This window comes from Pinus tabuliformis, chromosome 6 (assembly GCF_031772625.1).
Source record: "Pinus tabuliformis cultivar Carrire ecotype Pingquan chromosome 6, CPIR1, whole genome shotgun sequence".
NCBI classification, from domain to species: Eukaryota; Viridiplantae; Streptophyta; class Pinopsida; order Pinales; family Pinaceae; genus Pinus; species Pinus tabuliformis.
The window spans coordinates 121,863,343-121,935,431 of record NC_142292.1 but is presented as its reverse complement, the minus strand read 5'-3'; the positions used below and the strand labels follow the sequence as shown (position 1 = coordinate 121,935,431).

The following is a 72,089-nucleotide window of genomic DNA, read 5'->3' as shown; positions in this document are numbered from 1 at the left end:
GTGAGCGAATGCAATGAGGGGGCAGTAGTGGCAATTAAGGGTGGAGACGACATAGTGCAATGTGCCATAGATGTGTATATGGAAGATGCAACAACAGATGAACAAAAAGCAATAGATGAGGTAGAAGAGGTCAGAGGAGTACCCGAAGCTTTTGTGGCTTCAGCAGCTACCCGAGACCTAGTGAGCGGCGGCGAGATCGATCTGTGCACAACATCCACCGCCTTTTGGAGGGGAGTGCTTGCCGGAGGAGTAGGACCCGGAGCAGGAGAGCGCAGAATGGCCGGCGAGTCAATCCTGGATGGAGCAGGTGATGCTTTTGGGGTGTCCTCTGATTTTTTGATAAGAGGGCAATCTTTGAAGATATGTCCCACCCTGTGGCATCGCCAACAATGGAACGGAACCCCTTCATAGTCCAGGATCTGGACCCTGATGAACTTCCCCCATTGTAATGTAATCTTCTCCTCCAAACCCTCACGAGTGTCCAAATGGACCAGAATGCGAGCGAGGGTTCTATTCTTTGATTCCACAAATGTTCGATCATGGTCCAGATAGGTACCGAGAGCATTACCAATTCTGATGAAGACTTCCTCGCACCAGTACTGTAAAGGAAGCCCCGACAAGCGCACCCAGAGGGGTCCAGCCCCAATTTGCTCTCTCTCAGGGTTGAACAAGGGACTCCATCGCTTAAGAAGGACCGGGGCCATCTCGATGTGCCAATACCTGGTGAGAACCAAATCCGTATAGTTTTCCTTTGCAAAATGAAGAGCAAACCACCCCCTGGGAAGGACCTGTACCTCAGGCAGTTCCTTCAACAATCCACCCCATATCTCCTTGACCCATAGGGTAAGTCTGGTAGCCGAATAAGCTCTGCCATGAACATGCCCAACAAGCACCGTGCTAGCCATATATGCTGCCTCCCCAATTGCAGAGGTCTCACCGAATCGGATGGTGATGTCCTTGGAGGTTGCCTTCACACACTTGGTCTTTCTCTTGCCCGTACGAGGTGCAGATGGGTGGTCCACCAATGGATCAGGGGATCCCTCCAAAGGAATATTTTTAGCAGACTTTACCTTGACTGCAGGGGTCTCAAAACAGCCTGACGGCGAGTGAGCAGATGAGGGAGGGTTTGGAGCCACAGAGGTATGGATGTCTTCAGGCGGCGCGGTGAAAAAAGCCGATATGGACGGATGAGGATCGAAAGAGGGCGATGGAGGTGTATTCGCAGTCAAAATGTGCAGGGTACCAGGTGATAATGGAGGGCAATCCAAGGCAGGGGATTCTATAGAGAGCGACCCGATGTGTAGAGGAGCATAACAATGCCCAGGTAAGGAAACCACTGGCAACGAAATAGGCGAAGCAGGGCCGGACAATAGGTTAGAGTCAGATACCGGCGAAGTGAAGCTAGGATTCCCGAAAATGACACGATTCGGATAGGGATCCTCAGAAAAATCGAGCTCCTCTACTTCCATCGTATCCCCCATGTTGCAAGCAGTAACCAATAGTAGAAAGCGACGGACGAGGTGAAATGGAAACGGCGGGCAATACTATCGGTAGACGAGTACACTGCTCTAGTTGTTTGCAAACAGCTGCAGTAAAAACCTAGGGTTTTACCCTAAACCCTTACGGAAAACGCCAGTAATCGTCATCTCCAAAATAACTTCCTCTTCAGTCACGCCAGTCCTATTATGGAAAGTTTTTCAAATTAGGAGCCAAAGCTTCCAGCTCTAGAAGCTTTGTAACAGAAGTGTGGTAAATGGTTTGGCCGGATGGGGTCGATGATGTCAGTTTGGGCTCCTTTCCCCTATAATGGTGGGACTACCTCAAGGGATAAGCCCTTCTCCCATGAGAAGAGGATCCATCTCCCATCCATTCATCCTATATAAACCTCCCTTATTCCCAAGCACAAGCTAGAGTTGATATTGGTGTGCTAATGCTATTTTGGTTTGGAGTAGACAACAAGCTATTACTAGTTGTAGCTATCTAGTTGTGTGAGGGAGAAGTGTGATTTGGTTTGGCGTGAAGCCTAAAGGGAAGAGACTTAAAACTATTGTTGATTGAGGCCATCATTGAATGCTAACAGAAGTGTGTGGGAACCTGGTCTTGTCATAGGAGGACTGCAACGTCAAGACAAATGGTTGAATCTCTTTTTGATATTAATATATGCAACTATCGATTGATTTCCTAAATGATTTTTCATCTTACATATTCATGGATTAATGTTTCTTGACTTGTTAAGTATGTTGAATTGTAATTTGTCTATTATCACATTTTTTGTCTATTGTTGTTTACTTGTTTCAGGTGCTTGAAGAAGGAAGCGAGGGATAGCTAGAGCAAGTAAGCAAGGACATCATCAAGTGGGATAAGCGGACTGAGATGTAGGCCCTCTTAATTGGTTCTAACCTAAGGAAAACTTCCATAGAATATATCTGTTGTGGCTAGACCCATTATTGGGCTAGAGAAATTTGTTTGTGTCTGCACTTATAATTTTACTTCACCACACACCTCCACCCTCTACATACCATGATCACACCTAAAATGGTATCAAGATCACAAAACCGAACCGAGCTTGGATGCCTCAGAATTCCTTCACCATCTTTGAGGAATGTCCTTGTCTCCACCCTTAGGCTTTATCATGTATCCCGCCATTACTGGTCAAGGGATTCCTATGCCTTTTGGGAATTTTCCTAAGACCACCTCACCTCGGATTCCAAAGCCATCTGAAAATCCAAAGCTTAAAACAAGAACAATCCCATCACACCATGGCTATCTAGAAATGGCAAGGCTAGGATAGAATCCACTGTCGAATTTTGGCAAAATCCATGCTAATGACAATAATGAACCATATACCAACATGCATATACCATGCATGTCAAAACCAACTAGGAAATCATACATGCAATTTGTTACCTACAAGTATTCCCGTTGAAGCTGCTTTATCCTTTCCTTCCTTTGTTTTCCTTGTCCTTCTTTGCTTTTCCTTTCCTTTCCTTGCGTGCCTACTTTCTTTACTTTCCTTGTCCTACTTTTCTTTTCCTTTCCTTTCCTTGCTTGCTTACTTTATTTCTCCACTTGGTTCTTTTTCCTCTTGAGACAAATTCTAACACTAACTAACAAAAAGTTGACAAAAAACTACTAACTGATGCTTTGAGGTATTTTTTATTAATGAGGCCTCTAATTTCTTCAATTTTCCATTATCTTCCTTCATTTTCCTCCTCACATGCAACCCGTGACCTTTCACCTTCCTTTTCTCCTAATTTCCATTATCTTCATAAATAATGTGCCAAAAATACATTTTTGCCTTTCCAAAGCCTTAGCCTTAGCCATTTCCTCTGCCAATTTCCCTTAGCCATAAACACAACAAGTGATGCCCACTAAGATATTTTGCCCAACATTTCACTTTGAATAAGTGTCCCTTTACCATGGTCTTATTTTACCTTTATTAACTTTTATAAGATGAACTTTTGACCCGGGGCTGTTACAAGCAAGAAGGACAACTTGGCACTGTCACATCATCATGCAGTCCATGTCATTAGTGTCATGTCATGTCCTTCCACAGGTCATCATATGCCACATCATTATTGTTGATTATGTAATTACCTATTCGAAATGTATTGTAAAGTGGAAGTCCAAAGGACACATTCAGAATATGAAGAGTCATGTAAAGTCAAAAAGTCATAGGAAGTCAAACAATCATGAGAGTAATCAAAGAGTCACAAGGAAGGTGAAGCATCACCTCTTGGTTATATATACACCCTCATTGTATGAGAAAATGACTTTTCACCTTGGCTCCTCTTGCAAAGCACTAGATAGACATATTAGTTCTTTTGAGGAGCAAGGAGTGGCCCCAACTCTCCACTATTGGAGCTAGTGATGTTCATTGTATATATGTGTCTTGGAACTTTTTCTTAATAACAAAAGCCTTCAAGACTAGTACGTTCTTCATGCATGGATTCTGAATATTTGTAAGACTATTCTACGCATGTTTGTATTTCATCTTTGCTTTCACCTGTGCTAAAGTAGTTGAACTATTTCAGTTATTTTAATACTTATCTTATTGAGAATGTGATGTAATGGTTGTTATTGTTGTCCCGTCCTTGTGGACTATTCTGCAGTATACTAGACAAATATTTCTCATAGATTGGTTGTAATGACCATCACATATTTTGTGGACTATTCGTTGGATGTTAGACGACTCTCTCTTGATTGCATGTGTCTCTTCTAGGGTTGTATTATTACCTCTCTTTTAGAGGCTCACTTTACTCTTTCCCTCCATAGTAGAAGAACTTTGACACACCTACAACTGAACATTTGCCAGACACACTTTCTTGCTTTTCGAATGTATCAATGCATTCCTCTCTCTTGCTGATAGTTAGAGCCAAGGAAAATATATAAGCATACATGGGAACCAGGCCGATAATCTGGATGGGGCTCTTGTTCCAAACGGTGTGAGGTCTAATTGGGACTTCACATCGGGGAGACCCCTTGGTTGACGGATTTCTAACACCATCAATAACTCGACAATAAGTGCATTATCTCGTCGAATTGAAATTTTGGATTAAAAACTTTGGGCATGGTGCATTTGGATAGAAAGGTAAACTAAAAGATGTATTACCTATTTCATTTGCTTCAACTTCAAATCCAAAGGACCCTCCACATTTTTTTGTTTTCTTTGATGCATTCCCACACTTAGTCCTCCTTCAAAAGAAGAACAAGATTCTCTATTCTCATGTGGGGCTGGATGTTATTATTTTGAGAAATTCCCTTCAATTATTCTTTGGTACCCAAAAGAACACTAAGACTCGTGTTGACATCCATGGAGATTTGGAGCACTCATGGAAATTCCCTCCAAGGAACAAAGTATCCCCAACATTGTTCCTAGATTTCCCAAATGATTAAATGGGTGAGGATCATAGTAGACATGGGCACCTAAATGGAAAGCCACTCCAAATGAATTTTGTGTATGAACAAAATACCCCTATGCACTAGCTGACCCATGAACAAAACTGGCAATTGGAGCAACACTTAACCAGTCCTTTGTATCATGGATTAGTGGTTGAATACTTCTGCTAGACGATGAATGAGATGGAATGCTAGCATGTGTTGATGCTTCTTTAATACCCAAATTTCCTTTATTTATTGCAATTTTAGAATTGTGATTGTCATGGACTGATGATGATTTTGGGAATCTAGGGATTGATAGTGTGTACACACCATTCCTTTGATGTGAAAACATGCATACTTTGATATGCAATATCCTCAATCAACAGGTTCAATGATATAGTTATCAATTTCTAGACTTTAAAAGGCGATGAAGTTCAAAAACTTGAATTGGAAAAAAATGTTGTCTTTGTAAGCCTTTGTAATCTTGTAATATACCATCACAATTTGAAAGTATCCAGGTTCAATTTGAAAAAACATAGACAACTGATTATGAGATACCTCTTTGAACACAACAAGGATTCCATGTTTGAATTTTTTGCAAGAAATTTGTTTCTTGGATCTTATGGATTATAAGTCACAACCTCATTGGTGATATTTTTATGGGAAAATGATTTTTGAGCTCCCCTAATAAGATCCAAATCCCGTTGATTTGGATTTTTGTGAGGATCTACAACAAAATAAGATCCAAAGCCTGCTGGCATTGTCACTACTCTGCTCTCTATGAAATATCTTTCTCAACACAAACACCAACTAAAACCTTTAACATCAATACCAACACCTTTAACATGTTGAGCTAGCTTTTATGATTAGAAACCCATGTAGGAAAAATACCACATGGCGACATATACCATATGGGGACACATTAAGTTGGCCAAAGCTTCACACCTATGTCTAACAATAGAATATTATACTTTTTATTTTTAATTTTCTATCTTGAAAATGTTTCTTTTTTTACTATTAATAGAAATATGAATTTTCAAGATATTTTACATAAAAAAAGAAAGGTACGTTGCTATGAATCAAAGTGATGAAAGGTTCACATAAAATACAATATTTCAAAGTTTTATGTATCAAAGTATTCACTCCTCATAGGAAATTGGTAACTTGTTAGAGTGATATGGAATAGGTCAAGGATCAAACAAATTGGTTGCCATTATAACCCAAGAGTACATCCAACAGCCTACAAGCTAAATATGTCAATAAATCACAACTTAGCAAGGTTCAAGATGTCCAAAGACACACCTGTGAAAAATGAAAAATAAGTAAAAGATTTTTAAATGATCAACTCATTTTAAAATGTAATGTAATGTATTAAAGTTAATCAAATTTATTTTAAGTGGTTAAGAGGAAAGATTGTTATCTTCTTTATCCAAGTTTTAATGATTGTTATATTCCTTGCTCAAGTTTTATTCTTACAAGTGACACGTTGAACTCATATTGAGTATATTATTGTAAATGAGGTGCTTGTTTACATGGAAAAAAGAAAGTACCCAATTACTTAGTATTTATATATGTATATATGTCCATCTCATAACTAAGAAAGTCATAACTTTTTTAAACATTTTCATTAGTAAAAGGGTTGTGGCATGCCTTATCTTAGAAGTTGACATGGACCCATCTCGTAGCCACTATGGGATAACAAACAAAAGGATAGAATATTTTAAAGTAGTAGAAACTAATCCAAGGTTTAAAAAACAATGTATATAATTGTTTACTGACAACACACTCACTCACACAACATGTCCAATAAGGGAGAAAGGGGTGGTCAAACAAGCACACATATTCATCAAACAACCAACCAATAATTGCATTGGTGGGAGGGTCACTATCTTTATGGACAGTGCCATTAGCATAAGGAGTGAATAGTCTAAAACAATTTTCCTTCCACCTCCTTAAAGGAGTGAATAGTTGAGGGCAATAATTGGAATGGTTGGAGGTAGGTCTCACACTCGCCACACAGGTTCAAATCCCTGAAGATGCAGGTATAACCACATTGTGATAAGGCTAGAAGGGTAAACACCTGCATATTTAGGGATTTGAACTTATGCGGGGAGAGTGCGAGACCTACCTCCCAACCATTCCAACTATTTCCCTCAACTATTCACTCCTTTAAGGAGATGGAAGGCAAACTACTTTAGATTATTCACTCCTTATGCTAATGGAAATGTCCATAAAGATAGTGACCCTCCCACCAATGCAATTATTGGTTGGTTCTTTAATGAATATGTGTTCTTGCTTGACCAACCCTTTCTGCCCTGTTGGACATGTTGTGTGAGTGAGTGTGTTGTCAGTAAACAATCATATACATTGTTTTTGACATCTTGGATTAGTTTCTACTACTTTAAAATATTCTCTCATTTTTTTTGATATCCTATAGTGACTACGAGGATGGGTCCATGACAACTTCTAAGATATGATATGTCATAATCCTTTTACTAATGGAAGTGTTTAAAAAAGCAACAATCCTCTTAGTTATGAGATGGACATATACACATATATAAATAATAATTTGGTACATTATTTTTTTTCCCATGTATACAAGCACTTTATTTACAATAATATACTCAACATATTACTTATAAGAATAAAACTTAGACGGAAAGATAACAATCATTAAAACTTAAATAAAAAAATAACAATCATTCATCCTAACCGCTTGAAATAAATTCAATTAACTTTAATACATTACCTTTAACATTTTTAAATAATTTAATAATTTCAAAATCTTTGGTTTATTTTTCATCTTTATGAAATGAAATGATATTTTAAGGTCCACGAGACTAAAAATAGTCTATGAGACCATTAGTTCCCTATTTTTCACTTTTTGTAATTCAATCCTTTTCCGATTCAAAGTGATGATGAACTGACCCAACCTTCCAACAATCCCCTCGCTAAAAAGTCAATGGCAAGAAAATGATGCTAACATGTTCTCATAACTTTCTCTGATGACTTTGAATGCATCACATTCCAAAATGAAATGTTTTTCCGATTCCACAGCCCCAGATATGCAAAATGTACACACCCATTCTTCCCAAACTTCTTTAGGCCTTTTCCACCGTCCTGTTTCACACCGAAGTTGATGTGAGTTGGTTCTTAATTGAGCAACAAGAACCTTTGCTCTCCACAAAATGCTAGCTCCAATGAACTCTTTTTGTTGTAGATCACACGTAGGGTTGAATTCCTCAATGTAATATTTTTTCTTTCTACCCAACTCTTTTCCCCATACCTTTTTACAAAATTTCTCCATAACAAAATCCTTTAGCTCCTTGCTATTTGTGGGACAGGAATTGAGGTAGATATTCCATTTTTGCATCCATGTGTAGTTTTTTTTCATCCATGTTTTCTTTCTTTCACTCGTGCCTTCATTGAAGATAACATTAGGCCATCTACCTACTCTCATTTGCTCAATTATTTTTAGATATCTTATAAGCCGCACCATAGCATTTGCTTTAATGGGAGTTTCTCCTGTTTCACTCAACATTATCTCATAAGGTACTAAACTTTTTAGTTTGAACTTGCTCATGATCAGGCATTTTTGGATTTTCTCAATTTGTTTCCATTTTGACACGGGAGTGCTACTAGCCCAACAATTCACACCCATATAGCATCACTGGACAAACTAGGAGTCTAAAAAGCACTTTAATCATTTTGCAATCCCATAACTCTACCTCTCTGCATCTGCTTTGAAGAGCATATAATGCTTTCCAGTGTCCACCCTCCTAAGATTCTCTTCTTTCTGCAATCCTTCCAATTGAGTTTGTTGTTAAAATCAATCGCAAGGTACTTATACTCATTTACTTCTTCAAGAATGTTGTCTTCAAAGAAGAAAGTATGCTACTTTGCTTCATTTTATTAGAAAAAATCATTATTTTGATCTTGCTAGTATTAGCTTGCATCCCCATTGCTCTACAAAAATTCTCAAGGGCATATAAGTGCATTTGCAATCCATGGGTCAATTTAGAAATCAACACAATATCATCAGCATATAAAAGAAGCTTTATCACAAACTCCCCCAACCAAACACTATCTCCACCTTGCAGATTTATCCATTCTTCCTATTTATCAATATATAGACCAAAAAGAGTAGGGGATTGAGGACAACCTTGCTTGACTCCAATGTCACTTCTAAAGCTTTCTGAAATACCTGATGAGGTTCTAGTTTTGACTTTCACTCCTTCATAAAGTCTATGGACAACGACTCTATAATGCACATGAACTTCAAGTTCTTCCATTCTACGCCACAACTTATCCCTAGGGATTGTGTCAAATGCTTTTTTGAAGCCAACAAAGCAGCAAAATACTTATCCTCTGTCCTCCCAAACCTTTTCAACAATGTGTCTCAACGTGATGCCATGGTCCACTCTAGAATGTTTCGGCCTAAAACCCGCTTGTCCTCTTGCTCTCTTTTATTTTACTTTTGTCCACTTACTAATTCTGTCTTCTACCATGCTGCCAAAAAGCTTTGCAAACAAAGGATTGATATAATTGTTCTATAGTTGGATGGATTATTAATCTCTCCACTTTTAAAAAGGGGTAATGTTAGGCTAGTTGTCCAGTCTCTTGGGAATCCTTGCTGAATGATGTTGTTGAATATTTTTATGATGTGCGGTGGAAGAGCATTCATTCCCCATTTTAGATACTCTGCTTGAAGTTCAACCAAGTCCTTTACCTTTCATGTTTTCAACGTCTTAATTCCATTCTCCACCTCCTATAATGTGAAGAGCTTTGAATTTGTGTTGATCCTGGGGGGGACTCCGCCTTAGATTCTTTCTCATAGAGTTGTCTTGCATATTCAAACCATTGATTGGCTGTAATATTATTTTCAATTTGCTTCTTCCTTGGTTGTAGTTCTTGCCAGAAAAGCTTTGGATTATTCTTGCTTAAATATATTAACTCTTCTCTCCTTGTTTGCATGAACTCATATTTTTTCCTTTTTAGTATCTGCTTATATAACTTTACATTCATCTTCTCCTTTCCTGCCTTTTTCAAGGTTCTCCTTACTAGTTTGCATTCCTTATCAAACCAAGCATTTACAGGAAAAAAAATTGATTCTGATTTCCTATTTTTTGCTCTTTTGCACTTCTCAAGTGCACTTTGAATTATATTTGTTAACTCATGACTGTTGAAGCTTTTGAAACTAGTTTTCTCCTTCCCAATTAATCTCCCTAACATTGTCTTGAAGATAGTACAATTTTCATGTGTTAAAAGAATTTTGCCCCTTGATATTGATTGTCGAGAGCATTGGGTTTTCCTCCTATGCTTCCTTTCTTCTAACCATGATAACCTTATATAAATTGGGTTATGGTCTGATTTTAAGTCCCAAATATGCTCTTCAATACTAACTTTGTCTATCTTTTCTATTAAGCTTTGTGAACACATCACATAGTCAATGACACTTGTCCCATTGTATGTGTTGCAAGTGAAGTTCCCAGACCTTTTCCATCTATCTAGACCATTGCAAATAATTAAGTTGAAAGCCCCACATAGTGTAAGCAACTCCTCTCCAAAATGATTGCTAACTTTGTCATCTTCTGAACACCTCACCCATTTGGGATTCTCATCTTCAGGGAGCCAAATAGGATTTTTATCCTCTTTGCAACAAACAATGCTAGCTTGATTATTTGTTGTTCTAGCATTGCAATCTCCCACTAAAAGAACTTCTCCCTACTAAGAGTACACGACAATATCTTGTTTTAAAGCTGCATACAGATCCTTGTTGTCAAGCCCCTTATTTTTGTAAGTTTTTGAGACTTGAGGGGCAAAATAACATGCTGAAATTCTTATGTGATTCTCATTCTCTGATATTTTCAACCATAAATATTGTTTATTTGCATCTTCTTTAATTAACTGAATGTGACAACCTTCTTTTTCTTTCACTAAAACTAGTATTCCCCCACACCCTTTGCCGTTTTCCGCTACCTTGTTCCAAACTGCCAACTTCAAATAACCGTCAAACACAGGAGTTTTGCAACCATCATGCTCATGAGTTTCCGTGAGACAAATTATGTCTCTACCTTTCGTAATAGGCCCTAACCCAGGTCCCCTTGTTATGAAACCAACTCACAAAAAGATAGAAAGGATAGATCAACGCCTTAGAAATAAGCCTCTTCAAGGGGGCAACCTCCTTTACATTACAGAAATGAACAATTCTTAGATGATACAAATGACAAGACCTCCTTGCTATATATAAGAGTCTGAGGGGTCATAATATAATCAGAGCCAACATAACAATAATAATGTAAGGGCATAATAATAACAATAGTGGGCTTCTATGGGGCATAATAATAACAATATGGGGACTACATGGGCACAACAATATAATAAGGGGGTTGTACTAATAACAATAAGGGGTTACACTAGTAGTATATGGACCTAACATGCCCCTCTCCTTCAAAAAGTGTTGTCCTCAATGCTTGAGTAGTTCTTGATGCTTCTGTATAAATTCTTGTCCTCCCATGTGGAATCTTCAATGGGTAAGTTCTTCCACTTGATGAGATACTCTGAAATTGATCTATTTCGTAGCTGTCGATTTCTCGGTTCTGTGACTGCTTCAAGTTCCAATATGATTTTTCCTTCCTTGTCAAGTTCTCGCAATACTGTTTGAACTGGGATATTCTGCAACTTTTGAATGAGTTCCCACTCCTTTGGGCATATGGATATTTGTAAGGCCTGATGTTTGGAGGAACACTTCCTGGAATCAAATGAATAGCATGATCATGTTCACGAATAGGTGGGAGGCCTTTGGGAGTCTCAAATACCTTGGAATGATTGTACAAAACGTTTTGGAGATCTGGAGAAATACATGATTTCGATGTGGGATCCTCTAGTGAACATAATTGTGCAATTATGCCCCGTTTTTCTTTATTTAGAAGTTTTGTCATGCTGTTAGAGTTGATTATCTTTCCAGGTTTCCCTTCGATACCCCTCAATTCAACTTCGTTTCCTTTTCCAAAAAAATTCAAGAAAAGTTCTTGAAAATTAAAAGCTATCGTACCCAAAGATTGTAGCCATTGGACACTTAGTAAAACATCAACACCACCCATTGGAATGGAAAGCATTGGGCTATTCAATACATATTCTCCCATGGATAGCTTGATATTATGACACTTTTCAGAGCAATTTATGGTTCCTTCACTTGCAACCATCACTTGACACTCTGGTGTTGGATATAGGAAGCAATTCAATTCCTTGGCTATCTTACAATGAATAAAATTATGGGTACTGCCCGAATCAATCAACACTATTACCTTTTTCTTCTTGATATGTCCTTCTATCTTGATAGTTTAAGGAGTGATAATGTTTTCCAATGCATTACAAGATATGGTCGGATTCATTTCTTGATGCTCGATGTGATCTTTCAATTCTTGAACATTTTTCTTCTTGATATGTCCTTCTATATTAATAGTTTGAGGAGTGGTAATTCTGGCCAATGCATTACAAGATATGGTCGGATTCATTTCTTCTTTCTCGATGTGATCTTTCACTTCTTGAACCTTTTTTCTTTTTGATATGTGCTTTTATCTTGAGAGTTTCAGGAGTGGTAATTCTTTCCAATGCTTTACAAGATATGGTCGGATTCATTTCTTCTTTCTCTGGGGTGGGTTCCTGGTGTATATCCTCTTCTTTTGATGCTTCTTGATCCTTTTCTTCCTCCTCTTCATAATCTATGTAAAATAATTTATTCTCAGCACACTTATGATCTTTAGTGTATTTGCTATCACAATTGTAACAAAACCCGTTTTCTCTTTTTTCTTTCAATTTTTGTGGTGTAAACCTTGTAGGTTGTGGAAGGCTAGGAGAAAAAACACTTCCATAATTATAGTCGTGAGTTGTGGGATTCCTTGTTTCCATAATGCCCACCTAAAATGCCTTCTCCAATGAATCAGGTTCCCAAAGACGAACCTCGTGTTGAATGTTATCCTTTAAAGTCCCTATGAAGACATCAACCATTTTTTTTCTCTGGAATATCATTTACCCTTATATTCAATTTTTGAAAGTCCTCAATGTGCTCTGCCATTGAACCCTTTTGTTTGAGATTTATCAATTGGCTAAAGAAGGTGTTTCTCTTTGTATCCTCATAATGTGTTATCATTTCCTCCGTGAAAATTGACGACGTGACAAGTGGTTTACGAGAACAAAGCCCTTTATACCATAAAAATTGATTCGGTTCTAGATAATTAGATGCAATACATACCTTTTGTAACAGTGTTACACCATGTAGATCAAAATATTTCTCCATCTGTAGTATCCAATTTACCGAATTCTTGCCATCAAACTTCCTCATCTCGTTTTTTTTTGTTTTTTTAGGAGCTCAATCTTGAAACAACTATAAATGTGTACTTTCAGATCTTTAAGCTCTAAAATTTCGGTCTGTAATAGCCCTCTGAGTTCTCTTTCTAACCCCGCAAGTCTCCCACAATGCCCTGAGTATAGACTGGTTAAGTAGAGCGAACTTGTACGACGTGCCGTAAGTCACTGTTTCCACCTTAGGTTCTGAAAATGATACCCAAAAAACTACAGTCTGTCCTCTTTTTGTAACTTCTTACGAAAATTCAATCTGATGCTCAGAGCCAAAGTTATGACGATTTTCCCAAGGTGACCTATTTGGAATGTAATTCGGGGGTCTTCAAAAACCCTAACTTCTTCAGATTATATCTCCGAAAAATATTGCGAGACGGGATCTAAAATTTTGAGCCGAGGTTCAGACTGATTTCTTCTCAAAAATGTTTTTTTATTAGCTTCTGAAACTTCATAGCGAAAGAGTTATAGAGAAAATTCCATGATGACCTGTTTTAGATGAAATTCTGGAGCTTGCAAAAACCCTAAATTCCTGAGATCATATCTCCGAAAATATAGCGAGACAAGATTTGAAATTCGTACACGAAATTTAGAGAGATTTCGTCTCAAATGGGTTTCTTTTTTATCCTCTAAAACGTCACCAAAAAAAGTTATAGCAAAAATGCCACGATGCCCTGTTTGGAGCAGCGAAACCCTAAAATCCATAGCTCTGATACCAAAAGTTATGAAACCAACTCACAAAAAGATAGAAATGATAGATCAACACCTTAGAAATAAGCCTCTTCGAGGGGGCAACCTCTTTTACATTACACAAAAGAACAATTCTTAGATGATACAAATGACAAAACCTCCTTTCTATATGTAGGAGTTTAAGGGGTCATAATATAATTAGAGCCGACATAACAATAATAATGTAAAAACACAATATAACTATAGTGGACTTCTATGAGACATAATAATAACAATATGGAGACTACATGGGCACAACAATATAATAAGAGGATTGTACTAATAACAATATGGAGTTACACTAGTAGTATAGGGCCTAAGACCCCTCCTCCAATAGTGACCTCTACAATTCTAACAAACTAAACTTAAGTAAGCCTAGGTAAAATTTGACTAATAAACCTATTAAATAAAACACAAACGACATTAACAAAATTGGATTAAAAAAGCCATCCAAAAATAGTGACCATCACTAATGCAACATCAATTGGACATTAATTAAAAATGTAATCATACCCGTCGGGGACGAGGCGTCAACGACAAGTAACGCGTTAATCAGGGGCTGTCAACCAAAAGTAACGAATCGAGGGGCAGGGGCCGTCAACCGAAAGTAACGAATCGAGGGGCGGGGACCGTCAACCACACGTAACAAACCTGCCGTCTAATATCAACCACACGTAACAAACCTGCGGTCTAATACAATGGGCTTTCGTCCTTCTCTATGTCAAAAACTATGGTCAACCCAATGGCAAATATCCCAACCTTCAATTTTTATTTTCTTCTTCTGTTCTAGAAGGGTACTCAAGCCTCAATTTCCAAATGATAATTTTTTCTGGGTTCAAACTTGAGAACATTCGACTGGAGAATTTTATTTTCTTTATTTGACGTCCTTTCACCTCTGCCCACAGATAAAACCCTCTTTCAAACCATTTTGAACAATAAAACGGGCAAAGATAACTAATTTTTAGTTGTGCGGGTTTTTTAATTTAAATTTAAAGGCCTCCACTATACTGGCGCCACGAGAAGGTCCCGAATTGGAAGACCGTACTTAGCCAGGGCACCAAGTTTTGTGTTCATCTGCTAGTTTTCTGGTAAAGCAAAGTCAAAAACCCCATGGGTGAAAGAGAAGACATAATTTCCTCAATGGCTTCAATTACTATAAAAACCATAAACTACAAAGGTTTCTTTAACACTTCCTCAACTGCCATTTCTTGGTTACATTGCGAGAGGTTTCAGGCTCAGTCATATTGCAGCAACAATGCAGGGAGCTAACATTTTGCTTGAGGAGCCCATTCGCATGGCCTCCATTCTCGAACCTTCCAAGCCGGTAATTTTTCTTTTACTTAATTTCATATTTTAACAACAATACCCGGACGCTTTTCAGCCATGAAAGAAGATTAGTTCAATGGATTGTTGGCATCCAGTGGCCACGGGTTCGTATTAGGGTTTTGAAATAAGGAGTAAAAGAACGTTTCATCTGCTTTAAATTCTGAATTTTTTGCCACAGGCATGAAATTAATTACACACTTAATTCTCTTTGCCTAACGTAATAGCAAATTTCTAGTATTTTTTTTTTTTCAAAATTTGTAGTAGCTAATTCAAACATAAACATCAACTAGGTGTGACTCAGGCAGTCGATGAAGGCTTATGTAGCCAACATGCCTTGCATTATTTTAGTATATCTCTTTGCATGTAAGGTATATTCATGGTGGTGTCAATGTACCTCTTAGACATCATTGTTTTTCTTCTTTTTAGCATTGTTGTAGGAGATCCTGGCACTTCCACTTTATATGGACAGTGCTGTATTTTTTAGCCCCTTTGACCTTTCTTGTATCGTCTGTTTGATATTAATAAAATTACCTTATTTTATCTAATTCCATACCGTAACATTCACAGTTTTGAATCCGAGTTAGTGTTCATGAGTAAGTTAGTGTATTTGATTTTAACTTTAGAAGTCTGTTAACGTTCTCCCCTTGTAGTCTCTGCATGCATATGGTTAGAACTTAGGTATACTGTATTAGAGCTTAGAGATCTGGAAATTCTTATAGGAATGGCTCTGAAGCCAATTTTTGAGTCTGCTGCATGGTTAGTGCCCAAATTCTATCCTTTCCAAAATCTGGAAGTAATAGGATAGGTCTTAGCACCTTTTGGTTTACCATTTTTATTTGAGATTTTATATACGTTGCAGCAATATTCGTTCAATACATGTATCTCTGCATCCTTTCCTTTCGTATCATTTCTTTTTTACTAAATTATGATACCCAATCCTATCTACTTCTTACTATCGATAAGAGAAGTTAATCCTTGAGGTGAGGAAAATGTTGTTGCATTCAATGATGCAAGATTCTTTTTGCTTAATGGAGGATTTTACCCTTTTTTTGCAATAAGATATGATGGGTCGTATCTAATCCAACAAGAGATTAGAAGTTTAGAATGATATGAGATTAGAAGTTTAGAATGATATCTTAGGGTCGACTTACTTGGATCTCTATATCTAACGTGGATTTTTTACAAGTCTTCAAAAGTTCAATGTTGATGATTTCATATGTATACCTCTATGAAAAGTTATATCTAGTTGAAAAGCATTTTATCTCACTTGCTGAATATTGATATAAATAATGTATCGTAGAGGCTTGATTTTATATACATGCCTTGCTTTTGGATCTTTGATAATCAAGTATAAATATACAACTACAAAGTGGTGACACATCTTTTTGTGATTTAATAACTCTTTACTTGACTTGAGTATTGCGAAGAATACCAAAGACATGAATATGAAGCATGCAAATAAGTTCAAAAAGCTTTGATGCACTTGGATTTTCTTGTTTTTAGTTTGAGTTGAAAGTAAGATCGACTAGATCCCCACTAAACCATGGTTGAAATGGAATAGGCAAAATACAAGCAAAACCAACTCTACTATTTGAAGACTTGGACTTGTAGTACATTGTACATGTAGAAAGAAAGAAAGAGAAAATAATTTGGGTTTCTGTTAATCATTGCAACTTGGGATATAGAAGGTTCACTTATTTCTATGGGTGAGGACTTAGGTCTTTAGGTTGCAACTCATAGGAAATGTGTCTTGAATCTTGATGTGGATCTAAAGGTGGACTTGAGTTTTGAGCTGAATTATTGTAAATGAACAACCATAAATAACTCTAAGGAATTGCATATGTTTTCTTTAGACCATGGCTGAGATTGGATAACTTTATTAAGGTCCAACAAGTGACCACAAAAGTAGGGCAATGGGGCTAAATGTATATCCAAAGTGAATACAACATGGGAGTACTAAAGCAACTCCTAGGTAAAGGTGAAAGCAAGAGAGATAAAGTAAAAGAAAGTGTAACATAAATGAGTGCCTAGGTATGCGAATCATTAGGTTGAACCAAAGACAAAAGATAAATAGGAGTATCATAAGTGTGGTGATACAAAAGAGAGTTTGAGATCAGAAATGTGGACACCTCAGCGTTGAACAAGAGAGTGTAGATGTTTTCAACGTTTCTTGATTGTGATGACTGAGGGCAAGGGTACGGATTGAAGTATGGGCTTGTTATTGGAGTTGTTAGGCATTGTGAGGGGATCCGGTTGAATGATCTTGGGGGTAGTGTAGAAGTGAGGAGGCCTATAGTCTCCTAGCATTGAAGGTCAATGGAAAGGAACTCTTCGATAGAACTTTGGCTACTTTGCTAAATCTGCCGGATAATCTAATTGGTGGGAGGTTCCTTGCTTTGGAATTGTTTGGAGTTTTTTAAACAGAAGACATGCGACACAGTCACACAACTTTGAATAGGCCTCTAGGATTACTTGAGGGGAAGGTTGAGGGGAGGCTTGAGGTCTCACAACTTTATGAGCTAAAATACTCTAAATATTTGTTGGTTTCTTGTTGCTTTGATTTACTGGAGCAACATTAAAGGGTGAGGTGATCTTCCTAGTGGTCACTCGGGATGGTGAGGAGGGGAGAGAAATGTTGACATGGATTCAGAAATGGGAGTTTGGGTTTCTGGTTTGATGATGAATTGGTCTTAGTAGATTTTAGGATTTTGATATCATTTTTTTCTTTGCTCTTCTTTCCATATGTATAACTTGTTCTATTGGAGGTTATTATCTTCTTGTTGGCCTTTATCTTCAGTGCTATTCTTCTAGCTAAAGAGGATGGTTGGAGTTTCTTTATCTATGCAACCACATAATTAACTGCATTGCTGGCAACAATTTGTACGCCATTTTCTTCTCCACATCTTGGACAACTTCATCATTTCACATGTTAGTCGGGCACTCTTAACTTTGTTTGAGGCAACCAATGAGCTGAGAAACATTGTACCCGTCGAAGAGGATATGATGAAATTTATTAAGGGTTTATTTCTCTGTTCTGTTCATCCATCATTCATGATGGTGGACTCTGATTCTGCCTAGATGATTGAAACTCAAGTATAAGCTTGATATCTGTCCTAAGGCTCTTAGATGTAGGGGCTTTGAATTGTGGCCCTGTAAAATTTCATTGGTTGCCAATAAGGGCTTCTGGCATAGTTGAAACGGTTGGAATTGTAGAAAAAATTATCGAATGGCCTTACGTGCTTGAATATGGACATTCCTCTTTCAACTCGTGTCATCCAACCTGGGTTGGGAATTGAGTTGTGTGTGGGAATTGACATTGAATTTGATTTTAAAGCATGTATTGTAAACTTGGGCTGTGCATTGAGGATTCAACAGAGGGAATTAGCAAGGGGGTGTTAGAACAAGTTTGAGCATCTCCAACACTTTGCCATTTTTGCATTTATTCTTGCTTTCTAGCTTTAACCACTTTGAGGGTATCGATGGCCAATCTAGTGTGGTTTAACATTTTATTCTGTCTTTTTGCAAGGACCAATGTCATGGTTGGGAATTGGACAAGGTGGTATTTGAATTTAAAATCAAAACGGAACTCATCCTTTACTTCTTACAGCATTTAGTTTGGGTTTGAGAACTTTTGCTTGCATAATTTACCTTTGTATTGGCAAGCTGTGAGCTTTTTGCAGATAACATTTGATTAAATCGTAGTCTTGATTCTTGAACATAACTTAAGTATTTGGTAACTTGCAGAATTTCTTTCCTGCGATGACAAAAATTATTGGCACTCTTGGACCACAGTCACGATCTGTTGAGGTGATTGCGGGCTGCCTTAAGGCTGGGATGTCTGGTGAGTTATCCTTCAAACTTTATTTTGGATTTGTGTCTGTTTTGATATGGCAGCGTGCTTATTGTTTTGTACCTTTCTGAATTTGGATGGAATTGTGGCAGATGTTAAGTTGGATTGTTCATCCCTGTGGTGCATATGAGACTTGGTATGTGTTTGCTAAACAAGACGTGTATAATGTCTGCAGTTGCTCGTTTTGATTTCTCTGGGGGAGATAATGACTATCACCAAGAAACTCTTGAAAATCTGAAGATTGCTGCAAAAGGAATGAAGAAACTTTGTGCTGTAAGTTCAGTTTGTTCTTCTAAATGTTGTCCATATGAAAGACACGTTGAATTTCTCCCTTACCTATAGAGAGAGACTGTGCTATTTGCCCATACTTCAGAAATGCACGAATATTGATGTTTTGCATTCTCCGATGGATTTTAGGTTGCAATATGTAATTGAACTAAACTTATTTTATTTTTTTTAAGCTTGTCATTGTACTTTGAATGAATTTTTATAAGAAAATAATAAATACTGGAATAACCAAAGCCTATTTTTAGCAGAAGACTTTCAACTTTGCTGGTACTGCCCTAGCTATAAAAGTTGCTTGTTCACTGTCTTATCAGTTCAGGCTTCTCCCACAGGAATTTATAATCCATATCATTCGGATTCAGTAATTTACAGATTTAATCTTGTCTCTAGGAATAGATTTCCTTCTTATTTTACTTTGTTATTGTTGATCTATATGAATATCCTCTCGTTTCTAATTACTTTTTTGTTATTGTTTTATTGATTTTGGATTGTTGTTGCTCTTTTCTTAGTAAATCCCAGCATTAGTGCTATCACACCCAAAATTGGAACTAATATTCATTATCTATTGATGCATTAAGTACTTTTATTATCCAGCCCCATAAGAATTATCTTACGTTTTCAACCTATTTTAAGTGTTAATGGGCTATTATTGAGTTTTAGTGTGCATATCAGCGCTTCCTGTATATGAAATTAACTATTCTGCATAACAGATCATGCTGGATACAGTTGGTCCAGAGTTGCGAGTTTTTAACAAGAATGGGGAGCCTATTGTGCTTGAGATTGATGCATTTGTGATTCTTACACCAGATCAGACCAAAGAAGCATCATCTGAAGTCTTGCCAATAAATTATGCTGGGCTTGCCAAGGTATGTATCTTGTTTTTCATTTAACTTCCCTCGACATATGGATGCCAAACTGCAAGAACTGATTGCTAATATTGTAATTGAATGTTTAATCTCTTTGTATCTTGTGCTGCTTCTTAGAACCATGTTTAAACCTGTTTATTTCTGTTTTTCTATAGAAGTCTTTTGATTCTTTGTCAGAGAGAATGGGGGAATGATTTTAGGCTTTGAAAATAGCATGGAGTATGGAAAAAAACTCTTTCAAAATTTCAAGATATGGGGAACCATACACCTAACATACACATATATGTATGTAAGTATCATGTATATATGCTACTTTCATATTAAAAAAATATTCATAAATATATAAAAGGTCACATGCGTAACTAAATAGTAGGTTGGTTTGTTAGTCAGCCTACGTGAGTAATGCATGAGGACAAGTATATATAGTTTAATAGCCCTCATGGAATCCCATCCTCTTACCCAGAATATCCGGATGGAGGGATGATCCATTGCCAGCCACTAACTTTGAGGGACCCGACTGGATTTGAACCCATGAGCTAAAGCCTCCTGGTCAGCAATATATTTTTGGCAGATGGTTCAATTGATTGAGACAAACCCTTGGGGTTATTATTATACACATTGTTATATGATCAATGTAGAAATTATGCACAAAAGACTGCCATAACTGAGTCTTCAGTCTACAAGCATGCACAATAATTTAGCAAAGAAAGTAGAAGCAAAACTTACACATTACATTTAATGGTGGGTCCCATGCTCCAAGATTTATCAGTAAACTCCAAAATAGCAATTTTACATCATAATCTCATATATTTCTCCTATGTGTTTAGAAATAAGGTAAATAATCCTTTATTCATTCTTATTAGCCTTTTAGAGGCATCGAATAAAATATTAATGAAAGTAATGGGCCTATACAAAAACACAGTAATGTATTACAGGCTGACATAACTAACTCTGTAAAATACTCCCGTGAGATCACATGGCATGATCACTATGTGGTGGTATCTGCTCAAACAATCGCCCAAAGGTGCCTCTAGTGCGTTATACAAATTTGCATCACATAAGTTGCCACTGGGCCATATTACACCTCATAGCATTATGCCTTAATATTGACTATGGCACAGTAAAAATACATTAAGAAGTATCACTAAGAAGTATCACGAAGAAGAGTAAGGTGGCATTACATCACATCCCCTCTTAATGTTGAGACACACATGGGGGACATGTGGAAGCACCCCCAAATTATGGGAAGATGTTGGGGTCGTTGTCTTTATAAATATAAAAATACTAATAAAATCCTAATTATATCAATTCATCTCATGTAAATTCATAGATATGTAATGTAAATACTAACTAGTAAACAACAAAATAGTACTAAATTCAAATTTGTAAATGATATGAATGTGATTCAGATTCACATTCAGTAATGAAATACCTTGATTCATAAACCATAAATGAAACATAAAGAGTAAAATATTGATACATTGATTTAAATTCCTCATTCTATAATCTAATTAGTGCTAAAGTCTGAAATAGTAAATTGAAATTATTCAAACTAAAAAATAGGAAAGAGTGACAAGTCAAAGACTCAATCTAAGGTCATCAGCATCTAGAGTGAAAGTGAGTAAAAAGTAAAAGTGATAGTAAGAGAGGAAGAAATTTGGGGGGCACTCCAGAGTCCAGAAGTCCCCCTTTTGTGGGGAGATGCTCAGAAGCACCCCTTTCTTGGGGGGGATGCCCAAAAGTCCCCCTTTTGAGGAAAACATGTCTTGCACAATGGGGAAATGTTTCCACTTGCATTTCCCCACTTCCCCAAAAGGGGGATGTGGGAAAATGTTTCCCTAGGTTTTCCCCTGTCTTGGGAGCATGGAAATGTGGAGGGTGTCTCCCACACGTTGGGGGATGTGTTCCCTTGGAACATTGCTTTACATCTTATTTTGATTTTGTTTTGTGGCATTCTCCCTAATCTCCTTAGGGTGTTTAAATAAAGAACTGCAGGTTAACTTGTTATCTGCCTTATTTTCATGGTTAATATGCTTGTTCTCTGAAAGGATGTATTTAAAAACATTTTAAGAAAATAAGGTGGACTGGAAATGTAATCACTAGCACTGCAATCTTATAGGTGGAAAATCAAATATATCCCGTGGATGGATACATACCATCTATTAACTACTCTGATTATGTGTTATGTTTTTTTTTTCACTTTATGTCCATTTCTACGAATACATATAGACTAGAGTATCATGTTTCATGTTTGTATGTACTGCAGACAGCAATGCCTTGATTTATTGGTTTCAGATAATGTTTCTTATGGACTGACACTGAATTGTATATTGGCTCTTTATACTACAGACAATGAAGAAAGGGGATACCATTTTTGTTGGTCAATATCTCTTTACAGGAAGTGAGACCACTTCTGTCTGGCTTGAGGTTAAGGCTCTTCTGACGCTGTTTGTGAATATCTAAGCAGAGGAACATTTGCACATCTTATCTTGATATAGATAAAGCTCCAGTGTTAAATATCTGCTAACTGATCTGGTTGCAGGTTGCAGAGATTAAGGATCAAGATATAGTGTGTCGCGTCAAAAACAGTGCAACTCTTGTTGGTCCATTGTTTACAATGCATGCCACTCAAGTTCATATTGATCTTCCGACACTGAGTGATACAGATAAGCACGTAAGTAATTACAAGCATGGATATTACTGTGTTAGTTTCCAATGTAGTTATAATTTTTTTAGACAGAAGGTCCATGGTCATGACTGACTGGAATTGTTTTAATGCTGCAATTTCATTTTTAGCTCATAGAACTACAATTGGGTAATGTTGAATGGTTCAGTTTTTTGTTGCAGTTGATGGGTCAAAATTCACAGTTTTTTCTAGGTTTTCAAGTCAGATATTAATGAATACTGGCCAGGGAAGAGGTATCAATGAAGATTTCAGAAATGTAAGAGTTACCTAAATATGGGTTGAGGAAAATGGTCTGTGTGAAGCCCAATTGGTGTAGAATTTATGTCAATATTAAGCACATAGAAATTTTGTAGGTTGCACAGGCATAGATTGTCACTGATTTCAGAGATTATTCTTTTCCCTTCGGCATTATTTGCCATCCACACAGTTTGCTTTGCTTTGTTTAGTTGTGTGTTGGTCATGAAATTGTGTTTTGCAGTCAGCAAAAGTCTTGAAAGCTGTCTATCAACTAGCAAAAATATCAGAAGCAAACCGTGACAGCATTCACAGAAATAAATAGCCAACAGATCATATATCCAACGTTAACTTATCAAGGAAGAAGGTTCAGAGCATACACAGTTTCCACAGAAATGGCAGTACTCTTCTATTACTTTGCTTCAAGGATAGGGCATTGTTTCAGAGAATATCCCTAATGAAATCCATTGAATTAATATATGAATTTAGGGTATCATGGTTCAGAATGATGGAATGTTGAAATGTGAAGCCAATAAGATTATATATAGATGACTTTTACCCTGCTCCTTTCTTACTAATTTTCTCTTTATAAACTAGCCATTTGGAACTTTGATGTTACACATTCAAAGTCTAGTATCATCCACCTGGTTAATTCTCACCTTGGGGCATCTGCAATCTTTGACGACATAATGCCTTTAGAAGCACATAGTTTGTTTGACTACCTGTCCACTAGTTAGTTTGTCTATGCTCATTATGGTAAATTGGATCTTACACCTTGAACATGCTTTACTTGTAGTTTACTAAATCCAATGGATGATTTTTTGGGTATCAGCCACTTGATTAATTCTCATCTGGGGCAATCTTTGACAACATAATGCCCTCTAGAAGCTCATAGAATCCAATTTTTAACACATTTTCACTCTTTTTATCACTAGGAGTGCTCAATTCAAACAATGGTGAGACCATCTGGATGTTAGAAACCTAATGCTCATTTTCTATTTGTCCCCAACCTAATGAATATTAATATTGGTGACAGCATATCTTTAAAATGAACATATTGAGTTTATTTCCCTTATATAAGGGGCTTCCTTATTTATTCATAATCTTTGAATTTCAATTACTTCATTGTTCACATCCTTCCTCAAATGTTCATCAAGCAATGTCAGAAGACAGTATTGGCTTCCATCAAGGACCTTAGGATAAACCTTATAAACTGAAAGCATGCAGTCTGTAACTAACTTGAATTCGAAGTGTCAAATAAATTAATTTTTGCATTTGCTAATTGTGGTAACCCTTGCTCTTCAAATATTAGATAGTGCAAGCTTTGATCTGATGGAATTAATGTAACCTCACAAATTGCAGGGAATCTAGTCTATTTTTGTTCTAAAGTTTATTGTGCGTCATGGGATTTGATTCTGACAAGGTTTGTAATTTGATTTATTTTTGTTGTTTATACTGTGAAGGTTATTGCATCTTGGGGAGTTCGCAACAACATTGACTTTCTTTCTTTGTCTTATACACGACATGCTGGAGACATTATACAAGTAAGAAATGACAAAAGCTACATTCTTGCTCATGTTCTGAGCTTGTGATGTTCTGAGCTGTTTTTCTGGAAACAAGTTCATAATGTTACCATATGCCTTTTAATTTGTAGTCTGATCTGTTTCTATGGTGAATGTTTCTTCTTAAACAAATTTCAAGTAGATGCATTATAATAATCGTCAAAAAATTGTTTGTTTTGTTTCTGTGACATGGACTTGTGTCCCTTATAACTAGTTAATCTCAAATAGTGAATGTCTTATCTACTTTAGATGTGAAAAGGATTTTATACTAACAATTAAACCATTCAACATACTGTATTAAATGTATTAGAGGCCACCTAGAAATTTGTTTGCTTGATGCTAACATGGAATTGACATAAAATATGTTTCTTCCTTTTGTCTTGTGTAGACCCGCGCTTATCTTGATGAGCTTGGGAATCTTCAACAGACACAGATATTTGCTAAGATTGGCACTATAGAGGTATTTGGTGTATCACTGAATGAAGTCTCCAAATCTTAATCTCTCTTTTTCATATTATATCCATTTTAGATAAACGCATTACACAAGCAGCAGTTGTTTATTTGAATCTTAATATACATTCAACTTATGTTGCAGGGTCTGGAGCACTTTGATGAGATCTTGAGAGAGGCAGATGGTATTGTTATTTCACGGGGTCATCTAGGAATAGATCTTCCACCAGAGAAGGTAGCCTTTGAAATTTGATGTTAACATTTTTCACATTCTGTTTCCTGTTGTTTTCTTCCCATAGATAACTGAATATTGCTGTCGTTGTAATCTGACTACACGTATAGTTGTGTCCCTGCATGGAGATGTCTTAATCATCTAAATCATCTAAATGCTCTCTTCATAAATTTTGTTCATTTGGGATTGTAATTTGTTAGTGGCAAGGGAGAATTCAAATTCTTTACAACTATAAAGAAGTGATATTTACATAGGTAATAGGGGCAGCATATCAGTGTGAACAGGCAGGAAAATCAAATTGTTTGGAGGACAATCAGTGGGATGTTGATACCATCTTCTTACCTTCAGATATTTTTTTAGATCAAATTAGTTACAATGGCATCTGCAAGCTGGACGGTAGGAGACAGCTTGTAGAAGTGTTGCTGGTCTTTGTATTGTAGGTTCTTGTTGAAGTATTATCAGCTTTCCTATTACAGGTTTTTTGCTTGTGAGTTCCCTTGAATCTGGATTATATTATAGAGGCTCTAAGATTTCTGGTATCTGGCAATGTTAATATGAGTATTCTTCCATCATTGTTTCACACTGGTTAAATGAATTTTACTTGAAAAATAAAATAGATGTTAAAAATTTATATTTGATTCCCATTGTACCTCTCAATCCATTACACAACTGCATACATGCCCATTGCCCATAGAACCATACACAATTGATGGTATTCCTCACCTGAGACCATGGAATGCAGAAACTACCTAGAATATTATTAAAATAATTGTCATTTCTTGCCTGGTATCCATAACAGAATTTATGATTGAAGTAGAAAACAGAAAAGGATGTCTTTTGTGATCTGTAAGAAAGTGATCTCACATAATAGCTTTGGGTATCTTTACTGTAGCCTTCTAGTATGATATAGATACGATATCAGAACAGTTAAAAATCATCCAGCAGAAGATACTAACCCATAAATACAGTGAAGAAACCTTTTGATTAATTGAATGTTACAGTTTTTGTACAACAAATCAAACTTCATTATCTACCTTTAACTCAATAAGTTATGTACATTTCAGGTATTTTTATTCCAGAAAGCTGCTGTGCACAAGTGTAACATGGCTGGAAAGCCTGTTGTAGTCACACGTGTTGTTGACAGTATGACGGGTAATTTACGTCCGACACGTGCAGAAGCAACTGATGTTGCAAATGCTGTTCTGGATGGTTAGTAAATCCTTTACTCTGCAGATTTAAGTCACCCGATGATATATTAATGCGTAACTGTTACTAAGTAGTACCAAAAACTCTTTGGCAATTTGATGTGATAATCTTATATCTTCCGATCTTCATAAATACAGGTACAGATGCAATTCTGTTAGGTGCTGAAACTTACCGTGGATTATACCCTTTTCAGACTATCTCAATCGTAGGAAAGATCTGTGCAGAAGTGGGTATTATAATCTCCCTTTTGTTATTTTTCATTAGTCATGTTTTTCAAGATATCCAAAGCAACAATTGCAAAGCTTATTTTGATCCATATTCCAGTTTAAATAATTGCCTGGATTCTAAGTTAGCTAATTAAGTGCAGGCGGAGAAAGTGTACAATCAAGCTATTCATTTTAAGAGGACTATGAAGCATAGCAATGAACCAACGAGTCACTTGGAATCTATTGCAACTAGCGCAGTGAGTATTAAATCTTGATCTTATGACTGGTGGATTGTAATGTTAGCAGTATTGGCAATGTTGTTGACTCTCATTATTGTAACTGTAGCTGCTAATACCTATTTCAGATCTTTCCTTCAAAGGAATGGAAAAATGTTGGTTACTTGTCCAAAGAAGCTCAATATAGTTATATGAATTTTTTTGCAGGTAAGTTCTGCAATCAAAGTGAATGCTTCGGTTATTGTTGTATTCACAGCAACTGGTCAAACTGCTAGGTATTGCTATCATCTTTGTACTTGTTTCACTTTCTCTAGATGATCAGAACAGTGGAAAGTGAGACTTTTGAGAAATCCCAGTTTGTTTCATTTAACTAATTGGCATTATTTTATCAACTTCCAAATAACATATCTGATCTAGTACTTGACTATTTTATAGGAATTTGTTTTTATTTTTAGTTTTAGACAGTACAAATTTGTCTTATTTAATGTTTAATCTGATGGAATTGTGAAACCAAGAAATTCACTAAAATAGATATCAAAATCCATTATGTTTCCTGGCGTCTAAGCTTAAATTCATCTCTTGTTTGCTTCAGGTTAATAGCAAAGTACCGTCCTACCATGCCAGTTTTATCCGTTGTCATCCCAAGATTGACATCAAATCAGTTGAGATGGAGCTTTACTGGTGCATTTCAAGTATGTTATAGAAATCTAATTTGTCTGGAATCACTCTGGATATATCAATTATGATCTTCAAATTAACTTAATTATTATGTTGTTTTTGAAATTGCCACTTACTGTTTTTTTCCAAGGAAATCCTTGTGGGTAAATGCAAGGGATGTTTTCCCATATTTGTGAATGGCATCCCTAGTAAACCGGTCAGGATAGACTAGTACAATTAACCCGGGGGATTCAAACTGCAGGCACCTTCTGGCATGGAACTAACCAAATGCCCAGTGAGATTGGTAAGAATTGGTTAAGCAAATCGCTTGTGCTTAAATTTCCACTTAATGTTGTACATTTGGTGGATTTGATCTCTGGTTGATACAGATTATGATGTTATAATAATCTTAACTAGATACATCATTTATCAAATTACCAGTCACTGTTGTCTCAGTGAAATTGATTTGTGAGATGCCTATACGGTGCTTAAGTGGGCTGATTTTTAATGTAACTCGCACACCTTTGATGAATTTGTTGCACAAAATGTGTAGGAAGAGAAGTAGGAAAAGATTTCTAAATGTCTGATGCATAAAGTTTCATTAGTGTGAAATGGTAAATCTCTAGAAATGGAAGTGGAATGAGTGTTAGCAGTGTTATTTGACTCATGGGAGACTGGTCAAGTCTCTTTTGAAACAAGTACTCAGCTCAGGATTGTCAAGTAGATTGGAGACTTGCCATACTCAGCAAAGACTCACCATGCTCATGAATCTACACTCAAACATGAGTTCGTGCATGTAGTATTTTTTTGGATCCCATGGGCCATTTTGGAGGGAACATTGTTGGGAATCAAAGCCTAAAACCCTAGTTGCATTCTTAAATAGAAACCCCTTATTTCATTGTCTTCTGTCATTATTTCATTCTCTTATTCATAGTTTGCTGTGACTGTGAAGGGCAGTTTTATTCCTGATGGGAGTGTTTGACAGTTTGTAAAGGAGGCTGAGTTCTACTATTAGTACAGGATGCCTAACTGATAGTAGAGCTCACAAACCCTAGCTAGAGCACCACTGTCAAGTTGGTCTCATAACTTGCATGTCTAGTTTCAATGTAATCCGCCTCTTGTCTTCTTCTATAAAGGAGGCAGGGTGCTTTCCTAGTTTGGTTAGAACATAGAATTTTGAGCTAATTGCATTGCAGTTTCTTCTTTCAGTCAATAGAGAGTGATGTGATTGGTTGTTGCAATTTGAGCTTGCTGAAGCAGAAATTAAGGAAAGAACAGATTTTATCAAGATTTCTGAATGTCTTCAAAGTTCAGAACTTCAGATAGACATGATGCAGTATTATGGGCTAGCTTCTTAGGTCACTGTTCCAGCAGCTACGAAGGTTAATGGTTTTACATTGAGAAATATTTGACCAATGGCTTTCATGATGAGAACAAACATTTAATGCTGGCCTATCTATAACTATCACATGTTACATTAACGGTGAAAATTGATGTAATCCAATTCTGCATGAGAGCTTTGCCATACAGTTTGCCTTAGGACTCTTCTTATTGATCTTTTGTACTGATTTTTTATGATTTAACATGGTTTTGACTACCTTCTGGACCTAAACTGCTGAATGATGAAAAAGCTCATGACCTGTTTGTTTTGCTTGGAAATAAAGATAGAGAGCATTTGGCATCCTTGTGAAATCGTTTCTGGAGAAACATATGTCATATATAGAAAGCCCCTATTTGCACTGGGTGTTTTGTTAATTTTAAATCTAGAATTGTTTAACCCTATACGACTTCTTTGAACTCTGGTAGAACTCACGTTTTGGAGGAGGTACTGTTAGATGCATCATATGACTGCATAGATTGTTGATATTTTTAAAAGTTATGCTATGATATTTGGATGTTTATGGTGCTGCTTTGAGTTTGAAGGAAAATAGGAGATTATCCTTTCCATTATTAGCTTGTACTTGTACTTGTACTTGACTGTGCTTTATTTTGATGTAGGCAAGACAGACACTTGTCGTTAGGGGAGTTTTCCCTATGCTTGCAGATCCTCAACATCTGGTAAGATTACTTAGCATTCCTGTTTTTGACCAGATATAATTTTAATTTCATGGCAATATCTACTAACTTAATGTCTCAGTAAATACTAAAGAAGTAATGTAAATTGGATCAATGCCTTCAAATTTATTGTGCCTTAATTCTGTAACTTGCTGTTTTCAATATTGTTTGAGTGAAAAAGGTATACTATTGTAGGTGATGTAAACTGTATGCGAGTTTTTACATGTTGATTACATGCATGAGAGAGAAGAACATAAACACAACAATTCAATACTTATTTTCTGTCAAACATAATGTAAGCTACAAACTATACAGGAGCCTGCTAACTAAATCTTTTGGAGTTTTGAATGGTTTCGTGATGTGTCCTCTACTAGACTACTACCTTCCGAGTGGAACCATAGATGCCCACACTGTACAGTCAGGTCAACTGTTACTTGGATGTTTTCTAAATATGCTATTACTATAGCATAATAATTATGACATCATGAATTGTCCAATGCTTCAACTGTTCAAACAGTGGCACCTTGTTTAACAGGATCAAGCATGTCTACAAGCTTGTTTATATTACATGATCATAACTGTGTTCAAGTGTTGTGACAACATGTCCACTCTTGGATATATCCCATTCAACACATTGTGGGGGATCTTTATGAACTTTACTATCGGTTGAAGTTGGTGGTGCTGTTGATGAAGACAAAGTCAATTACCTTACATGGAATTGCACTGCCAATGAATGGTGAAATGGTATTGAATAAGTCAGAAAGTAGAAGAAAATTCGGGAATGTCTTAGGGAAATGCAAATTGGAGATAGTGCACACAGAACAATAAAATTGTTGAAATAATTAAAATGCCAAAAACAGTAATATGGTCCATAAGGTGCATGAAAATGTGTAGAAAATATTTTCTATGGCACATCCCATCATCACATGTGATCAAGGTGGGTAAAGGTGTGCAAGAACCAAGTCAATAAGGACCTCCTTTCCACGTGTGGAACCAAATTAGGTTACTCCAACTAACTCCATAGAAAACCGTGCAAAGTGCCAAATTGGTGGACTATTTCACATGCATAATAAGTCAAAGTAATTGAGACTTTCAACAACTTCCCAAAAATAGAAAAGTTCTACGGTCTACCCTCAATGTGCGACCATCTCATCCCATTAATTTTGACAAAATTAACTCCAATTAATCATAAAATATACTTTGAGGTGGTTACAACCTAAAACCTATGCAAGGGGGCAACATTTGAAACATCGACTTCTCTCCAATGTGTAATAACCTCAATCTTGCTAAGTTTGGCGAAATTAAATCCCCAATAAAATATTTCAAGGTGCTTACAAGTTACAACTGATTAAATAATGTGCAAAACTGTGTTGTTTTGCAAAACCATCAATTGATTGTGCTGAGAGGCACTCTCCAGCCCAGTATGGAAGAGATGTTGTAAAGTCATGTCCTATTTTGTTAAATTTCCCCAGCCCAGTATGGAAGAGATGTTGTAAAGTCATGTCCTATTCTGTTAAATTTTGATCCGTCAAATTATATAAAAATAAAATAAAATTGTTAATGAAAAAAATATGGAGGTAAACAAAAAAAGAGAAGTAAATAGGCATTGTTATAATACCATGGGCCAATATCATGGATTATTAATACCATGTGCCCAAACAACTGTAATTCTTGCTCCATAATACCATGGATTATTAATATGATGTGCCCACAGAAGATTATATATAGATATATATTCTACTAGCCGAGGTCCATCTTAACTCAAGATCTACCAAGCGCCAAGAAGGATCAAATCTCTTGAGATGGAAAGCTTTTTTAGAGTAAAAAGAGATTTGATCCCTGTCGGTGCTTGGTAGATCTGGAGTTAAGATGGATCTACACTGGTTTACTAAAACCCCATGCATAAGAAACTGCATCCTAAAGAAGTGTGCCATCCTCTCCCAAAATTATAATATAATAAACAAACGCCTTGAAATTAGTGCCAAAAAAGGTAGTGCTCCATCAAGAACCCTAGCATCCTCAAAATAAAAAATAAACACTCGAGTGTGAAAAGATGCCAAATGAAGTAGGGCACCTAATTTATTGACCTTCACAAAGATAAGAATAGTTATATAACCTTCCAATGGTTAAATCAATCTCAACATGTCTGCACAAATGTTAATGTTCTAAGTTCTAACATAAACATAGTCCATCTCCAAATAGCCATTGGATGATGAAATCACTGTGGGGTGCATTCCATCAAAGTGTTGTGCCATGTAAATAAAAATTATATTTCCTAGCAAAGATCCACCAAAAAAAACAATAAAATATAAGATCCACCAAAAAAAACAACAAAATATAAGATCCACCAAAAAGATCCACCCAAAAAAACAACAAAAAAAAAGATCCACCAAAAAAACAACAAAATATAAGATCCACCAAAAAAAAACAACAAAATATAAGCTCCACCTAGGCTTGAACATGGGGTGCACCACCATCAATTGACTGTTACATCATATACATCATCAAACCATGGGTAAAGGCTAGATGATCAAAGAAAGATGGGATCCACCAAAAAAAACAACAAAATATAAGCTCCACCTAGGGTGCACCACCATCAATTGACTGTTACATCATATACATCATCAAACCATGGGTAAAGGCTAGATGATCAAAGAAAGATGGAGTAACATTGCCCAAATCTAAGGAAAAAGCCCGTCAACAATGTTTCTAACATTGTTAAACTCTTTTCCCCTAGGCTGACCCCATCCAAACGTGAAGTATGTCCACATCACAAAAACATGAAATCGATATAGAGATGACAAATCAACATAATAACTTCATCATATAAAGTCTCACTGGAATGCTCCATGAAGAAAGATAACACATGAAATACCCGGCATACGTTTGTCAAGAGGATGATCCAAATGCATAAAGGTACCATTGACCACCATGAAAAGACCATTAGCCATGATCATCCACCAAAAAAGAGTGAGACTTCTCCCAAGATATCTGCCATCAAATGATCAAATGCTAAAAAGAGAAGAGGCCCCATGAAGATATATTTCCCCCAAGTCCATCAAAAGCTCCAAGGCACTAGCAGCAAACTTGATCCATGTGATGAAAATCACAATGTGGAACCTTGTCATGTATGAGGTATAACACACTGTAAGAACTTATTCCAAAAGAATCACTTTATGCCAATATTTCTCCCTTTAATCATGTCATATGTTGCACAGATGTGTTTTTTAACGTGCAGTATTTTTGTTTATAGAATCTTCTGGATATTCCGCATTTATTTTTATTTCGATGTTTTGGACCAAGCCAATGTGGTCAATCATTAGGAATGGGTTGTGAAGAGGGAACACAATTATAAATTGTATTAATACGTTATTAACTATTTCTTTATCTAAATTATTATTTATAGAGGTTTGGTCTAAATAAATTATATTGTGGGATTTATTTCTTGTTTAATTACTATTTGTTATTAAGTTCATTTCTTGTTATGGATTTCATTGAGAAGTTTTAGTTTTTATGCAATACTGTGTGTTGCTTATATACTTCTAGACTAGCTTTTGCTGTATCGCAGTTGAAGAAATTTGAACTTGTTATAACTTGTCATATTGCAGGCAGAATCAATTAATGAGACGAATGAGTCTGTTTTGAATCTTGCATTGGATCATGGTAAAACAACAGGCTTAATTAAACCTCATGATCGAATTGTTGTATGCCAAAAAATAGGGAACTCGGCTGTCGTTAAGATAGTCGAGCTTGAAGACTAGTCTGATACAGAAAGCAGTTGGCAGATTTTGTCTGGTGTACAGAATATCATTAGGAATATGCCAAATTTTCTTAGTTATATCTGAACAGTGAATTTTGACGAGGTTTTCTTTTGCTTTTCAAATTCAGCGGATAATCCATTGAAATTCACATGGATTTTATTGAGGAACCTGTAACAGTGAATTTCTGAAAGTATTTACTTGGATTAATTTGTTTTAGATGAAAAGCTAGGTCCATTATTTATGAAATTTTGTTGTGTAATCTGCGGAATCGAAGTTGAAGGATTAATATATCGTTTTTCCCGAAAATCTATGGTGCTTTTTTTTAAAACAATAGCATCTGAATCATTTCAGGGGTTGACAAAATCATTTTGTAACAATCTGCCATTCTGATTTTTTGATAACTTACAAGGTTTGCCTCAGCGTTTGGGGTGAAAAATTTGAGTTTTAGTTATTATACGAAAGTTGCTAAGAACAACTTGTATTTTCCTTTGATTGAATGAAATTTGCTTGTGGTATTCTGAAATCTGCATTCCTGAGATTTTAAAGCGTAAAAGCAACTCTGTAACTGGGAATTTGAGGCTTGAATAGGATACGTATTACGATGCAATATAAGTGGGTCGGAAATGATGGAGAAGTTATTTTCATAATGCTTTGAATTATATGGACATTATTTATTTATTTATTTATTTCAGCAGTTTTCATGGTTCTTTGTGCTTTTAGCTCTTAAGACAACCCTGGTGCAACCTGTATTAAATGGAAAAATCGAGAGAATAGTTGATTGCACATGTCACGGTCAGTTATTGACAGTACTGACACCGCTGTAGCCGCTTTTCCAAAACTATACACCACTCTTGATCTTATTATTGTAAGCAGGTGACATTCAGTTACCAGGTGATATATAAATTGGGACTCCAGCGATTATTTCCCAGTCAAGGTGGCCTCAAGATCACTTCGTTTGGTCAAGAAGCAACCTTGCAACGTTTATACTTCGATGATAAACTAACTTCGATGTGCAAGAGAAATCGTTTGTCAAGGTCAAATTTTACCTCTAAGAGATTTTGCTCTTATTACATGGCTCTAAGAGGTCAACTAATAATTTATGCATGTTGTAGGGCCTTTTAAGAGGCCTAATGAGGTCCATGGGTGCCACAATGAAGAATATGACCCTCAAAAGCAGTGGACAAGGGGTTGGCCCCTTGTAATGACTTGCAATGCTTCAAATGACATGTGGGGGCACACAAGTGTCCTCATGGGTCTTTAAACAAATCGAAGATGCTTGTAAATTGTTTGCAAGGGCTAGGATGATGGTGTAGGTGATGTCATATCTTCGTGCAAGTCTTGGATCATATGCCAAGTGTATAGTGTAGATCTGGGGTCAAATGACATGTGGGGGCACACAAGTGTTCTCATGGGTCTCTAAACAAATCGAAGATGCTTGTAGATTGTTTGCAAGGGCTAGGATGATGGTGTAGGTGATGTCATATCATCGTGCAAGTTTGGGATCATATGTCAAATGTATGGTGTAGATTTGGGGCGAATTGGGCATATTGTACAAGTCTTGGATCATATGCCAAGTGTATGGTGTAGATTTGGGGCCAACTGAACATGATGGATCAGTTGCATCTTCTTTGTCCAAGAAGTGAGCCACGAGCAATTTTTGAATGGTTGTGGGGATCTATGAAGTGTAATTTGTTGATGAGGCCCATGGCTCTAAACGCTCATTGTATATGTGCTAATGTAGCCCTATAGAGGATTAGGACCCTGTATAGGGAGACCAAACCCTATGTGGACCCAATGGAAGAATGTAGACCCAGGCGGGAAAAATGATGAATGGGGTAAAAATGAATGGAAATAGGGTAATATAAGTGGATAAGGGAGCGGGAACACGGGAGCGGGAACACGCAACCAAACTTGGGGTTTTCCATGAAATATCATCCTTGGAACCAAATGGTTAGTAAAATAGATCTCACGGGATTAGAATCCAAGGTTAATTCCTAAAAGGGGTCTAGGGGACAAAAGCACAAACCCAACCCATTCTTTTTTCCGAATCCCCCCATTAATCCATGCTTAGAAGTGTCCATGATAAGCAAACAACAATACTCAATTTCCAAATGACAAGGCATGTCTTTAGATTCGGGAGGCCCACTTTTAAACATATGATCATCACAGATGGGTGAGGGACCACATGGTTGGCTTAGGTGGCGGAGAAATGGCACAATGAGTTAGTTGGTGGTTGCAAGGGGTTGTTGTTTGAGGGCCATCTTGGAGAAATTTTTTCTCCAAGAGATTACCCACAAAATGGTTGTAACATTTGACTCCAACTGAGATGTGATTTGTTGAAGAAGTGGGCTAGGCTACTTGACCAGGAGGTCACGAGAATTCCAACAATCTCTTAGCTACTGTAGACCTGTCACTTGCACACATAATAAATGAAAAAACATGGGGCAACACGCTTTTAGGATGTCTCATGATCACACATGTTATATGTTAGGCCATAAAATCAATAAATATGCAAATATGCGTTTATCTACCATGAGAAATATCATCATATGACATTACTCTTAATGCAAAAATGAACATGCAATGCATCCTACCCTAACATGCATATGACGAAGCTTTTATTAAGTGTAATAATAAAGTCAATGCAACCAACATATCATCAAGTCAATACAAATATGCTTGCTTGTATGATTACTGTTGGGATGGGGTCCCCTGGGTTAGTTTGGGGTTAAGATAATCCAAAAAATGGTACAATTTTGTAAATAACGTAAAGTCTCCGTGATTTGTGAATGCGGAGCACGTAGATGATTAGGAGTCAAAGGGGCTTAGCCCCTTGTTTTGGATAAATCTTGAGTCGGTTTTTGAGATTCACCCATGGTCTGCCATGGTATGAAAAAAATCTATAAATAGTGAGTCTTAGCGAAAGGAAGAAAAAACTAAGTAGAACTAAGAAGAACAAGATAAGGAATTGGGTTGATTGAAGAAGTTAGGGCAGGAAGGCTTTGTTTCGTGCACCTAGATAGAGAAAGAAAGGCTCCACAACTGAGTGTGCAAAGGCCTAGGTAGAGTCCGCAGCTGAGTGTGCAACCTCTGCAGTTGTGTGCGCAGGGCAATTAGAGTTTGTAATTTGTGAATTGAGATCAATAAAGACAAGTTTTTGAAGAATTATTAAGTAATTTTGTTCATGTTTATTTATGTTATATGCCACTAATGAATGACTTGTTTTATGAAATATTGATTGAATGCTACATGATTCTATTGAATAAGTCTTAATAATATACGTAATACATGTTCAAATACTTTCGTGAAGACTCTGGTGATTCCTCGTATGTTTATTAACGACTTAAGTAGATTTGTGTGAACACCAATTTATGATTGCTTTCTAATGCACGTAAATAGGTAAATCGACTTTTAAAGGTCCGCAAGGAATAATTGTAGACTTTCGCAAACGTTTGAACGCTGTTTTAACATAGTTGCAATAAAATGCCTTAAGAGTTATCGATATGCGCTAAGATAGATCCAAGGTGCTAGAAGACATCACACTAGTCTCTGGATGCAACAACTTGGTTCTTGCATCCCCCCATACTGCTTCGGGTGAGATTGCAGCCTATGTTATGCAGGTTGTTTCTGAAAGGGCCAGTGGTATAGGGTTTTGTTGGTTGGCACAACTAACTCTGAACCTGGGTTAGGACCCCTTAAGCCAACAATTATTCATGCAACAAACTCCAAAGCAAATGCAAACCCAAACACATGGAGGATGCTGTAGGTGGGAGGTGGGAAAATATGATGCCCACACATGGATGATTATGTGAGAAGAGTTAAGAAAATGATGTAATCTAGTCCACAAGATTTTCTCTTGCAACCCAAAATATACAATGTCAAAAATCAAGCTCATAAACTTTTGATGGATGGTAACTTATGGCATATCACTTCCACAGTTGTCGTTATTATTTACGTCATGGTTTATGGCCTTCATTGGGGCATGATTAGTAGGAAAGGGAGGTCGATGAGGTGGAGAAACATAAGCAGGTTGCACATGATGATTATATTGGAGAGGAGACAATATGGAGTGATCAAAACCTTGAGGGTGCGTCCAAGGAGGAAAAGTATAGTTAATGAAGGGCTTTTTCTTGACACTATACTCGGGAGGGGGAAGGTTCACAGTTAATTGAGATCATATCACCAAGGGTGAGTGAATCACTTGACGAAGACTCGAGATGATGACCTATAGGAAAATTGATCACTTTCAACTGCCCCTCTTTAAGCAAAGGAAAATAGAGATTTTCCTTCCCAAGGGTATCAATGGCTATGTCATCATAAATAGTGCCTGAGAGGAAGAGAAGACTAATCTCATCCTTATCCTCCTTGTCGGTGTCGTAAATGGGAGCATAATCAAATTGAGGACCAACAATTTCCCATTTCTCCTTTTCAATGTAGAAATAATCTTCAATGTCATCTTTCGAAGGGCTAATGGGATCATCACTCTCAAGGTTTTGAAAAGAGGATTCTTTAGGAGTAATGTCCGTGAGAAAGTTAGGGTTGGTCTCAATTTCACTTTCCATAAATTCATCATTCCTAGCACATGTCTTCAAAACCATTATTTTCATCATGCAGAACCAAGGAGGACCCATCTTCTTGCTCATTACCTAGATTCTTAATGTCTTGATGATGTTCAATGAGGGCTTCCTCTTGGATGCTTAATGCAGGGTATACTTGAAAATGTCTAAGAAAGCCATCAACGATCTCCTCAATAGATGAAATGCTCCTAGGTTCATGATCATGGAACCATTAGTTATGACCACCGAGAGATCCCATGAATAATAACATAAGAACATCTTGCTGGACAACTTTCTCTCTTGAAGCATGTGCATTAAATCTTTCTACGTGGTTAATTGCGGAGAGTGGATCACTATCAAACACGAGCATCCCACGTAGCATCCTTCTCGTGACATGATTAGGATGTCCAGGGATGGTAGCAATTTCCAAAGCAGGAAATTTATGAAAGAATGACAACCTATTTGAGGTATACATGAAACATATATAGGAGTCACGAGGGTGAAACTAAAAATGCATAGAAAATTGCTTGCTTCACCCTACAAGCATTGACCTTAAAGTTCAATGAGGAACTAGGGATTCTTTCTTCCAATGGAGTCGCCAATAATGATATGCCAATATGTTGTATGGGGGACAAAACACACATTTCGTTTCCCCGAAAATAGCGCCAAAATGTTACTGCTTAAACTAGCAGAGGACGTAAGGGGGATCGACGTAAGGGGGATCCTTAAAGGGCAAATGCTAGGCCAATGGCAACAAATGGAGACTTAGCCCACTGTTACCTCAGTTAAGGCTCCCTTCTATTTACAAACTTTCATTGATGGGAGGACCCAAACCCTTTTCCAAAAAAGTTTGAAGGGTGGAGCTTGCTTGCTTTCTAAGCAGAGTACTATGTATTTGAAGGGAAAGGAAGAGGACTTTGAGGGTTAGGTTTATGGGAATATGCTTATGAAGGAGTTTTCCAATCCCTAAAATGTTTGTTAGAATTCGTATCTCGGGTGGTTCTTGAAGAATGGTATTTTGAAGAAGCAGGACCACACGGGGACAAGTGGACTCGGTTTAGGGTACGAGAAAGTATGAAGCAACCAATGATATTTTTACGCTAGACAAGGTGGGGAAAGGATCAAATAAAATATTTTCACTTAGAGGTGTAGTTTTGACCCTATGAGGCACTAGCCTTGGGGATGGAAGGGCAAGTTTTGATCTTGGAGCTAGGGCTTGACTTTTCTTCCAACTCCACCGTCGGAATGGCTTCAAAATTGGAGGAGGGCTAGAGGAAAGACCAACACATGAGACTCTAGGAGATCAATTTTTTTTGTTGGCTAGCTTGTCGGGAAACTGATGCCCTAGTCACCCTAATGTGGCTAGTCCCGGAAGGATGTGAGAAAATGTGGATTTTAGTTACCACCCTTGGTAGATTAGTGCCTTAATATTTGGGAGAATGAATTCTATGTTGAGTAAGAGTAAGATTTCTTGGTTCTCAGTCAAGGAGGCCTCAATATCACTTCATTTTCCTTCTATGTAAAGAAGAAGCAACCTTGCAGCTTTTATACTTCGATGTGCATTGAGAGAAATGATTTGTCAAGGTCAAATTTTACCCCTAGTAGATTTCGCTCCTATTACGAGGCCCATACATTGAAGGAAATGTTATAATAGAGAAATTCTACAGTATTAAGCAGTAAATGCATGCAACAATTAGCCGTAGAATAGCAAAAATCCCAATCCAACATATATGAAAAAAGTAAACAAGAATAACATCAAAAGAATGTACTTTCATGTAAGAGTATATCCACCCATTCACAATTGACAATAAAGAAGCTCCAAGAGAAGATAGATTAATATCCATACATCAAAACTTATCCATAAAACTTTAATTCATTCTTAGAAAAAGTGAAGAAATCTCAAGAGAGATAAGAGATCCAAACCAAAGTGATGATGATAAATGAACTCATCTCACTTGTATTTATACACAACTTAAGAGTTTGAATTAACCTCCTTAGCCTACATAAGCCCCAAAAATAAAATAATGTGCTAATATTCCAACTTTTGGTGACAAGCCCACCAAACTAACTCATAAATGAAAAAGTAAGTCTCTCAAGAGGTTAAATAATAATCTATGCATGTCGTAGGGCCGTCTAAGAGGCCTAATGAGGTCCATGGGTACCACAATGAAGAATAGGACCCTCAAAAGCAATGGACAAGGGGTTGGCTGTTTGTAATAACCTGTGGTGCTCCAAATGACATGTGGGGGCACACAAGTGTCATCATGGGTCTCCAAACAAATCAAAGATGCCTGTAGATGGCTACAAGGGCTAGGATGATGGTGTAGGTGATGCCACATCATCGTGCAAGTCCTAGATCATATGCCAAGTGTATGGTGTAGATCTTGGGCCGACTGAACATGATGGATCAGGTGCATCCTTCTCGTCCAATAAGTGAACCACGAACAATATTTGAATGGTTGTGGGGATCCATGAAGTGCAATCTGCTGCTGTGGAGGCTCATGGCTCTGAACGCTCACCTTATATGTGCTAATGTAGCCCTAGGGAGGATTAGGACCTTGTATAGGGAGACCAAACCTCAAATGGAAACCATTTGCAATTTCGCATAAGATCCAATGCGTCCCCTAACCTTCCAGTACAACAATTCATTAGAGAAATCAAGTAAATGAACTTACCTATTCATGGAACACAAGTGGGGACTTCATAATGGCTTGCCCTTCCATACTGGGCTTTAGGATGTGCCAATGCCTCTTAAACTCCAAATGGGTTTAACCAAGTACCCTATTAAGTGGTTTCTACTTCTAAAGGGGATAATATGTTCAAGGTACATCCTTCAAAATGTGGTGGCGTGTGGCAGAGAGATGAATGAAGTAGGGGATGAGAAAGGGAAGCCCAGGGTCACGTGCAGGGGTACAAGGGTAGCTAATAAGATGGAAGGCCACTCTTGGGTTTATAATGTGTAGGAGGGAGCAAAGGTGCCCTAGCCTTGATTTTTCCACCCTGTTTTATATGCCTTTTGCCTTTTTATGATTTTCTTTGATTAACTGTTCGGGGCTCAAGGGGTTAGAGAATGATGTATAAGATATAACAATGAATTTCCCCCATTAAAGGCGGGGCGATTCATTGCCCACCAGGGGTTCAACAATCGTGAGTTCCTATATGATGAAAGAGGTTCATATAACCTGTAGAAACCGGGGTGATGGCCATGATGATGGGGTAGAGTTCATGTATTGGCTTTTGCCCACGTGCTAAACGTATTTTTCCCGACTATCTTTTGCATTTTGTGGTACATTTTCCTGTTGAATGTGGCCATATATGCTTTTATCTTTCTTTTCGGTTGCATCAACCTCCGAGCTTCATTTCAGGCCATGACCCAAGATGTGGGCAAGGGGAAGGGGCAAGCTAACCCTCTGTGGACCCAATGGAAGAATGTGGATCCAGGCAGGAGAAATGATGAATGGGGTAGTAATGAATGGAAAGAGGGTAATATAAGCGGATAAGGGAGTGAGACCACGTAACCAAAATCGGGGTTTCCCATGAAATATTATCCCTGGAACCAAATGGTCAGTAAAAGAGATTCCACGGGACTAGAATCTAAGATTAATTCCTAAAAGGGGTCTAGGGGACAAAAGCACAGACCTAGCGCATTCTTTCTGCTGAATCCCCCCCATTAATCCATGCCCAAAAGTGTATATGATAAGTAAACTTCAATACTCATTTTCCAAATGACAAGGCATACCTTTAGATTCAGGAGGCCCACTTTCAAACATACGATCATGGCAAATGGGCGAGGGACCAGATGGCTGGCTTAGGTGGCGGAGAAATGACACAATGAGCCAGCTGGTGGTTTCAAAGGGTTGTTGGTTGCCAATTGAGGACCATCTTTGGAGAAATTTTTTCTCCAAGGGATATTACCCATAAAATGGTGGGTAACAAGCCCTACAAAGTAAGTTCCCTTGAAAGTTGTAAGGATTGGTTTGACATTTTATGTGTTGAAGATTAGAGTACTTAGTATACACAATACAATTTTCAATGATTTTCCAAATTTAATTTTTGTTGTTGAACAATACAATTGTTATTCAAATCTCTGGAATATAAAAAGAATTATATAACTGGTTGGATTTTATTTTTAACATAATGAAAAATAAATACAAAAATAACGTGTTAATGATATGTGAAGTGATGTCAAATAGATGGTTTATCTTCTTCACATGGTGTTTGGATTATTCACATTATGTTTATGAAAGAATTTGAAGACGATGGGGTTGCAATACCACTTTCTTAATATATAGTCAATGACTAAACACCTAATGGATGTTGAAAATAATGGGGTTTTGGTTGTAATATTATAGTCTCGAGGTTGTAACCTTGTTTTCGTTGGTGCATTTCGGAGAGGGATTTCACCCCTTGAATGAAGGCAGTCTATTATATACGTATTATGATTAGAGTGATTCTTTGAAATGAGTGTTTGGATGAACCCACTCTCGCTTTCACTCGACCTTGAAATACTGCATCACTTTGCTATAAGGGCTAAACAATATATTTTTAAAACTTGAATAGAAAATAAGCACAAGCATAAATGGTGATTATTAATGACACCTTAATTTATAAATGGGAAAATAAACCCAATTTGTTTTATGCAAATTGGAACATGAAGTTATAGATTTGTTAATGAGGGATAGGTAGCGAATGGAATTAATGTATAGAAGGGACAACCTTACAACTATAGAAGAGGTTTTGAAATGCCTTTACCTTAGCTTTGTGAATGTCATTTACCAAGCTCTTTTTACATATTGACTGAGTGACTCAGCCCTACAAAGTAAGTTCACTTGAAAGATGTAAGGATTGGTTTGACATTTTCTGTGCTCAAGATTAGAGTACTCAGTATACACAATACAATTAATTTTCAATGTTTTTCCAACTTTTATTGTTGTTGTTTAATAATACAATTGCTATTCAAATCTATGGAATATAAAAAAGAATTTTATAATTGGTTGGCTTTTATTTTTAACATAATGAAATATAAATACAAAAATAGTGTGGTAATGGTATGTGAAGTGATGTCAAATAGATGGTTTATCTTCTTCACATGGTGTTTGATTATTCACATTATATTTGGATTATTCTCATTATATTTATGAAAGAATTTGAAAACGATGGGTTTGCAATGCCACTTTATCAATATATAGTTAATGAATAAACACCCAATGGATGTTGAAAATAATGGTGATTGGGTTGTAATATTATAGTCTCGAGGTTGTAACCTTGTTTTTGTTGGTGCATTTCGGAAAGGGATTTCACCACTTGAATGAAGATAATCTATTATATACATATTATGATTAGAGTGATTCCTTGAAATGAATGTTTGGTTGAACCCACTCTTGCTTTCTCTTGACCTTGAAACGTTGCATCCCTTCGCTATTAGGGCTAAGCAATATATTTTTAAAACTTGAATAGAAAAGAAGCACAAGCATAAATGGTGATTACTGACGACACCTTAATTTATAAACAGGAAAAGAAACCCAATTTCTTTTTATGCATATTGGAACAAGAGGTTACAAAATTGTTAATGAGGAATAGGTAGCAAATGGAATTAATGTATAGAAGAGATAGCCTTACAAATATAGAAGATGTCTTGAAAGGTATTTACCTTATATTTGTGAAGGTCATTTACCAAGATTTGTATATATATTGACTGTGTGACTTAGCCCTACAAGGTAAGCTCATTTGAAATCTATAAGGATTGGTTTGACATTTTCTGTGCTCAAGATTAGAGTACTCAGTATACACAATACAATTAATTTTCAATGATTTTCCAACTTTTATTTTTGCTGTTTAACAATACAATTGTTATTCAAATCTATGGAATATAAAAAAGAATTATATAATCGGTTGGCTTTTATTTTTAACATAATGAAAAATAAATACAAAAATAGTGTGGTAATGATATGTGAAGTGATGTCAAATAGACGGTTTATCTTCTTCACATGGTGTTTGGATTATTCACATTATATTTATGACAGAATTTGAAAACAATGGGGTTGCAATACCACTTTCTTAATATATAGTCAATGAATAAACACCCAATGGATGTTGAAAATAATGGGGATTTGGTTGTAATATGATAGTCTTGAGGTTGTAACCTTGTTTTCGTTGGTGCATTTCAGAGAGGGATTTCACCCCTTGAATGAAGACAGTCTATTATATACGTATTATGATTAGAGTGATTCCTTAAAATGAATGTTTGGCCGAACCCACTCTCGCTTTCACTCGACCTTGAAATGTTGCATCACTTCGCTACAAGGGCTAAGCAATTTATTTTTAAAACTTGAATAGAAAAGAAGCACAAGCATAAATGGTGATTATTAACAACACCTTAATTTATAAACGGGAAAAGAAACCAATTTTTTTTATGCAAATTGGAATAGGAAGTTATAGAATTGTTAATGCGGGATAGGTAGCAAATGGAATTAATGCATTGCCTTCACAAGTATGATATTTATAAGTGGTTAACTATGAATATAAAATTGCATTCTGTTTTATTTATATATTCAATTATTAACATATCATTTATTTTAAACTAATTTAGTTGTTAGATATCATGTTCATGTTATGTAATAGTCATAATAAATGATAATGCTTTGATTAATAAAAAAGTTATATAACATATTCAACAGACATGTTCTATGACTATTATGAATGAAGCATTACACATGAATGAATCTCCCAATAAAATTTTCTCCATTTTCTTTCATCTTATTTATTATAACTATAGGAATGCTCATTTTATGCTTAAACATTTTTCACAAAAAATTGTGGTGCCTTTCATAGTTTCACCCTATCAACATTCCAAGTCAAAGTTCCCTGTGCCCCTAGGAGTTTTGAGGTTTTCTAGGTCAACTCAGAGTTTTGAAAATATGTAAAATGCTAGTATTAGTGACTCATTATTAGGATGGTTTGTTCAAACGGATTTTCCTTGAAAGGTCATCTTAGTATGGCCCCGATCAACCATTTTGGTGAGAGTTTATTCTTGAAAGGTCAACCCATCTCTATTAGGTAATTTCTTAAAATGCCTTGTTGGGATTGACCTTATTCGTTTAGAGATCTAGTTGACGAGTAAGGGACTTGAAAGGTATTTATCTTAGCTTGGTGAAGTTAACTTACCAAGCTTTGTATACATGACAACCTTATGTGACTAAGGTCTACAAAGGTAAGGTCACTTAAAAACTAGAAAGTTTGGCTTGACCTTTTTTGTGTTTGAGATTAGAGTGGCCTTGAAATATGTCAATGGGAGGTATAATTAAGTGAACCTTGTGAATGCATGCTTTTTCTATACATCACCCAAGGGAAAACTTTTGATGTCCTTGTTGGATAATCAACTTCTATAAAAATTTCCATCTATAGATAGAATTTACTTAATAAAATTGGTATTTAAAATTGTAAGGAGTAAAAAAAAAAGTAGTGATTTTCATTTTTTTTTGTAATTTTAATTTAGCAATACAATTCTTATCCAAATCTTTAGAAAACGAACATTATAAAATATGTTAGCTTTTAGTTATGAACATTTTGAAAGATGAACACAAAAGTAATGCGTGGTATTGTTATGCGAAACAATGTTGAATAGATAGTTTGTCTACTTGGCAATGTGTTTATATTATTTATATCATATTTATGAAACAATGTTGTGATGAGGTTGCAATACTACAATAGTTTATATACTTTTCATGGTGTTCGGATTATTGACATCATATTTATGAAAGATCGTTGAAAACAACAAGGTTACGATACTATGATTTCTTAATATGTGATCAATGATTAAACAACCATTGGATGTTGAAAATGATGTGGATTAGGTTGCAATACAATTATTTCTTTTGGTTGTAACACTCTGTTATCTTATAAATTATTAAACAACAAATGTTTGGACTTTTACTTTCGGTGAGATTGGGATGATAACTTGGATGAGGTAAGATTTCTGGTAGATTTCTCATTCTTAGGATGAATATTAATTAATAATGGATTCTTTATGAATATCTTCACTCTCAATGAATCCTTGTATTCAACATGCTTCAAGTCTATATACTCCCCTCCAAACGTAAAGACTAAAAATCCACCCACAATTTCATAAGAAATGTATCATGTGTAATAAATAACTAGTAGTTATTAGCTTGAATTTAAAAATTCCATTTCAATATAACTACTATAAATTTAAATACAATTGAAGTCATTAATTGGTTGAATGTAACTATGAAGCTTGATCATCAATTTGTCATAAGTACAGTTTTGCAATAGTTAATGATTAAGATGATTGGGATTTGGATCTTGTATTTGAATTGTTGAAAAGTGGGCAACAAGAAATGCTAAATTTAGAATGTGCCAAAAATAGAATGTCTAAAAATAGCAGTTTGGCCAATGAGGTCATTGGCCACCTTGGGTGAGAGGTGAAACTGCTAAAAATAGAAAGTTCTAAAAATAACATTTTTGGGTCCCTTCTTATTTATAGCAGTCCCTAGTCTATCTATAGGAAGTAAAACTAATCTTGGTCTTAACAGCAGTTGGAAATATTAATTAATTAATTCATTTGAGTTAATTAGTTAAGGAAATTCGAATTTGAAGTCTTTGTGAGCATGCACATGAGTTGTCCCACTGATTGAGGAATTGATCCTTAATTTCCTCCACTGATTGAGGGAATAAGTATGAGTTCTATAGTGAGAGAATCAATTGACTTAGTTCTAACTAGTCAAGTCTAGTTAGATTATTTTAACAAGTTGTTAGAATAATAAAATATAGTTTGTAAATGCTTGCATCCATGTGACAACTATTATTTTAGATAATTGAGAATTCACTCATGGATAACTGTTGCATGTCAGTTTTGTCAAAGACCCAGTTGAGATCAGATGAGGGACAGTGTACTATCAGATGCTTGGATCTTCCCATGGAATATTCCTTGCATGCATGAGGAACTAGTGTCCTCAAGGATTGCATAGTTGGACCTATGGTTGACAGCAGGTATGATTTGGGGCCAATTCACACATGGTTTGTAATTGGACCCTTATCAAAATTGCACAAAGAAATAGGGGATTGATGGATGGTTTCCTACATATTGAGGCATAGTGAGTCCTTCATCTTCATATTTTGATTGCAGGAAGTACAGGATAGCTCTTGAGCTGTTATTTTTTATAAACAAAAGAGGATTTCCACTTGATTGATAATACAATGTTGGGGGTTTTATGTTGGTGCTTTCCCCAGTGATATATCTGTGTTATGTGTGATTATTTCTCTTGATCAATTATATGTGTTTATGGTTGATGTTGCTCATGAAATCGATTTTGCTTCCACTTAATGTTTTGTAGAAGTAGATCATGTGTTTTGCTTTAGTACATTGCATTACCAGTTTGATCTATAGGTGAAACTTCTACATGAGTTGCAATAGCGATTATTGAAGCTAGAAGCCACATTAATTATCATGTTTGAGAACCTATTATTATATATGCTTTTCTATGAGATGTTATTTTTAATACACCTATTGGGACTAAACAATAAATATGTGTATACTTAAGTAGAAAAGTGCATGTGTAAGCTTATATGATGATTAGTAATAACACATTCATTTCCGAAAAGGAAAATATATCCAAATTTTTATTATTATCTAATTTAGAATAGTAAGTTATGAGATTGCTAATCAAAGATAGATAGTAAACAAACTTAATGTACTACCTTCAAAAGTAGACTCTTTATGTGTATCAAAGGTTCCATTTTATTAATATCCCCAATTATCAACATACCATTTATTTTAACTAATTTAGTTGTTAGATATTTTGGTCATATGTATTATGTAATAGAGCAATAATAAATGACAGTGCTTTGATTAACATAAAGAATTATATAACATACTCAACATACATGTCAGGGTCAATGTATTGAGACGTTACACATGAATGAATTTTTCAATAAACTTTCCTCCTTTTTTTACCTTGTTTCAATGTCATATCAAAGCCACAAGGAAGAAGAATAGGGGATAGAGTGAATGATTAAGTCCCCTATAATGATTAGAGAAGGCATCAAGGAACTAAAAATCCATGAAAGTTGACATCTAACTAAAGAAAACTAGTTTTCATTTATATAAACAATGTGAATTATTATTTATGCCTCCTTAAGTTTGTAAACTGAAGAAAATAAAATATTTGAAAAATGGTGGGGAGGAAGGCATGACAACTTGAATGCAAAATTGAAATAATCAACACAATCATAAAACCCACATAACAATGATGGAGCTTAGCAAAGCCTTAGCATGAAACCTAAAAAATGTGGAAATACTTTTGGTTTCATGCAAAGAGATGGATATTGAGGACATACCATTATAGCAAGTCCATTAGATTTTTAGTTAACTGTTTTTTAATATTGGAATTTGAGATAAATGAACATAACTTTTGGGATTAATTAGTTTGTGAAAAAAAGCTATGTTGGATTGAGATTTTGATGCATTTTCTGTCATTGCAACAATAGAGTTGTAATTAGCATTATTGGTGTATGGGATAATGGTAGCATTGTCAACAAAGTCTAGTTATAAAAGTCAAAGCTTAACCAAATGTAATTGAGGTATTACTTATGATTGAAACTTCTAAGAGGTTTTGGTTCTTGTTAGAACGAGAAATATTTCAAACGTTATGTTAAAAGTATCCCAACAATTTAACAGGAAAAATAATTGTTCTTAAAACAATGATCATTTACCATACTTTTAGTATAGATGTATACACAAACATGCAAAGGATTATATAATGAAATGATTATGGGTGTTCAAGTCATGTCTGGCGAGAAAATTGAGAAACATCAATGGCTATCACTTTGTTAGTGATTGAAGAAATGTTACAAGTAGGCATTTCTTTGTGAAGTTTTCTTATTTTTATTAAAATTGAGGAACACGGTTGTCTTTTAGGAACATTTGTTTCTTATTCATAACCTTGAAAAGTCTATTTCATCATTTGAATTTTTTGTTAAAACTTTAAATATCGCCTCCAAATATATTGACAAAACATTTGAGTAATAGAGTATTAAATTGTTGCAGAAAGATGGATGGAAAAAATACTGGCAATGGTAGTAATATTGAGAATGGGGTTTCAAAGATGACTTTGTAGAAAAATTCAAGGTAATAGAAAAGTATGGAAAACAAAAGAATGAAAACAAATATTTAGGATTAGGTACTAATAAATACGAAAAAAATATATTAAAAACTTTCAATCTAGTAAGCTAGATCATAAACAAAGGTTGTAAGAAACAACTATAGAATAAACAAAACTAGTTTAAAAGGTGGCATCAATCTAGAAAAAAAAGATATCAAGGAAGAGAAATAATTCTATACAAGGAAATAATAATTTCAAATGTCTATGTAGGAAATAATAATTTCAAATGTCTCTGTAGGAAATAATATTTTCAAATGTCACTAGATTGATAACTAGTGTATTAGGCATTTCAATATTCTTTGTAAAGGCATATCTTGCAAACAAATGCTTTAAAAGCACCATTGTGTTTTTGTGCCACAGTGCAATATAGATATTTTTTAATTATGCAAATAATGTAACACGTTCATGATGGTTTGTTTATAAGATCTCAAATATCGACTAAAAGACAAAACATTATTATAGTAATAAATTCATAAATATATTATATCATTTAAATGAATAAACTAATTGATTACACATATGTCATTTCAATAAGATAATTCGTACATATATTTAATGAAAAATCCAACAGCTTACAACAACGTTGAAATATAATAACATATCATGCTATATAAGAATTTTGAAGCCCCACCATATTAATTGACAATATCTTGATCATAATGTGATTGTTACAATATTTGTGAACCACCATCTTTTTATCATACAAAATGAGACAATAAATAGGTCCATGATAAAACAAAATATTTTGAGTTTTATAAATATATACAATTTTATTTGATATACAATTTGAAAAATAAAAAAAGAAAAACTTGTGACATTCAATTGTCTTTATTGTTGTTCATTGCTTACACTGATGTTAGTAATTTTATCATAGATGTGATTTCTTCATCCTCTGCCAGGGATGTTTCATTTACATTGGTTCCATTACTTAATGATTAAAATAATAATTTCATTATTTGATGATTAACTTGATTTTATTCCTTTATATTTTATAAATACAAACATACAAATAAAGTGTAATAAATAGTCAATTTTTTTCCCAAGGAAAAATCGTAATTTTATTAATGAAAACAAAATTGCATGTTGCAGATGCTAAAGAGTATCCCATCATCAAGTCAATGACTGATGATCATAAGTTCATACAAAAAACAACTAAAATACAGATGAAGAGAAAAGTTAGTCTTTTCTCCATTTCTTTTTCTCAACCTTGCGCCATTTCCCTTGTGACGGTGTGGAAGAGATAAGAGCAGGATGATTTCCTACTTTTGGTCTTATAGTGTCCTTGTCTGAATCTGAGTTGTCTGATGTATGTAGATGTTTATTTCCACTGGTATCCTTTACTTCTGGTATCTTTGCTGGCTGAACCAGATTGCTTTGTAATTCAAATGGATCTTGTGAGGTTTCCCCCTGTGTTTCTGGTTCATTTGGTGTTTGGTTGTTCTCATTGGGTATGGGTTCTTCCTCTGCTTCATCCTCATCCTCATCAAACTCAGGTGGGGGAAATTTCCATCCTTTGGGCTGTTTCCCAGTCTTCTTCTTTCTTCGGGTGTCTTTATTGTCTTCAGGACACGTATTTTGTAGGTGTCCTATTTGCCTGTAGATTTTGTATCTGAAAGTTGTGTTCTCATAATCTGAGAGCTGTGTCTAATTCTGATGGTTGTGAATCAGTTGTATGCAATCTGGTAAGCCTTTGCTAAGATCTACTTCCACACATATTCGTGCGAAGGTGAATATTCTTTCCTCCAATGTTTGGGTAATTGTTTTGATGTATCGCCCTATGATGTTCCCAATACTTGGTAGGACTTTATTGTCCCAGAAATGTAGAGGGAGATTGTGCAATCTAACACATACTGGCATTCTGGTTACCACCATGGTATTTGCATTAAATTTTGGAAACCAAGGGGTAATTAAGAGACTCATCGATCCCCACAACCACGGTCCTTCATGAAGAATAATGTCTCTTTCTTTCGATGTTGGGAATTTTACAATGAAGATCCCTTTGGAGCAGAGGTGTGTTTCACAATGTACTGTCCAGTTTGTGAAAATACATTGAAAGAGCTCTGCTGGTTTTGGCCAGAAAAAATTGAATCAACATATAATGACTTGTGATTCAAATGTAGTACAATGCTCCTATGTTTCTGGAGTGTCTATGTTCAGTTCTGGAATGTAGTCCAGTTGCTCAACTATGTAAGGAATGGGGGAATGACATGCATGATTTGAAGGTGTTGTAGCGTGTTTTTTCCATGCTGTATGTTCTTGTAGGAGAGTCCTCCATTTGTGTGAATAATCAATTTTTATAATATAATATGAATGATTTTGGAAATGAATAAAAGTACAACATCAATAAATTCTTCAGGAACAATACACATTTTGTCAATGTCATTCTTCATGTAGTCTCCCAACCTCTCTTTTCTTGGTTCCACTGCATACCTTTTTCCCTATGAGTTTTATACACGATGACAAAGTACAAATATGATTAGAAGGTTCATGTTGTTCCAATATATATAATGAAGGTATGGAAAATAATACATCTAGAGAAATTATTTTCATGATTATCTGCATACAATGAGTCATTAATTTATATTCCACATCCATGAGTATTAGTCACAATTGAACACTATCTTATGATTTTGAATTGTCCACTTAAGACTCATTGCATCAGGTGATGCTCAAAGGGGTGAAGAAGTAGGATTGAAACAAGTGAAATGAATTACATAACATCGATCATCACTTTCAAGACATGCATCCAGTAACTAAGACTTCTGAAGGCACCACCCACCGAATAGCCACTATGATAACCAAATATGGTTCACTAACTAATAATCTAAAATATTTGGAAAATAAAAATATCCATTATAATATAAATAAATAATATATTAATGTATTAATAAAACGACGATGATTTACAACCGAGGGCCTTGTATATACATGGCAGTGGAGTGCCCTTTCATAATAGTCATGTCCTTTGAAATGTGCCATTTCATTTTTTGAGGAGAAAAAGACACCTATAATTTTATTCATCAAAAAGAAAGAATACAAATACATTTTGTATGTGCATAATGAATTCGAGAAATACGCCTCACGATAATGAGCTATAGAGAAGAAAAATATTGATAGAGGAAATACTATCAAGAAAACATACAAAAAACTAAGAGTGGGAATAGACATTAATTTTTTTTTGTTTCCTTTCCTTTTATGCACCTTTTGCCACCCCTCCAAGTTTGGATCATACCATGACCAAAACCATATCTTGTTCTGATGGCGTTAGTGTAGAATTTTTATCAGAGTTTGAACTCTCTAATACGTGTGCTCATTTTGTACCCTCAGATTCATCAAGTTCTTGAATATCTATTGAGAGGGTGCCCATCTGATTTTGGGATATAATTTTAGACCTTTTCACAATATACTCTTCTATATGGTTTCCCTGTTTTGCCAGGAAATACACATCTTCTTTTCTTGGTTGGCTCCATATTTCCTTCTTCTTCTAAGAGGTAAGACACAAAAACCTGCCACTCTTTTGCCTTATGGACCGTCCTCTTTTTCCTTTATGGATTATTTTTTGCCTGAGGACATGTGTTTAGCACATTTCCTGTTTGGAAACAAATTCGACATTTGAATGTTGTATTCTCATAATCTTACACTTGGGTCCACATAAGTTTTGGTGTTTCGTTTGGATGTGGTCAGGTGGGCCTTTTTGGAGGTCTACCTCTACACCGATTCTAGTAAATGTAGAAAGCCTTTTATTTATTTATTATTATTATTATCTTTCAAGGTCCATCATTTTAAAATTTCCCAAAGTATTTGCAATATCCTCTAGGACCTTACGATACTAGAAGGGAAGAGGGAAGAGGGAGACTTGGAATTCTCACCCATATCGATATATTTGAGACCACCATATTTGAGGCATCGAATTTAGGGAAACATGGCATAATGAAGAGCCCAAATTTACCCCAAAGCCATGGTCCTTCATTCAGAACAAAATTCAGACCTTTTTGTGTTTCAAATTGAACAATGAAAAAGCCTTTGGAACATAAAAAAATGTCACAGTTTGGTGTCTAATAAGAAAAGACCCACTGGTATAATGCTTCTAGTTTGGGCTAGAAGCAATTAAATCTACAAACAATAGCGTTAGATTTGAGGATAGAAAAGAGAAATTTTACCTCTAGAATATTAACTTCCAAGGAAAGAGCTTGCTTCATTTGTTCTTTGATGTAAGGTCCTGAAATGTTTTGGATCTGAGGCCTGAAGAGGTTTGAGGTTGTTCATAGGGGATCTTAGCCTTTCCTTTCACCACATCCTTGAAGGAAACTGCTCCAATAGATGACTTGGATCCAGAAGCACCCTCACATAGCCTCAAGTTCAAAATTATGGTTGAATTCCTGAATGTGTAGTAGTCTTTATTAGTGACAAGTCCTGGAGCTACTTCCCTTCATATATCAGACTTTGAAATTTTAGAGGAATGCCCCATTTCTTCTCTATAATCTATTTTAGAATATAGATAAGATTAGAGATTCTTGTCCAGAAGAGGCAGGTCTTCCCATTCATATTTCTTATGAAAATCTGGAAAAAAATCATTTCCTTCACTATATGTGGATCACACTGCCAAAAAACGTTGGAGAAATTTTCCACCCTCCCTTTTGTACTCAGAACACAGAGCCACCACTGGCCCTGGCACCTTCACTGTAAAGTGCACAAAAGACATCAAAATTTATGAGCAGGGTAAATCAAAACTCGACCTTGTAAGGATCTGATGCCACATCCATCTCAAAGGATGCATCACATAACCCATGTTGGGTCCCTATAATACTAGTGATTACCCCATTACGATTGTAGTTATACCCCTTATTAATATTGTTGTGCCCCTATTGCCCCCATATTGTTATTACTGTGCCCCATAGAATCCCTCTATTGTTATTTTTGTGGCTTTATATTATTATTGTTAGGTCGGCTGGATTATTTTGTGACTCCTTAGACTCCTATATATAGAAAGGAGGTTTTGTCATTTGAATCATCGAAGAATTGTTCATTTATGTAATGTAAAGGAGGTTTCCCCCTCGAAGAGGCTGAATTCTAAGGCGCTGATCTATCTTTTCTATCTTTTCTTGAGCTGGTTTCATAACATTTGGTATAAGAGCTTTGGATTCTAGGGTTTCGCTGCTCCAAACAGGTCATCGTGGAATTTTCGCTATAAGTTTTTTTCTGTGACGTTTCAGAAGTCGCAAAAAAAACCCATTTGAGAAGAAATCGCGCTGAACCTTGGGTCCGAATTTCAGAGCTTTTTGCGTGATATTTGCGGAGATATGATCTGAGGAAGTTGGTCTTTTTGCAGACTCCTGAATTACATTCAAAACAGGTGACCTGGGTAAAATTGTCATAACTTTCTCTCTGGGGATCGGATTGAAATTTCGTAAGAAGTTACAGAAAGAGAACGGACTATAGTTTCTTGTATGCATTTTTCAGATCCATAGGTTGAAACAGTGACTCGTGGCACATCATACAAGTTCGCTCTACTGAACTAGTCTATAATCAAGTCACTGTGGGAGATTTTGCATAACTCTTCCTTGGAGAATCCAATTTGGGTCAGACTTGTGGCATTGGAAAGAGGACGCAGAAGGCTACTACAGATCGCAATTTCAGAATTGGAGGATCTGGAATTACAAAGATACATCAGATTCAATATCAGGCTTCTACAAAGTGAAAAAAGGTGTGTAGTTTTTTTTTAAATTTTTGTGTAAGTTGGGTTTGACGGAATTCAAAAGGAATAGTAAAGAATTATTATCGGTAACTGATGCCCCGAGGAAAGAAAATGCAAAAACCTAGTAAGGAACCTGAAAGCTCTAGCATGACTCATGAAGAAGAGGAAGAAATGCTACATGATATATCAAAATTACAAGAACAAGGGCAACAAATGTCACACTCACAAAAGCTAACAAAAGCTAAGATCAATGGCATGGAATCTAAGATAAAGGGCGTGGAAGCTAAGATGGATGATTGGAAGACAGATTTGAAGACAAACATGGAAGAATTGAAGATAGATTTGAACATAAACTTGAAGACAGGCATGACAGATATGAAGACAGATTTGACAAATTTTCTACAAGAAATACTTACTAATGGTGAAAAGGTAGTAAAGAAAACTCATGATGCGAACAAAAGAAATGTTAATCATGATATCATAGACTATAATGTTGGATCGAAGACCCACCATATTCCAAAAATCGATATGATAAAGTTTGATGGCAAGGATCTCGCAACATAGATATTACAGATGGAGCAATTTTTCGATCTCAATAATGTGAAAAACACACAAAAGGTACGTATGGCAACTTTATATTTGGAACCAAATCAGTTTGTATGTTATCAATGGCTTTGCTCTCGTAAACAATTTATCACTTGGGCAATTTTTACGGAAGAATTGATAGCACATTATGAGGATACAAAAAGCAACACTTTTTTTAGCCAATTGATAAGTCTCAAACAAAAGGGTTCAATAATGGAGCACATTGAGGAGTTCCAAAAATTGGACATAAGGGTAAAAGATATTCCAGAGGAGCATAGGATTGATGTGTTCATAGGGTCTTTAAAGGATAATATCCAACATGATGTTCGCCTTTGGGAACTTGATTCATTAGAGAAGGCATTCAGGTTAGCAAGAAAAGTGGAAAGCAAAATTATGGAAACCAGGAAGCAAACCACTCACAACTATAAAGACGGAAGTGTTGTTGCCCATAGTCTTCCACAACCTATAAGGTTGACACCACAACAATTGGAAGAAAAAATAGCAAAAGGGCTTTGTTACAGTTGTGATAGCAAATACACTAAAGGTCATAAGTGTGCTGAGAAGAAATTATTCTACATAGATTGTGAAGAGGAAGAAGAAAAGGAGCAAGAAAGGTCAAAAGAAGAGGATATACTCCAGGAACAAAGCCTAGATGAAGAACAAATAAATCCGACTATATCTTGTAATGCATTGGTGGGAATTACCACTCCTCAAACCATCAAGATAGAAGGACAAATCAAGAAGAAAAAGGTAATAGTGTTGATTGATTCAGGAAGCACCCACAATTTTATTCATTGTAAGGTAGCAAAATAATTGAATTGCTTCCTATATCCCGTACCAGTGTGTCAAGTGATGGTTGCAAATGGAGGAACAATAAATTGCTCTGGAAAGTGCGATAATATCAAGCTATCCATGGGAGAATATGTATTGACTAGCCCAATGCTTTCCATTCCAATGGGAGGTGCTGATGTTGTACTAGGAGTCCAATGGCTACAATCCTTGGGTACAATAGCTTTTAATTTTCAAGAACTTTTCATCAAATTTTCTAGGGAAGGAAAGGAAGTTGAATTAAGGGGTATTGCAGGGAAACCAGGAAAGATAATTAGCTCTAATAGTATGACAAAGCTCCTAAAAAAGGAGCAAAGAGGCGTAATTGCACAATTATGTTCGCTAGATGTTTCCACATCGAAATCATCTATTTCTCCAGATCTCCAAAAAGTCCTGGACAATCATTCCAAGGTATTTGAGACTCCCAAAGGTCTCCCACCTATGTGTGATCATGATCATGCTATTCATCTGATTCCAGGAAGTGTTCCTCCAAACATCAGACCATACAGATATCCCTATGTCTAAAAGAGTGAAATTGAACGTATGGTTGCAGAAATGCTAGAGGCTGGTATAATTCAACCGAGTCAAAGTTCTTTCTCTGCTCCAGTATTATTGGTGCACAAGAAGGATGGATCATGGCGCATGTGTTCGTATTATAGGGAGCTCAACAATCTGTTGGCATTATGTTTCTGGTATGGCTATATGTTACAGATGTTGTACTTGATGGCAACTCCCGTGGCAAGGCTCTCAATTTGTTGAAAATTAAGAAGTACGCAGGTAATCAGTTCAGAAGGTGCGTACCCGCAGGTACACCATGCAGGGACCGCGTCCAGGCACGCAGGCCAGCCGTTCAAGAGGTGCGTCCCCCCAGTGCACACATTTCAAGGCAAAGAAATTCACATGTGGGGTTTTCTTATGTGTTACTCTTGGTATTTAGCCGACGGTATTGGGTTACTATGGTGTCGGCTCGGGGTATTGTTCCATGATTTTAGGAGGAGCTTGCCTATATAAAGCAAAGGAGATCATTTGGCTTGAGCATGTTTTTGGGTTAAATATCTCATGAGGGCTAGATCTGGTCTAGATCTAAACAAGGCGAATCTACTGATGGACCGAGATCTCTTCGGCGCATGTTCAGATCTGTAGATCTGACTGTCTGGGTTACTTCTGAAGTCTTGAAATCATCTATGCCCGGGGGTACGCAGTGCAGAAATAGGAAATCTGCGTCGGTACGCAGAGCAGACACAGGAGACTTGCGTCGGTACGCAGAGCAGAAGAAGGAGAGGTGCGTCGGTACGCAGAGCGACTAAGGTTCAGGTGCATCCGCATAGCAAAAGTACGCGGCGTGATAGTATATTTGGGTGCGTCCCTGCAGTAATAGCACGCAGTGCGGTTAAAGGAACAGTGCGTGGGCACGCAGGCCACAGAAGGGAAAACTGCGTCCCTGTCTTAAAATGTTCTGTTGATTGAATCTTTCTGTTGATAAGGTGTTCTGGGTTAGTTCTGTTATTTCTGATCTGATAACTGTAGTGGACTGTAACCTTTATGTACTTGATGATCATTTGATGCTTTATGAAAAGAAGTAGGGGGTTGTAGCTCCCTTCCAGGAAAGACTGGAAAACGAGAGAGAGTTGTAGCTCTCTGCAGGTTGCAGCCTGCGTACTGGTAAAGGACTGCACCAGTACAAAACCATTGTAAAAGGAGTTTCTAATTTGAAAGAAGATAGAGACATATTGCAGCAGGTGGTTTTCTCCCACATTGGGTTTCCACCTTACATCTTGTGTTCTTTGGTGTGACTATCTGTTTTCTTTTGTTCATGCTCATTATTTTATGGTACTGACATGCAAAAATAATTCAAAGAACAAACAAAGAAGATCTATTAAAAGAATTGTATAATACTGATTCACCCCCCCTCTCAGTATTATTTCCAACACAATCTCACTATTAAAGATAAGTTCCCCATTCCTGTCATTGATGAATTACTGGATGAATTGCATGGATCAATTTACTTCACCAAGTTGGATCTTCGTTCAGGATATCATCAAATCAGAATGAAGATTGAAGACATTCCGAAAACAACATTTAGAACTCATGAGGGTCATTATGAATTTTTGGTCATGCCTTTTGGCCTTACCAATGCACCTTCAACATTTCAAGGTTTGATGAATTCAATTTTCAAACCATTCCTTAGAAAATTTGTGTTAGTATTTTTTGATGATATACTAATCTACAGCAAGTCTTGGAAGGATCATGTTGAACATGTTGACAGGGTGGTACAACTATTGGAGGAGAAACAATTATATGCAAAAAGATCCAAATGTTTCTTTGGAGTCCAGGAGGTGGAATATTTAGGTCATATTGTATCTCATGAAGGAGTTAAGGTAGACCCTAGCAAAATTAAAGCCATTAAGGAATGGAAAATCCCCACATCCATAAAGCATCTGCGAGGATTTCTTGGGTTGACAGGGTATTATTGTAAGTTTGTTAAGAATTATGGGAGAATAGCAGCACCTCTAACAACATTATTGAAGAAATATGCATTTTCATGGACTCCGGAAGCAACAAAGGCCTTTGAACATCTTAAAGAGGCAATGTGCCAAGCACCGGTCTTAGCTACACCAGACTTCACAAAAACCTTTATTGTGGAATGTGATGCTTCGGGAAATGGAATTGGTGCTGTTCTAATGCAAGATGAAAGACCCATTGCTTTTTAAAGTCGTCCAATCAAGGGAAAGTTTTTAAGCAAAGCTATTTATGAGAAGGAAATGTTGGCAATACTCCATGCACTTAAGAATTGGTGACCCTACCTAATGGGAAGACACTTCAAGGTAAAAAGAGATCATGATAGCCTTAAATACTTTTTAGAACAAAGATTATCCTCTGAAGAGCAACAAAAGTGGGTCACAAAGATGTTGGGTTATGACTTTGAAATCATCTACAAGAAAGGGAAGCAAAATGTGGTGGCAGATGCACTCTCAAGAGAGGATGAGAATTTTATGCAGAAGTATTCAGAACTACTCAAGCGTTGAGGACAACACTTTTTTGAAGGCGAGGGGCATGTTGGGTCCCTATAATACTAGTGATTACCCCATTACTATTGTAGTTATACCCCTTATTAATATTGTTGTGCCCCTATTTCCCCCATATTGTTATTACTGTGCCCCATAGAATCCCTCTATTGTTATTTTTGTGGCTTTATATTATTATTGTTAGGTTGGCTGGATTATTTTGTGACTCCTTAGACTCCTATATATAGAAAGGAGGTTTTGTAATTTGAATCATCGAAGAATTGTTCATTTATGTACTGTAAAGGAGGTTGCCCCCTCGAAGAGGCTAAATTCTAAGGCGTTGATCTATCTTTTCTATCTTTTCTTGAGCTGGTTTCATAACATTCATGTTGGGTCCTTATAATACTAGTGATTACCCCATTACTATTGTAGTTATACCCCTTATTTATATTGTTGTGCCCCTATTACCCCCATATTGTTATTTCTGTGCCCCATAGAATCCCTCTATTGTTATTTTTGTGGCTTTATATTGTTATTGTTAGGTCGGCTGGATTATATTGTGACTCCTTAGACTCCTATATATAGAAAGGAGGTTTTGTCATTTGAATCATCCAAGAATTGTTCATTTATGTAATGTAAAGGAGGTTGCCCCCTCGAAGAAGCTGAATTCTAAGGCGTTGATCTATCTTTTCTATCTTTTCTTGAGTTGGTTTCATAACATTTGGTATCAGAGCTTTGGATTCTAGGGTTTCGCTGCTCCAAACAGGTCATCGTGGCATTTTTGCTATAAATTTTTTCTGTGACGTTTCAGAAGTTGCAAAAAAAACCCATTTGAGAAGAAATCGCGTTGAACCTTGGGTCCGAATTTCAGAGCTTTTCACGCTATATTTGCGGAGATATGATCTGAGGAAGTTGGTCTTTTTGCAGACTCCTGAATTACATTCAAAACAGGTGACCTGGGGAAAATCGTCATAACTTTCTCTCTGGGGATCAGATTGAAATTTAATAAGATGGTACAGAAAGAGGACGGACTGTAGTTTCTTGTATACATTTTTCAGATCCAAATATCGAAACAGTAACTCCTGGCATGTCGTAAAAGTTCGCTCTACTGAACTATTCTATAATCAAGTCACTGTGGGAGATTTCACATAACTCTTCCTTGGAGAATCCAATTTGGGTCAGACTTGTGGCATTGGAAAGAGGAAACAGAGGGCTACTGCAGGTCACAATTCAGATCTAGTGTGATCGAAAAGTACAGAGATACATCAGAGGCAATATCGAGCTCCTACAAAGTGAAAAAAGGTGTGTAGATTTTCTTAAATTTTTGCTTAAGCTTGGTTTGAAAATTTATTTTGAAGGAATTCAAAGGGCATAATAGAGCATTATTATCGGTAACTGATGCCCCGAGGAAAGAAAATGCAAACACCTAGTAAGGAACCTGAAAGCTCTAGCATGACTCATGAAGAAGAAGAAGAAATGCTGTATGATATATCAAAATTACAAGAACAAGTGCAACGAGTGTCACTTGCACAAAAAGCAACAGAATCTAAAATGGATGGTTTAAGGAAAGATGTAGAAGCTAAGATGGATGGTTTAAAGAAAGGTGTAGAAGCTAAGATGGATGGCATGGAAGCTAAGGTGAATGGCATGGATGCTAAAATTGATGGCATGGATGATAAGATGGAAGAATTGAAGATAAATATGAATAAGTTGCTACAAGAAATGGTCACTAAGGGTGAAAGGGTACTAAAGGAAACTCATGATGAGAACAAAAGAAATGTTAATCATGATTCCATAGACTCTAATGTTGGATTAAAGACTCACCATGTTCCAAAAATCGATATGCGGAAGTTTGATGGCAAGGATCTCGCCACATGGATATTACAGATGGAGCAATTCTTCGATCTCAATAATGTGCAAAACGCACAAAAGGTACGTATGGCAACTGTATATTTGGAACCAAATCAGTTTGTATGGTATCAATGGCTTTGTTCTCGTAAACAATTTATCACTTGGGCAATTTTTACGGAAGAATTGATAGCACATTATGAGGATACAAAAAGCAACACTTTTTTTAGCCAATTGATAAGTCTCAAACAAAAAGGTTCAATAATGGAGCACATTGAGGAGTTCCAAAAATTGAACATAAGGGTAAAAGATATTCCAGAGGAGCATAGGATTGATGTGTTCCTTTCCAAAAGTTGAAAGTAAGTTTTTAATCATTTTTATATATTTTTGTTATAGGCATCCCATACAACCTAAAAATTTCCCCTACGAAGACATTTGCAATGTTGACTACTTTGTGTGTAGACTTAATGACAATAAAGTGAGAAACTTAGCTCAGTTTGTCAACCATAATCATGTTAAAATCAAGCCGTTTCACCCTTTTAGGAAGATTTGTGATGAAATCCATTATGATTACTTCCCATTTCCACTTAAGAATTGGAAAGTGTTGTAACAATTTCACAAGCAAATTGTGCTCAACTCAACTTGTTTGCACTTAATGCATATTATAATGTAATATGCATTTTCCTTTTCCACCTTAGGCCATAATATTGCATATTTTCTGCAATGATTATTTCCTAGTAGCCTAGGCATCCTAAGTGTGATTTCTTATGTACTTCATCCAATATAAGTTTCTTTAACTCTATTGAATTAGGAAAATATAACATATCCTTGTATATTAGCAATCCTTCCTTAGGTTTCTAGTATCCACCACATTTTTGGTCTCATGTTTTGTGCAAAAAACTATCTTTTATATGAGTAAAATGTCCATCATCATGCAAGTATTCTTTTATTCTACTCTTTAATTCTATAATTCACAAGTGTTGATAGTTTCTAAAAGCATCATTGCATGCTTTTGTTGAATGCATCATCTACCTTTTTCTCTTTTCCCTTTATGTGTTTTATCCTAAGGTCATATTCATTGAGAAAATATAACCATCTATCATGTCAAGCATTAAAGTGAGGCCGATAAAATAGTTACCTCAACAGAATATGATATATCATCAATACATATTCTTCCTATCAGGTAATGATACCACATTTTAAGTGTGGGAATGATAGCTGCAAGTTCTATGTCATTAGAGGCATACTTCTTTCATGTTCCATTAATTTTCTAGACTCATAACTCATCACATGCTTATATTGCATCATAACTCCACCGAGTCCTTCTTTATATGCATCTATGTGCATTATAAAGTCTTTTTTTGGATCTTCTATATACGAGTGAGAAGATGTTTCAATTGGTATAAAATTTATTCACATTTTGATGTCCACATAAATTTAACACCTTTATTCTGCAATGAAGTTATCATATGACCAATATTGGAGAATCCCTTAATGATTTTCCAATAATATCCTACATGTCTCATAAATAATATTATATTTGTCACATATTTTGGAGCGGGCTATTCTATGATGGCCTTAGTCTTTTCTAGATCAATTGCAATACCTTGGAAATGATGTGCCCCAAGTAATGGATCTAATTTTCATAAAATTCACATTTGTTGAACTTGGCAATATAATTTATGTTCTTTAAATGCTTGTGAAACCATTTAAATATGTTCCCCATGTTCAGAAGGCACATGGATGTGATTGTTGCATTGATAAGTCCAAACAACACCTCAAAAAATTAGTAATATCAATATCTTGTCCTAAAGGATGTGTTATGAATATCTTCATCCTTGATTTCATCTTGATGATACCAAGATCTCAAGTCCATCTTTGAGAACATTGTTTCCTCATTTAGAAAAATTCTACAAAACTAGCTCTGATACCATGTAGAAAAATCTTTCTACAAATCTCTCTCTGATACCATGTAGAAAATCTATGGTAGGTTAACCCGATAATGCAATATAAATCAAAGAAGAATACTATAACATACTTCTACTATCAATTTGCGGAAGCTTAAAGATAGAGATGAACAGTATAACTAGAAGAAGAAGAATCAATGCACAATACACATGAAAATACTTTGGGGAAAGCCTCAGCTAAAAACCCCACACTATTGTATTATCATACAAGGTAGAAATACTTAGGAATTATACAAAGCCTTAGCTCTCACAGCTAGCCAACTCTCAGTACAATCCTCACAGATGCTCACAGGAAATCTTGGCTTCTCTCTAGCCTTCCTCTCTGCCCTCCAAGCTCCTATTTCCTTGCGCTGTTCCTTGTGGATGATTTTCCTGTTACCAAGTGGAACATTGCTCTCACACACTTTAAAACTGCACAATCCTCAAGGAATGATTCCTTGATTGCATGCATGAGTTTTCTTGATAAGAAAACACATGCAACTGATAGTACACTGTCCTTGAATTTAATCTCAATTGGGTCTTTCTTAGGATAGACATGCATGAGTTTCTGATGAGGGAATCTTCAGTTAACTAGAGTAGCACTAGTTGAGTGCATGCATGCATCAACTGACTGTTAAATCACTATTAGTTCCTCAAACAATTTGGAACTAATTTAACTTGACTTAACTCAGTAAATTGAGTTAACTAATTACAACTGAAATATAACTCAATCTTATCTCCTTTGTTTAAGGGATAACTCTTGCATGACTTCAGAAATACTTCTAACTTGAATTTCTCCAACTAATTAGTTCCGTGTGAATTAATTAATTATTTCAAAGTAGCTGTTAAAACTAAATTCAATTTTAATTCACAATTTAATTCAAGGACAAATTAAATTGGAATATTCTTGTTGCCATATTTCAACACTCCCTCTCAACATGAAAGGGATTATCTGCCACCCCGATCCTGCCTCTATGGAACTCGAATTTACACTTTGACAATGCCTTTGTCAAAATGTCAGCATCTTGCTCCTCTGACATGATCCTCCTCGCTTCATAGTTTGTGAGATAATGATATCGGATGTCGATGTGCTTGGACCTATCATGAAATACTGGATTCTCAGAGAGTTTGATACAACTCTGATTATCACAATAGATCACAGTTGGATCCATCCTCTCATCAAACAAACCAACTAGGATTTTCTACATCCAAATGGCCGCACAAGATGCTTGACTTGCAGCCATGTATTCTGCCTCTGCCGAGGTGAGCGCAATCGACCTCTGTTTCCTGTTGTACCAAGAAATTTCCGCTGACCCAAGGTTGAATATCCCTCCTGATGTGCTCTTCCGATCTGATGGACTCCTTGCCCAATCTGCATCAATGAATCCCTGCAGCTTAACTCCCTCTATCCGTCTGTACCATAATCCATATTGAGATGTGCCTCTGAGGTATCTCAATACATGCTTTTCTGCCTTCCAAAACATCTTGGTAGGCTGAACCATCGCTTGACTCAGCTGGTTCACCGCATAGCACAAATTTGGTCGTGTGTTCACCAAATACATGAATGAACCCAGAAGTTGCCTGTACATAGTAGCTTCCACTACTTCTCCTAAAGTAGCGTCCTCCTTCCTCCAGTTACCAACTAGAGGAGTCTGCATGGGCTTGGACTTCTCCATGTGGAATCTCCTGAATATCTCGTTGGCATACTTGCCCTTAGACACAAACAACTCCCCATCCTTCTGCCACACTTCCATGCCAAGGAAGTAATGCATGAGACCCATGTATTTCATCTTGAATTCTCTTGTAAGGTCCTCCTTGCAAGACAGGATCAACTGATCATCACCAGTTAATATGAGATCATCAACATAAAATATGATGATCCACAACTTACCTTTCACCACGATGTGGTATAGGTTCGCATTCGCTTCACTCTTTGTGAAGTCCAACCCAGTGAAGTAGTTGTTGTTGGAAATAATACTGAGAGGGGGGGGGGAATCAGTATTATCAAGTTCTTTTAATAAATCTTTCTTATTTATTCTTTGAATTATTTTTGCATGTCAGTACCATAAAATAATGAGCATGAACAAAGAAAACAGATAGTCACACCAAAGAACACAAGATGTAAGGTGGAAACCCAATGTGGGTGAAAACCACCTGCTGCAATATGTCTCTATCTTCTTTCAAATTAGAAACTCCCTTTACAATGGTTTTGTACTGGTGCAATCCTTTACCAGTACGCAGGCTGCAACCTGCAGAGAGCTACAACCTGCAGAGAGCTACAACTCTCTCTCGTTTTCCAGTCTCTCCTGGAAGGGAGCTACAACCCCCTACTACCTTTCTTACAAGGACCACTTTTCATAAATTTTCAAAATGGATGCATAAACATCAAATGATCATCAAGTATAAGAAAATCACCCAGTCAACTGTAGTAATCAGATCAACAATAATAGAACTAAACCCAGAACAACTTATCAACAGAAAAATACAGCCAAACAAAATGTCTTAAGACAGATACGCAGTTTTTCTTTCTTTGGTCTGCATGCGTACGCACTTCACCTTTTTCTCCCCTGCGTATACCCGCAGAGACCCTTTTGCCGCACTGCGTGCCCACGCACTATTTCTTCAACCGCACTGCGTATTGTTACTGCAGGTACGCACCCAGAGAAACTATCGCGCCGCGTACTGTTACTGTAGGTACGCACCCAGAAATACTATCGCGCCGCGTACCATTACTGAAACCACGCACTCAAGCATACTATCGCGCCGCGCACTTTAGCTGTGTGTACGCACCTGAACCTCTGTCTTTCTGCGTACCCACGCAATTCTCATTCTTTTGTTCTGCATACCCACGCAACTCTCCTGTTTCTGCCCTGCGTACCCACGCAGCTGTACCGTCAAACACCTACGTACTTCTGATTAGAGCCGAATTGGCAGTCCACCAGTGTGGCACAGTTAGTCGGATGCCCAGATCTGATCATGCGCTCGAGAGATCACCCTTCACCGATTCGCTTTCCACTTCTCTTACATATAGATCAAGCTTTTAACCCAATATTTCAGATCTTAAGATATTCAATTGCAAAAGATAATTAGCCAAGTGATCTCCTTTGCTTTATATAGGCAAGCTCCTCCTAAAATCATGGATCAATACCACGAGCCAAAACCATAATAACACAAATACCGTCGGCTAACTACCAAGGGTTAAACATAAGAAACCCCTCGTGAGATTTTCTCTGCCTTGAAGTGAGTGCACTGGGGGTACGCACCTCCTGAACGGCTGACCTGCGTGTCTGGCCGCGGTCCCTTCACAATGTACCTGCGGGTATGCATCTTCTGAACTGTTCTCCTGCGTACTTCTTAATTTTCAACAAATTGAGAGCCTTGCCACAGGTGTTGCCATCAAGTACAACATCTGTAACATATAGCCATACCAGAAACATAATGCCAACAATCTCCCCCTTTGGACTTGATGGCAACCTCAAAAACTTCAGCGTCATTCTCCCCCTTTGACATCAAGGGCAAAGGGTTATGCTCCCCCTAAGAACATGCTCCCCCTGAATATGAATCAGATCTGCAAAGAAGAACCATAATCCACCAGACACCATCAATGACCAAGAAAGAGATAGAGACATATTGCAGCTATATTCAGACCAGCTTCCATGATCTCCTTTTGTACATCCTCCATAATGCCAACAATGCATTATATGCTCCCCCTAAACCTGTGCCGCAACCCAGCACATGTTCGCATATACCCCAGATGAACCATGCGTACAACCATCAATCAGAAGAGTTTCAACAATAAAATGATGCATCAACAACCCCCAGCTTTTGCCTGAGGTATTCAAAAGTATCCCTGGGCAATGGTTTGGTGAGAATATCAGCAACTTGTTCCTTAGAAGGAACATACTCCAACTTGACTTTCTGTTCAAGCACTTGTTCCCGGAGAAAATGATACTTGATTGGTATGTGCTTGGTTTTTGAATGCATGACAGGATTGTTTGAGATGCTGATTGCACTTGTGTTATCACATAAGACTGAGATAGGTGGTGTACAAGTGATTTGAAAATCCTGCAAGGTCTGCATCATCCAAAGGAGTTGAGTGCAGCAAGATGCAGCAGCAACATATTTCGCTTCAGCTGTAGACAAGGCAATCGAACTCTGTTTCTTGCTGAACCAAGATTCTAATCTGGAACCCATAAAGAACGCACCACCAATTGTGCTCTTCCTGTCATCCACGCTTCCGGCCCAATCTGCATCTGTATAAGCATGAAGTGTGAGATCTGTATCTCTAGGATACCATAAGCCATAATTTTGTGTCCCTTGAAGATATTTGAAAATTCTCTTCACTGCCTGAAGATGAGTCTCCTTTGGATTTGCCTGAAATCTTCCAACTATTCCTACTGCATGCATGATGTCCGGTCGGGTACCTGTCAAATAAAGTAGCCTTCCAATCATAGATCTGTAGGTTGGTTGATGTACTGCTGCAGATTCATCATTTACACTGAGGCTACATCCTGTGACCATGGGTGTACTTACTGGTTTTGCATCCTCCATGCCATATTTCTTCAAAATCTGTTTGAGATACTTGGTTTGAGATAAAAAGATTCCTCCTTCTTTTTGTTGGATTTGCAAACCAAGGAAATATGTTAGTTCTCCCAGCAAGGACATTTCAAATTCTTTCTGCATGACCAAGGCAAAGATTTGACTCATAGCTTCTTCATTGCTACCAAAAATAATGTCATCTACATACACAACAAGTATTAGCAATTTGTCATTTTCAACTTTTATATAAAGATTGCTATCTGCTGATCCTTTTGAAAAACCTTGTTGATGAAGATATTTGTCCAAACGATAGTACCAAGCCCTTGGAGCTTGTTTGAGACCATAGAGAGCCTTTTTCAATCTGCATACAAGATTTGGATCATTTCCAAGAATGAACCCATCTGGCTGCTCAATGTATACTTCTTCTTCTAAGTCTCCATTCAGAAAGGCTGATTTCACATCCATTTGAAATACTTTGAAGTTTTGAAAACTTGAGAGAGCAAGGAACATTCGAATGGCCTCAAGTCTTGCAACAGGAGCAAAGGTTTCTTCAAAGTCTATTCCTTCTTGCTGCGCATACCCTTTACAAACAAGTCTGGCCTTGTTTCTAATTACTTCTCCATTTTCATTCAATTTATTTTTGAAGACCCATTTTGTTCCGATAACATTCTTATCCTTTGGTCTAGGAACCAGCTCCCAAGTGTTGTTCTTTTCGATATGCTCAAGTTCTTCATCCATTGCTTTCACCCAACATTCATCTTTGCATGCCTCTTTCACATTTTGTGGTTCAGTAGAGGAGAGTAATGCCAAATAGCTTGAGGCTTCTGCAACTGTTCTTCTTGTTTGTACACCTGCTTCTTTCTGCCCCATAATCTGAGATTCAGGATGATTCTTCTGAACATATCTGGATGGAGTCTTTTCTTCTATTCTTGTCTACTCCTCTGGTTCTTCTTGAGGTTCTTCATCATTCTGTCGTTGAGGGTAGCCTTCATCTTCTTCGATGTCTTCATGATGTACTTTCCTAGGAATGTATCCCTTCTCATCAACCATTACATCAATGCTGTCAACAATTCTGCCAAGTCTTTTATTGTAGCACTTGTATGCTTTGCTATGTGGAGAGTAACCAAGAAGAATGCCTTCATCTGCTCTAGGTTCAAGTTTGCCAAGCTGCTCATCAGTATTCTTAATATAGCATTTGATCCCAAAGATTTTGAAGTGCTTTACCGAAGGAGTCTTACCACTCCAGAGCTCATGAGGAGTTTGAGTGCTGTTCAACCGGACATTTGTTTTGTTGAGAATAACAACCGCAGCATGTGCAGCTTCACCCCAGAAATTTGCGGGAGTTCCTGACTCATCAAGCATAGCACGAGCCATTTGTTGGACTGTTCTGTTCATTCTTTCCACAACTCCATTTTGCTGAGGAGTTCTAGCTATAGAGAATTCTCTTCTTATCCCATGTTCTTCACAGAAATCAAAAAATTCATTTGACGTAAACTCCCCACCTCTGTCGGATCTAAGGCACTTAATTTTGTGACCTGATTCATTTTCAACCAAGGCTTTGAAGGATTTGAATTTTTCGAATGCTTCATCTTTGTGCTTCATAAGTCCTAACCAGACAAACCTGGAGAAATCGTCAATGAATAATATCAAGTATTCTTCTCCTCGAGGTGTTCTTTTCCTGAATGGACCGCATGTATCTGTATGTACTAGCTCAAGAGGCATGCTAGCTGATCCTTCCTTCTCTGGAAAGTTAGTTCTGGTTTGCTCTCCAAACTGACATGATTTGCATATGGTGTTGTCAGGAATTTTGATATCTGGAAGATCGCGAACTGCCTGATATTTGCATGCTTTCCTTATTTGTGAAAAGCTTAGATGCCCCAACCTCCGTGCCATAACCAGTGCTCATCATCCTTGCTCAGATAGCATTGTTGTTGTCCTTCTTCAAATATGTACAGATTATTTGGAGTTCTTTTGCCTTTGATCACTGTTTTACCTGTATCAAGATCACGAACAAGACATCCATTTGATCTGAATATCACCTCGGTTCTTTGATCACACATCTGGCTGACACTTAGAAGATTATGCTTCAATCCATCAACATACAAAACATTTCCAGCCTTGACCTTTTCTTTTAACTGAGCAATGCCTTTTCCTTTTATAGTTGCAGGAGTATCATTTCCAAAAGAAACTTTCTTTCCTTTTTCTAGAGCAGAATATGACTCAAGTTTTTCTTTATCACCTGTCATATGCTTCGAACATCCACTGTCAATGTACCATAGATTTTCCTGTCCCTCTGCATAAAATGCTATCCCACATCTTTCTGTTTGTGGTTCCTTTATTCTCCATGTTTTGGTGCTTGAGGCTTGTTCCTTTTTTTGTTGAAACCTACTCCTGCATTCAGAATCTTCATGACCAAAGTTATTGCAAATAGAACATTCAACTTCATTTTCAAGAGCCGAAAAGTTGTTATAGGTCCTTTTTGTAATCCCGGTCATACTTCTTTGTTTTTGAGCTTCTCTAGTCATGATTGTTTTATATGCAACACATTGAGCTGCTTTGTGACCAAAGTTATGACAAGAGAAACATTGTCCATTGAAGAAACTTCTGCGGTTATCAAATCTATCGGCCAAGTGATTGTAATCTCTATTGTCATTCATTCTTGAACCAAATTGAGAAGATTTTACCTGTGGCTGGTTGTAGCTTTTGTTCACTCTTAAGACAGATTGCCCCTGATAGTCTTTGTTTGCAATTCGTCCCTGCTTTATCTCATAGTCTCCATTGTGCTTTTGCTCATTCCTTTTTGCTGCATCAAGATAACTTTTTGAAGTGGATGCTTGAGAAGTTTCTCCATTATAGCCCAGACCTGTCTTGTTTAGAGGAGAACGCTGTACATTGATAATCTCATCCAGAGTTTCAGATCCTTTGAAAAACTTAAGATTAATAGCTTTTGTTTTCTCAATCTCTTTTCTAAGAGCAACAATTTCACCTTCTAATTTTTCAAGATGTTTTTCCTTTTCATCAATTTGAAATAGTAGAGTATCAATGATCATATTCTTTTCTTCTATACATCTCTTGAGTCTAGTAATTTCTTCAAAAAGGTTATCCACATCTATAGCATCCATATAATCATCATCTTCAAATGCCATTAACAGTTTATATTCATTACCTTGTTCATCTTCATCACTATTTGATAGACCATCACTATCTTCATGAGTGTAGTAACTTTTCTTATTTGCACCCTGTTTCTTGTTCCATCTAGCAGGTTCCTTTCCTTTATCCTTATAAGGACATTTTGCAGCATAATGACCTACTCTTCCACAAGCAAAGCATTTAAAAGGTAACTTACCTCTGAACCTTCCAGAACCCCTTTGAAGATTTCTGACAAAATTTGATTCTTCTTCTTCTTCTTCTGGTACGTGACTTGCTTCATAATAATCTCCTTTGCCTGATGCCTTGAAAGCAGCTTCTCTTATGTCTGATGGACCTCCCTTTCTCATTTCATAAGCAGTTAGAATTCCATGTAGCTGAGACATAGTAAGAATTCGTAGATTTTCCTTTTCTTCTATTGCAGATACTTTAGATTCAAACTTGGGGGACAATGATCTTAGAACCTTTTCAACCACAATAGCCTCTTTTATTTCTTCACCCAAATTTTTCATGCAATTTACAATCTCATCAACCCGAAGAAAATAGTTAGCCACACTTTCATCATTATACATCCTGAGATTCTCATACTGAATCCTGAGAGTTTGAAGTTTAGCACGCTTTACCTGTTCATCTCCTTCGTAGCTCAAGACAATCTTGTCCCATATTTCTTTTGCGGATTTATATTGCATAACCTTTACGAATTCTGTTTGAGATAAGCATCCCAGCAAAGTATTGACTTCTTTAGCATTTGTTTCATATTTCTTCTTTTCAGCCGCATCTGTAGGTGTAGCTGAAGGAAAAGCGTAGCCTGTATCTATGATATCCCAAACTTCTGTACCAAGAGATTGAAGATAGGCAGTAACTCTTACCTTCCAATAATTGAAGTTTGTCCCATCAAAAATTGGTGGCCTGATTGATGCTTCCCTCTCGTAGTTTCTCATGATGAATGATCTTCCTTCAAGCGATCAAGCTTCTCTGAAGGACCGGCTCTGATACCAATTGTTGGAAATAATACTGAGAGGGGGGGGGGGGGGGGAATCAGTATTATCAAGTTCTTTTAATAAATCTTCCTTATTTATTCTTTGAATTATTTTTGCATGTCAGTACCATAAAATAATGAGCATGAACAAAGAAAACAGATAGTCACACCAAAGAAGAAAAGATGTAAGGTGGAAACCCA

The 72,089-nt window shown here is 36.6% G+C and overlaps 1 protein-coding gene across 2 annotated transcripts; it reads left to right on the top strand.

Annotated features, from left to right (window-relative positions):
• The first annotated feature begins 14,775 nt into the window (after positions 1 to 14,775).
• On the top strand, positions 14,776 to 33,804 carry LOC149257642 (pyruvate kinase 2, cytosolic-like). 2 transcript variants are annotated; one of them, XM_089414486.1, is made up of 17 exons: positions 14,776 to 15,292; positions 19,039 to 19,135; positions 19,320 to 19,417; positions 20,140 to 20,295; positions 22,645 to 22,722; positions 22,838 to 22,969; positions 24,679 to 24,759; positions 25,166 to 25,237; positions 25,373 to 25,462; positions 26,524 to 26,668; positions 26,803 to 26,891; positions 27,033 to 27,128; positions 27,315 to 27,382; positions 27,700 to 27,799; positions 28,027 to 28,068; positions 29,763 to 29,822; positions 33,428 to 33,804. In XM_089414486.1, the coding sequence occupies exons 1-17, from the start codon at positions 15,224 to 15,226 to the stop codon at positions 33,578 to 33,580; spliced, it is 1,626 nt and encodes a 541-aa protein (XP_089270612.1). In that variant the 5' UTR covers positions 14,776 to 15,223; the 3' UTR covers positions 33,581 to 33,804. The 2 variants fall into 2 exon arrangements, with proteins under 2 accessions (XP_089270612.1, XP_089270617.1); XM_089414491.1 differs by lacking the exon at positions 28,027 to 28,068 and having other exon boundaries at positions 14,780 to 15,292.
• Positions 33,805 to 72,089: the final 38,285 nt, after the last annotated feature.

What these genes read in the sequence shown, in the direction of transcription:
- LOC149257642 (XM_089414486.1), top strand. Translation starts at nt 15,224, where the DNA reads ATGCAGGGAGCTAACATTTTGCTTGAGGAGCCCATTCGCATGGCCTCC. An exon ending in TAGATCTTCCACCAGAGAAG is followed by an intron (nt 25,463 to 26,523) that starts GTAGCCTTTGAA and finishes TGTACATTTCAG; the next exon opens with GTATTTTTATTCCAGAAAGC. An exon ending in TGCAAATGCTGTTCTGGATG is followed by an intron (nt 26,669 to 26,802) that starts GTTAGTAAATCC and finishes TCATAAATACAG; the next exon opens with GTACAGATGCAATTCTGTTA.